Source organism: Scylla paramamosain, chromosome 17 (genome assembly GCF_035594125.1).
Source record: "Scylla paramamosain isolate STU-SP2022 chromosome 17, ASM3559412v1, whole genome shotgun sequence".
Classification (NCBI taxonomy): domain Eukaryota; kingdom Metazoa; phylum Arthropoda; class Malacostraca; order Decapoda; family Portunidae; genus Scylla; species Scylla paramamosain.
In genome coordinates, this window is record NC_087167.1 from 12,087,199 (window position 1) to 12,159,287 (window position 72,089).

Genomic DNA, 72,089 nt, shown 5'->3' on the forward strand with positions numbered 1-72,089 from the left:
GACATTCTAGTACCCATACACCCGTCAATAATACTGTAAGTTTTTCTCACGCTTGCTTGGAGAATTGTATACTCTCTCTCTCTCTCTCTCTCTCTCTCTCTCTCTCTCTCTCTCTCTCTCTCTCTCTCTCTCTCTCTCTCTCTCTCTCTCTCTCAAGTGCATCCGCTCTTATCTCCTTCGCAGCTGTGAGTTACGCACATATATTTCCATGTGCAAATTTTCTCTGATGCCTAAGACATCCATAAGTGAAGCCAATATAGTGAGAGTGATTGAGTGCTACAAATTAAGGCCCAGTACTAAGGAAATATATTAGCAGACTGGCATAACTTATGTTACTATACCCAGCCTGGTTTCCAAGGGCAAGGTTTTGGGAGAGCGTGAAATACTCCATCACATTGGCATCCTGAAGAACTACGGGGCTCTGTTCCTTTAGCTGTATTGCTGTAATGGTGGGATTTTCCTCCAGTTAGCGCCTTATGTAAGCAAAAAAAGTTCCGACCACTTAGGACGTCACCCCTACCAGGTTTGTGGCGGGGCATCTCACGCTCTCCCGGAGACCAGGTGGCGTATTGTAACAGGATTTACGCCAGTTTCCTAACATATTTCCTTAGTACTGGGTTTTAATTTGTAGCACACAGTCACTCTCACTAAGTTACCCTCACATGCATGTCTTAGACATCAGGGGAAATCTGTAGATAGAAATATGTGTGCGTAACCCAGCTACGGAAGGGGTGAGGGCGGAGGCACTTGAATAGAAAGTACACGTTTCTCCAAGCAAGCGTAATAAACTTGACCGTTGTTGTCAATCAAATTATCGGGCGAGAACTCTAGTGTTGTCTACAATAGTGATTTTTCTCGCGGTTCTTCCGTATTGGATACAGTGGCAAAATAATAAGTATGTACGTATGTTAGCGACACACAACTCACCGCGATCAGGTTAAGTGGCGCCGACTATGTTACTGCACTTGTTGAGTGTTTCTTGCTCACGACCACACGTTACCGATGCAGAGCAAGGAGTACGTATCAGTTCAGACAGTATTTTCTGAGCAAGCCTTGTTGTGCGAGGTACTTTCGACAAAAAAGTATCTCAAGGTGATCAAGATGATTGTTTGGTGATATACCTAGTCATTGATAATTCTCAGTAAATATGTTGTCCCATGAGTTCATGTACTTCAAGAAAAGATAATTGCGGTTCCCTAAAAAAAAAAAAAAAAATCACAGTAGACATCTGCCGAAACGATAATTACTCCCAGTAAGGTCTAAAGCACTGTTCAGGGGGTGCTGTGAACTTATCATTAAACCCAGCTGTGACCTCAATGAACGTTTCCCTTTGTGTCTCACAACACAAGGGGGCAGTCACAGCCTGCCCTCTAAAGACAACTCTCTTCCTCCACACAAAACTACAAGCACCTAATAACACACACACACACACACACGCGCGCGCGGACACCGTCATGACCCCAGGACCTCAGAGGTCAACTGATGGAGTTATGTCAACTTTCCCTTCACATTAGCGCTATAGATAACGGTGCCAGCCTCTCTAAACAACGAGGAAAACAACGCCGCTAGCTAGCTCACTCACACAATATACTCATACGTATTCACATGTGTATTTATATAAAGCTACTACATACACACAACATGTTCATGTGCTCACCTATATGGCTGCTACATATCCGCGCTCGTAATAGAATTTACATGAAGGAAATTACACGTACAAAACTTTTAAGAACTATAGTGTTGCTATACAGACGATTTTGCGTGTTGTCCTTGCACAAGGATCATGCTAATCTCTTTATCGTTGAAATTTTAGTATACGTGTTTCGCCAAATCAAATACATTTAAAAGCTATAAAAATAAAACCTATCCACTGGTTCACTATGCTTATCTTTTCATTCTTTGCCTTCACACAGCCATTTGGACTCATCCACATTTCGAGATACTTGTATTCATCTGTCTGTTGCAACTCATTTCCTCCCAGTCTCCACACTGAATTTCTCTCATCCTCTGCCCTAGTTACAATCATCTAGCTTTTCTCGCTGCCAAATCTCACACCAAAGTCCCTTCCATACCCATCTACAACATCAAACAAACTTTGAAGCTCATCTGCCGATTCACTCATAACCATTACATCATCTGCATAAAAAAAAAGCACACATATCTTATCATTCCCCACACTCACTTATGAGTGATCTTGATCTTGATCTTGATGGTACAGGTGGCACAGGATCGCTCCTGAGCCAGGCCTTTGGATCGGCAACTCCTGTAGAAAGGGGAAAAAAAAAAGAGAAACGAACAGCATCCTCTATCCTAATTGTTCATACACCTGGCACGCCACATTCTCTCCAGAAACTCTTTCACCGCCTCAATCATCCTTTCATTCGCCTCTCTACACAGTCCCAGCAACAACACCATCCATTCCTTTCCTGTCTTCTCCACTCTTTCATTCCTATCATGCCCTAACTCAGTCAGTATCACTTGCATCATCTCATTCCTGTCTCTGGCATACTGCACACACTCCAGCACCACATGTTCCACCGTCTCATCCTCTCCCATGTCACACATCTGGCACACTTTGCTGCGGGACCACCTGTAACTCCTTGCATTCACATCCATACACTGTGCCCTCGCTCGGAAGAGAAGATCACCGCCCAGGCTTCCATCATACCACCTTTCATACCTCGGGGCCTCTTTCTCCTTGTACCATTCCAGGGTCTTCTTTCTTTCCATCTCATTCTTCCATTCATTCAGTCCCACACATTTCACTTCTTTGTCTATCTCATTCTTCCATTTTCTCACATCCCATTCGGCTCCCACTCTTCCTTCTCTTGTTACCACCCATTCACGCTCATTTTGATTCCTACCAGCCATTCTTATCGCCCACACAACTTGCAATCCATTCCTGTCTGTCATTCTCATGCATCTCTTCCTCCATTTGCTTCCACTTTCATTCCACAGGTACACCTTCCTTGCTATTCTTGCATCATCCATTCTCTCAAGCCTAATCTTGTACCTAAGTGTGGCTTTTGTCAGTCTTTCTCTGAAGGTGCTCCATCCCATGTCACCTCTCAAGGCTTCAACTGCTGTGCACCTCGGTGCACTCAGTGCCATCCTTGCTACTTTGTTCTGGCCCACTTCTAACTTATCAATTTCACTTTCATTCCATGCAATCACATCCATACCATACATTATACATGGCACAGCCACACTCTTCCACACTTCTCTCAACACATCATACTTACTTGCTCTCATCCTTGCCGCGCTTCCCAATCGACCTACCCACTGGTTTAGCATACTTATCTTTTCATTCTTTGCCTTTGCACACCCACTAGGACTCATCCACATCCCTAAGTACTTGTATTCTTGCACCTGTCTCAACTCATTCTCTCCAAGTCTCCATACCACATTACTTTCATCCTCTGATCTATTCACAATCATTACTTTGCTTTTCTCACTGCTAAACCTTACTCCAAAGTCTTTACCATAGCCATCCACTACATCCAACAAACTTTGAAGCTCATCTGCCGATTCACTCATAACAACTACATCATCTGCATAAAGGAGCACACATACTTTATCATTCCCCACACTTACCCCTACATTCATTCTTCTCATCCTGGCTGCTAGCTTCTCTGTATACAGGCTAAAAAGGGTTGGTGACAATATACAGCCCTGCCTAACTCCTCTCTCACTCTTCACCCAGTCTGTTTCTATGTCTCCTAGCCTGTATCTAGCTCTTGTGTCCACATACATACTTTGCACTACGTTAACTATCTTTGCACTCAATCCAATCTTTTCTAAGACTCTACCTAACATTTCTCTGTTCACTCTATCATAAGCTTTCTCTATATCCAAAAAACCTAGGTACAATTTACCCCCATCCTTCTTTTTCTTCTCAATCATTTCATTCACCACAAACATATTGTCCTCAGCTCTCCTGTGAATCCATAGGAATGATCCCGAACCACCTGTACCATCAAGATCAAGATCTTCGTAGCCCTAACAAGAGGTGAGAGACGGTGGGTTGCAGGAGCTTTATTGGTAATAACCACTGTGGAAGGAAAAAAAAAAAAAAAAAAAATAGAGGACGAAGGACGGAGTGCAAGACTCTGTATTCTTTGGAAACACGAGTGAAGATGGCAGACATGGGAGCTGAGAGGAAATGGAGGAGAGGCCGGCCATCCCCAACAAGAATTCTCTTTGTGAGGAGTGTCAGCCTCTTCACTTTTTCATTACTTATAGCGTCATTTTGCTTGGTCTTCACGTATCTTTAATTATTTTGGATAACAGAGAAATAACATAAACGTTTTCTATCAGAGGGGAGGGTAATTAGGTTAACTTTAGATTAAGTTAATTTCACTATTAATCCCTTCATTGTGTAGGTCGTGATTTAAAAAAAATGGTATTTCTTGATAAGAAGCCCTCCTCCTATTCCCCTATAATCCCTCAAACAAGCTTGGGGGCCTGTGGAGAATCGGGAGTTTTTAGGGAAGGGAGGAAAATACGTGATATATGGACGTTAAAAAATCTAAGGAAATTACCCTCAGGGATATGGATAACCTTAGCCTATTCTCCCGAGGTTGATACATATCAGATAGAATTAAGGTTGTAGAATATCATGCAATATATATATATATATATATATATATATATATATATATATATATATATATATATATATATATATATATATATATATATATATATATATATATATATATATATATATATATATATATATGCAGTATATAGGTATCATATGTTTAAGTCTGTAAAGACAAGCTAAAATGCACTGGAATTATATCAAACATGAAACACCTTCGCACTAGACATCCCACTGAATATGCGAGTTGATATAAACCAAAGCATGTTTATTATTGAACAAATCCTGTGCGAGATAAGAGTAAACATCAACTAAATGGTGGGATGGGTACATTCAGTATCCATCCCAGAGCCTTGGTCTCTTGGGACCTTGGGACCAGGAATCAGCACTCAGTAATCATCCCTGCCAGTATTCTAGATGGAACCAGTTCCGGAACCACTACACCGTGGTAACTGCCAAACAGCGCTGGTGGTTCCAAGACTTGGGTATATACCAGCTGCGCTCTGCCAATTCCCTGTGGAACCAGTTCCAACGTTTCTGCCTGCCCAAGGAACTGGTTCCGTGAATACTTGTGTTATCAATTCCTTCCCAACACTGCTGTTGGCCAGCTGCCACAGCTGTGTGGCAGGGTGGAGTAAGCTGTTATAGGAATCAGAATATTTAATTATTTGAAGTTCTTGCTAACCTAACTTAACATCAGTCTAACCTAACCCTTGCTTTTGTTTTACTTTTTTTTTTCATAATTAAGCAAGAACTTCAAATTACTAAATATTTTGATTCCTGTAATGGCTAATTCTGCCCTGCCCTGCACAGCTCTGGCAGCTGGCCAGGCAGCCAGCAGTGGCTTTCAAGCACTCACAAGGGGAGGCTGTAGCATGGGATGTGTCAATTCATTAACCAACCTTTTTACTTTTTTTTTTTTTTAACAAGTTTCTGGAAATTGGTATGTATTGCATGATATTCTACAACCTTAATTGTATCTGATATGTAAGTATTAACCTCAGGAGAAGAGGTTATTCGAGGAAACTCCTACACTAATTCTTCATGCAGGCAGCACTACTCTGCCCCCCCCAGGCCAGCCAATGTTGACAGCCTGTCCCTCTTGTCATCGTCTCCAGTGACAAGGAAGGACTGGATGACAAATAAGGTAGCGACTTTGTATGCATTTCTTGGCCTTGCCAGTTAAGTTGGGTTAGGTTACTTTGGTTGGGTTTGATTTAGTTAGGTTATGTTAGATTAATTTAGTTAGGTTAAATTAATTTAGGTTAAATTAGTTTGGTTAGGTGCTGCTCTTATTCTCATTGGATGGGCAAGTGGCGGCGAGTCCTCTTTGAAGGAACACTGAAACTTACAGTTGTGAGTCCTCTCTGGAGGAACATAGTGAGTGTTACTGCTGTGGTACTTATTTGTGAGGATGAAACTATTTTCTTCTGGTAGATTTTGGTTTGTTTTGTATTGATCTACTTTTTGTTTTTATTGCAAAACAGTACTTTCTGGAGGGGATGGGTATTGGGGGCTGGGGTTAAAAAATTAAAAAGTATTGATTTGCAGGGATAACAACATACAGATTAATTAAAAACAGACCAAAAACTACCAGAAAAATTGTTTCGTCTGGATTTGTGAGACTGATGCAAGTGTAAAAATTTACCAATTTGAAATATTAGGGGTTTCCTCTTCAGGAGCCTTGATGAATAAATACTGAGCCAGGTATTGGTAAAGAAAGCAGCTCTGTATACTTGGGCACTTTATCCACTTTTTTACGTTCCTCCAGAGACCTTCATTGTTTTGTGTGTGAACTTCATTGTCCACTGAGTCTACAAAGTTCTCAGAGTGATTAACTGTGTAAATTAGTATATGTGAGTTCTTCAAGTTTCTTATGTGCTTCCCACTGATCACTCACAATCACAGACCCATGGTAGATATTTCCTTTCAATGAGTGGGAAAAGTGTGTCTTTATCTCACCTCCCAGTCTCATCCACTGGGCCCACCAGCGGCACAACGAACTTCTTGGTGAGGCGCTCTATCCCCCCAAACAGCCAAATCTGGGACAGTGCATGTCCTTTCCCCTACTTTCGTCACATGATGAGTGTCTTGTCTTTCTACAAGCACACCAGGACTACTGATACTTTCTGGATTTGTGAACCAGAAGTCCATGATCTTGCTGCAGAATGAGTGCCAGTCAACAGATATCCACGATGAAATGTTCAAACACTTTATCAATGTGTTGTGGTCCCAGTGGTGACTCAAGCAATGGTTAACAAAAAGAACCACTTTTCATGCCGACATGCATACTTTCTGAAGGAATGGTCCCTTACTGTCACTCGTGCTAAAATCACAATACTGGTGCTTTTTTTTCCTTCGGAATTTTACAACTTCCCGTGCATCTCCAGATTTTCTGCCTGTCTTCCCGGTATTTACACTGTTTGTGACACTTAGGTCACTCTGCAACACTAGAAAGAAGACCATGTCCAAGAAGGAACTCTACACATTTGTCAGAATCTTCATAAAACCTAGCAATATACTGAAAGTAATCTAGGCGACAACCACCGTAGAGTGACATCTTTCTCAAATTAATTCAAATATTTAAAATTGAGCTGCTTTTCTCTCCTGAGGATGAAATAAAATTAGCTAAATTAATTCTGCATTTTTTAATTAGCCAGTGGCAGTATCCTCAAACAAAAGAACCAATCACCGTGACTAATTTCGTGCTTGTGCAACTGATGTGACATACACGCACAGACAAAGACACACCTCATTGCCCGCCTGTCCATCACATGCATGGGTGTGTCACTTCTCAGCACTATCACAGTGGCGAGTTATCCTGCTTCTGTAAAAACAGACAAATCTTTAAAAATTGCTGTTAGCATTATAATTTGCAGTGATATGGTTCAAATTACTCAGAATGAGAAGCTCTATCTGATGAGAAGAGTTGAGACTGGTGCAAGTGTAAAAGAATTCCTTCAAATTTCCTTACCTTACCTAGCCAGGGGGGCTGCGCCCTGCCTGGACCTCCTCACCGTTAGGGTGCTGACCTAATCTAGCATAACCTAACCTAACAAGGGACCTCAAATATGGTGTTATGCCTTACCAGTGTGAGCTACTGATGTGAGTTACTGTTGTGGTGTGGAGATTCTCAGGGTGATGGAGGTAGATAGAGTTTGGTGGCTTCCTTAATAAATATATGGAATCTTCTTTATGTCTATATTGCATCATAAACATTGCTGATGCTAAATATCCCACATAGTGATTTTTTTTCCTGCTGAATACTGGCACTTTTCACCACCTCCCTCCACTGGGTAGCCATATTAACAAATGACAGTGAGCCTCTATCAGAACGCCCGATGTGTCTTTAAAATAAATGAAAAGTATAACTGAACCTACCGTGGAAAATCTTAATTGGTAGCCTCATGAATGGTAGCTTGTGATTGGAGGGATCATCTCTGTAGATACTATGAAATCTAAATATGCCACTACCCACAAATCCCAGTTCTAAACAGCAGAAAATAATTTCAGTGTTTACTCATGACAGGTGCAGAGCTCACTGGAATTAGAAAATGGCAAATTTTGCCATACTGCCTACTCGTACCCCCAAATTTTTTTGTTTACAGCGAGGTCACTGAGCTATCAACATGACATTAGTTTTGTGCTTGTATGTTACACAGACTTAATTTCCAGATTAACTAGAAATAAGAAAAAAAAAGTCAGTCTCAAAATTTGTAGGCTAGGGTTATTTTCATAAAACCCAAGGTATTTCTCTCCCTCCACTTAAATTGTGATCTAAACAAAAAGGAACAGCACTGACATTATGAAATTGAAGTAATCAAAACCTAACCAAGCCCTTGGATGAAAACAGTAATATTATTTCAGTATTATATTCTATAATGTAAGCTTTCAAAGATTATGGAATTAACCTTGGCCTTAGACAGTCATTGTATGTCTCAGGACAGAAATATGATGCTATTTTTTTCAAATCATGATCTACACCATGAAGAGATCAGCAATGAAATTGATACGCAGAATTAATCTAAACCAACACTAACTTAACATTAACACATGTCTGAAAATGTCAAAGTTAACTCAATATCCTCATGCAGTGTGTGGGAATATAGAATGAGGTGGATGAAGAGGGTGAAGTTTTGCTGAGAGTGTACAGTACCATCTAGATAGGGTAGGATGTGGAGAGAGTAGGTAACTAAGTAACTAATTTGTAAATGAAACAAAGAGGTTCAGAAGGAAATTGAGATAAATAGAAGTTTCAGAGGGGGGAAAAAAAGTATGGTAATTAAGAAACATGAACGAGATCAAGAGGGGAATGAAATAAAATCTAAGATGTAATATGAGGTTTATGAAGATCTGGCAGCTACAAAAGGAAATAAAAAAGGGAGCACAAGAGACCTTCAAGGACAAAAAGGAGAGGAAAGGAGTTGTAGATATAGGTAATGAAGATACACGTAGAAGGATCAGAGAAGAAAATGGACTAGATCAACAAGCTGTGAAAGAGAATGAAGAACAACTTAAAGGAAAACATGAAAAGTTAATACAATAGAGGAAAGTAGAGGAAAATTAGTATGTACTATAAGATTATAAAGTTCAGGAAAAAGAAATAGGAATAATTCAGGTAGAGGACAAACAAACAAGAGGGAAAAAAAGTGAATAATTTAGTGATTTGCAAATTAAGAGCTGGGTGGAAGAGATTTATAAGAGCAAAAACAAGACCAGGCAGTGTGCATGTATATATTTTGTACAAGTTGACTACTGATAGATAAGCACAAATGATGGAAAACAATAATACTGAGAGGAAAAGAAGAGAGAGGATAAGAAGTAAGAAAACCGAGGGTGCTACCGGGTAAGTTACAGGACATGCAACAGAATGAGAAATAGTGAAAAGAATAAAGTACAAACAAGGAAGAGGAGTACAAAAGAGAATATGTGTCTCCAGACCTAACACTAGAGAAAAAAATAAAGGCTAAGGAACTTGAGAACACAGCGCAAGGAATGAAAGGACAGGGAAGAAAAGGTTGAATATTTTAAAAAGGACAACTCATGAGGGGAAAATTTCAATAAAAACTACAGAAAGAGCAGAGTAAAAAATACCATGAAGGTAAAGAATGAAACACAGATTATATAATGGTAAATTGCATAACATCTGAGACATGACATGTAAAAATAAGGCTGAAATAAGACTGAAAAACTAGGTAATGGGAAATTTTGTAATGTGTAATCTACTGTAATATCAAAAAGATGAAACTGTCAGAGGAATTAAATGACTGTACAAGTGTGAAAGAAGTAAGTGATAAGAAAAAATGGAAAGGAATTGGAAATAGAATAAAGAAACAAACAAGCAAAAACATCATTTGTGTGAAGTGTGAAGGAGAAAACATTTCTAATTGGTAATGGTCATTGTACCATGTGGTGTGCAAGAAGATAGGAAGATGAGAAGGAAATAAGAAAGGATTATTGAAGGAAGACAAGACCATCCATTGGTTATTATAGGAGACTAACTAGACATGTGGGATTCCAAGATAAGGGAAAAAATAGATGGATGAAGCCTTTTACTGTTTTATTGAATAATAGTAAGAAGCACATGGGAAGTTAGACATAGTAAGTGTTGTAGATTATACAATTTTACGGATATACATATATGTATGTATTTATAGATAAAGCAAAGTACTTAATTTAACAGACTAATCTTATACAAAGCTGACTATAGGCAAAGATAAAGAAATGGAAGATTACAAGAAGGATGAGGCCTCACTATAGTTACATTGTACATGAGGTAGAGGAGGAATGCAACAAAGAAAAAGAATTTTCAAGAAATTAGGTGACAATGAAGAAAATAATAAAAATAGAATATGTATAAGGAATATAATACAAAATGTGACATTGAGTCCACTTGACTAATGGAGGGCTTAAAGGAGGATGTAGCCAAAAAAGAAAATGAATGGGAAATGTAGGAAAGCAATAGGAGACCAAGAAAAAAGGAAGGACTATCATTAACCAGAAAGAATTATTCAGGATATGATTGAGAAAGAAATTTACTTGCATGAAGAAAAGATAACTGAACATAACCTTCCAGTTAACAATCTCTTCTTCTTCAGTGACACTCAGCTATTCTATTCTACACTGAACATCTTTGGTCTGCCCTTTACCAATGATATAAACTTTTTGCTAAGACAGTGTAAAGTTAGGCATTCTGAGTCAGTTTTCTCACCAAGGAGTATGCTTCACATATTCGTGCTAATCCTTTGAAGAGGGTTTAATCAAAAGAACTTCATCTTATCATCTCTTTCCTCTGATTGTCTTCAGCCTCTGTCTTTGCTGCATGGATGCATCATTTACTATCTTCTATCACTACTTTCACACTAACTATTGATTTTGCTAGCTACATGCCTCTCCTGGGGTTATGCTGCACAAGGCATTCTACTGTCTCTCAACCCTATTCTGACCATCTTTCTAATGCAAGAGTTAACCAATATTTTCAATCTTTATCCCATTTAATGATTAGCTCTAAATCTCTTTGTCAGTTTCTATATTTCTTTCTATCTGTGACTTGAGCTCTTTCACAAAGGAGGCTTCAAGACTTCTCTTAATTTTGGATAGCCTTTTTGACTTCTCTTTGAAGTGGCACCTTCACTGGGCCTTTTTTCCAGCCATTCTTATTGCCACTGGCCAAGTTCCCTCTTTCATAAATAAATTTCAGGCACCATTACTTTCAAATCACATGCAAATCAGCTGCTGCTGGTAGTTTACTGTTTAGTGTTGGGGAAAAAACAAAAAAAAACTGACCTTTCAGAATATGAAATGATGAAGTACAATATACTGCTGCTGTTGCTGCTTCCTTTAAATGTTTTCAGCTTTTGATGATCAGGAAAATATTAATTGAATTTTTCACACTGTGGCAATCACACACACAGTATGGTGTGTTAACAGCTTAATGAGCGAGGTGTATGGACTTGGACCGCAGCACAAGCTGTATTGAACTCTGCACAATGTGGTTAATGGATGTTGAGTGCTGACTCAGGTGGGATTAACTGTTAATGAGTGAGTGGCACACCTGATGGCTGATAAATAGTGAAATTTAGACATCATTCTAGAGCAGTGGTTCCCAACCTTTTTGTTCCTCTGTACCCCTTGGACATTTTTATAGGTTCCCGTGTACCTATAAATTAATCAATAATAAAAAAGATGGAACTGTAATATTTTGATATTATTTTATTATGAAATTTGTACCTATGGGTAAACTGAATAGGAACCTTAAAGGTGACAACATTAGTAAACTAAACTTAAGTAATTTGCAAAGTATCTTGATCCATCACATAAATATCTTTTTAATAATTATCCATAATGATCATTACATCCTGTACCTGATCCTTTCAGGCCCAGTACAGATTGTGGCCATGGTTAGTCCCATAATAGTGAAAGCCAAATGGCATTCACCCTACTCTTGATATAATTTAGATGAAAGTTTTGCTTACTAAAATGAAGAAATTGGAAAAAAAAACATGACATTGTGCAATCTGACTGCAGATTACACCACCATGTGTTGCACAGCAGTAGTTATCCTCTTAGACCCAATGTACCCCCTGAAAAGTGCAAATGTACCACTGGGGGTACATGTAACCCCAGGTTGGGAACTCCCTGTGCTAGAGTATATGCATTTGCTTACCTGTACAGTAAGTTGGCTTTCTTTGTTTCCTCAGCAGATATGTCTGTATTCCGGCCTGGATTATTTAAGGGAAAGGTGGCCCTAGTGACTGGGGGTGCCACAGGCATTGGCAGAGCGATCACTGAAGAACTCCTGTCCTTGGGTAAGTATCTGATAATATAATTATTTTTCCTTGATATAATACCAGTGTAAAAGAGCTTATTTGGGGTGGATGGGGTGGAATGGACCACAATGCCCTGTAATGCAGTAAGTACTGGTACATCTTGACTGTTTATTGGTCATAATGTCAGCTTTGTATATAGTTGGTATTGCTTGATGCTTATCATTGGGTCTTGATCTATGTTCAATCCACTCATTTTCAGGGTTGAAAGGGGATGGATCTTTGAGGTACGTACCTAAAATTGTAAGGAATTTTTTTTCAGTTTCTATGTTTTTATCATGATTTGGTGCTCCAGTTTATTGAAATATTCATCTATTCATCTTTATCTATGTATGTACCTCTCAGTGCCTTATGTTGGTTTGTGAATTATGCTTTGTTTCATTGCTACAGGTCTGCAGCATCATTTTGGGGGTCTTTACTGAATCCCAAGTTTGTTCTCTGTTGTTAGCTTGAGTTTGAAATCCTTTGTGACATTGCCAGTGACTAAAGTGAGCACATAATTATGGTCAGAAAAAAGAGTGCATTGCAAGTCCTGATGATCACAGTGTGCACCACTAGTATGTTGACTCAAGAAAATATTGGTTGTTGATGCTGAACATGTACAGCCTGACCCTTTTCCTTCTTCTTTATTTATTTGTTTTTTCATATGTAATAGGTCCACTGGCTAAGGGTAATAAAAAAAAAAAAAAAGGCCCTCTTGAATGCCAGTGACCAAAGTGAGATCAAATGGGATAATCAAATAATGGAGGATAAGTGGCTTGAAATCTCCCTCTTGAAATACTTCAAGTCACAGAAAGGTGGAAATACAGAAGCAGGCTGGGAGTTCCAGACTGTACTGGAAAAAGGGATGGATGATTGAGAATACTGGTTAACTCTTGCATTAAAGAGGAGGACAGAATAGGGGTGAGAGAAAGAAGAAAGTCTTGTGCAGTGAGGCTGCAGGAGGAAGGGAGACATGCAGTTAGAAAGATCAGAAGAGCAATTAGTGGGAAAATAGCAGTAGAAGATGGCAAGAGATGCAACATTGTGGTAATGAGAGAGAGGCTGAAGACAGTCAGAGGAGAGGAGTTGATAAGATGAAGTAGTCATAGTGCTTCTGATCATATATTTTAGCTGTATCATCATTGTTCAGGTATTTTTTTTTTTTTTACTTTGTCACTGAATGCCAAGATCATACAGTCCTACTACCTTTGTGTAATTTCTGCCATATAAGGGAGTGTTGGTTTAACAAAGATGATTTGGAAGTGCCTTACCTACATCAGGACTTATTTATTATTTCCGTTTTGCAGGCTGCAGAGTTATAATAGCTTCCAGAAAGGAGGAAAGACTGAAGAATGCAGTGCAGGAAATGCGTCCAAACAGTAATAAATTAAAAGCCAAGGTGTGCAATATTAGGAGTGAAACCCAAGTAAAGTAAGTTATTTTATTTTTTTTCTCATATAATTGTAAGTGGTGTTTACAGTGGAGTTCTGTTTCAGTCTATTCAGATAAAATGGAGGACTGTAATTGTTGAGGTAAAAAGGATATGATGATTCAACAATCACACTATCTTAGAGAGGTTTGAGTGTGCTGTGATAAGGAAAGCTCAAAAATCCAACCATTTGAAATTATTTGCTTGAGAAATGTGTATTAAAAATAACAGAAGTGTAATAGATTTGTTATGGATTTGTCAAAGGAATGAAAATGGAGTGACTGAGGGGACAAAGTAGCACACCCTAAGATAATTTGGTATCATGGAAATAATGGGATGAAGTATCAATGTTTATCTGTTTCTGTGGAGGAAGGACTTCCTTGTTTATGGACAATTTACTGCTCCAGAATCTTCCTTGTATAGATTCAGAGGTGATTTCAGTACCCACTGATTTTATATATTTTTACTAAGAGTTTCACCAGTGGTGTTGACTTTTTTTATATTTTTTATGATGTGTGGACCTTAAAAAAAATGTCAGTTTTTGGCAAAAAAAGATGCAGTCACCTAAGAAAAGAAAAAAAGTAAGTAGATATCCTCAAACAACATGGGCATCACTTTTAAAAATAACTGGAATTTAAGCAACCAGTTAACTGCCTGAAACATTCCTCATATAATATCAGGAAATTTTTGTGCCAATGGAGTGGATGTGTATTCTCATCCTTTTTCTAAGGATCACACCAGTAATGTGTAATTTTTTTTTTCTTGCAATTTTTTCTTAAGAAAAAAAAGTTATACTATTGTACCACCTTCAAAGGTCTGTGGCAAATATTTGTGAACACAAAAACAATAAATAATTGAATTAGCCAACAAAATATGCAACACCAAAAAATATGTAACAGGATACTACCAAAACATACTTACTTGCCCCTTCTCAGTCTGAAAAAATCTGCCAGGAGAAAATAACTACATGGCAACTTAGGTTAGTTCCTCATGTTTTTGAAAACAGAGTAACATATTCAGTGTTTGATATATTGATACAAAGGAAAGCTATCTTTTGTGACCACTGTTTGCTTTGGCTAACAAAATGGCTGTGCTTGTTTTAAGCAAAGTGTTCTGCTGAGGTGATGTGTGATGCCTAGATACAGGTCACAGTTACATAGTATGAGTGTTAAAGTTCCACTAGAATGGTGAAAGAAATTGAAAAATTTGCTGCACAACTATTGGCAATGAAAAAATTGTGAGTGCGTTGGTGAAGAAATGGACTGCTCATGTCTGTGGGAGTTTTAATTGGTGATTGTAAGGTTTGTCATCAACATGACCAGTGCCTTGTCCTCATCTGTCTGATGTGCCACAGCTATTCACTGCCCCACTTTCTCCGTTATCACCCACTGTGCCCTGCAGGGGGTTGGTGACACACCAGGAGGCTTCCATGTGGTGTTAAGACAGGGAATAGCAGTGCAGTCTTTGACTACAAGAAGCACAAGGAGAGTGTAGATCAGTGGGAAGCCACAGTGTCACATCCCTTTCTCTTCTTCTTGTGGTCAATATCACGTGGCACCATTTTGATTGACTGTCTTTCCCTTCAGGGGTTTCTTTTATTGTTTGTTTGTCTCCCCTTCTCCTTTTTAACTATTCTACTTATCATAAACTCTCCTTGGCCTGTTTTTATTGACATATCACAGTCCATTTGTGGATTAACTCTTGAGCACAGACTCTCGCTAGCCAGGTTAAGGCACTTGCAATTTAAATAGGAGGGTGGAAGGGAAGTGGGATGATTTTGGGGATAATTGGTGAAAAACGTGTTTCAAAACAAAACTGTGTATCTATATATCTATATACCAGGCTGGCAGTCACACACAAGATGGTCCAGGCAAAGCACCACACAGTTACACACACATCATTCACACTTATAGCCATGTCAGCCATGTGTAAAAAATTTGGTTCTGAAAAACTGCTGCAGTATTGAAGTCAGCTCTTATGCACAAAAATGGTATATTATTTCCATGCCTAAAAAGTTCTTCCGTATTTTCCAGTCCATTAAATGTTGTACATTACATGTTGCAATTATGTCTCTCCACTTTCCCTTATGTTAATGTTTCCATTTTATTTAGTCTTGCATATTATTGCAATAAATACAGTTTCATATAATATATATATATATATATATATATATATATATATATATATATATATATATATATATATATATATATATATATATATATATATATATATATATATATATATATATATATATATATACACACACACAGATTTGTATTTGTGATTTTCACAAGTAGTGGCCAACTTTGCCTGTCTGGGTTTCCTTAATGATTTGCTTATTTTTGTCATTTTCACTCTTTTCATTGTATATGTATATGCATTAAGTTTAACACTGATTTGTAGAGACATTGTTTTATTATATTAATTTATTGTCTCAATTTCAGAGACCTGATTTCCTTCACTCTAAATGAGATGGGCAAACTGGATTTCCTGGTGAACAATGGTGGTGGTCAGTTCCCATCTGGAGTTAGTGACATGACCTTGAAAGGATGGAATGCTGTGATTGATACAAACCTTAATGGTACTTTTCTCATGTGTCAGGAAGGTGCGTCCAATGTTGCAGTTCCTTTTTTTTTTTAAAATAGCTGCCCTGTGTTATTTGGGAGAAAAGGTAGCATTCAGAAGTTGTGCTTGCTCTCTCTCTCTCTCTCTCTCTCTCTCTCTCTCTCTCTCTCTCTCTCTCTCTCTCTCTCTCTCCAAGAACACTGTGTATGACCTTGTCCCCTTACTTTTGTGGCCAGCCAATGATAGCTCCATTGTCAGCATTTATTCTAATCAACCTTTTCATTTATTTATTATTATTTTTTTTACATAGCCAAATGCATTATCCAACTAGCCAAAAACTCCTTCATTAATAGAGTGTGTCAAAATGCTTCAAGATCTAACTCCCCTTGTGACTTCTGGCATCTAGCCCAAAACATCTCCAATAACTTTGCTTCTTCTTTCTCTCCTTTATTTCAACAAGATGGCACCACTGCTATAACATCTATTTCTAAAGCTGAACTCTTCGCTCAAACCTTTGCTGAAAACTCTACCTTGGATGATTCAGGGCTTGTTCCTCCCTCTCCTCCACCCTCTGACCACTTCATGATTTCTATTAAAATTTTTCGCAATGATGTTTTCCATGCCCTCGCTGGCCTAAACCCTCAGAAGGTTTATGGACCTGATGGGGTCCCTCCTATTCTACAAAACTGCACCTAGTCAAACTCTTTCAACTCTTTCTGTTAACATCTACCTTTCCTTCTTGCTGGAAGTTTGCCTATATTCAGCCTGTTCCTAAAAAGGGTGACCATTCTAATCCCTCAAACTACTGTCTTGTTGCTTTAATTTCCTAGTTATCTAAAGTTTTTAAATCTATCCTCAACAGGAAGATTTTTAAACATCTATCACTTCACAACCTTCTATCCGATCGCCAGTGTGGGTTCCGTCAATGCCGCTCTACTGATGATCTGGCTTTCCTTACTGAGTCTTGGTCATCCTCTTTTACGGATTTTGGTGAAACTTTTGCTGTTGCCTTGGATATATCAAAAGCTTTTGATAGTCTTGCAGAAAGCCTTGATTTCCAAACTACCCTGCTATGGCTTCTATCCTTCTTTCTGTAACTTCATCTCAAGATTCCTTTCTGACCATTCTATTGCTGCTATGGTAGATGGTCACTGTTCTAATCCTAAATCTGTTAACAGTGGTGTTCCTCAGGGTTCTGTTCTGTTACCCACTCTCTTCTTATTATTCATCAATGATCATCTAAACCAAACTTCTTGTCCTATCCACTCCTACGCTGATGATTCCACCCTGCACTTTTCCATGTCTTTTCATAGACGTCCAACCCTTCAGAGAGTAAACTGTTCATGCAGGGAAGCCACAGAAAGCCTGACTTCTGTTCTCTCTAAAATTTCTGATTTGGGCAGAGCAAACTTGGTACTGTTCAATGCATCAAAAACTGAATTCCTCCATCTACCAACTCAACACAACCTTTCAGACAACTATCCCTTCTTTTTCAGAGACATCCAACTGTCTCCCTCTTCTACACTGAACATCCTTGGTCTATCCTTTATTTATAATCTAAACTGGAAAACAGCTTCTATGAAGTTAAGTGTTCTGAGGCATCCCTGCCAGTTTTTCTCACCTCCTCATCTGCTAACTCTGTAGAAGGGCCTTATCCATCTATTTATTGAGTATGTTTCACATGCCTGTGGGGTTCCACTCATACCACTCTTTTAGTCGGTGGAATGAATGTCTTCAGCCTCCTTCTCATTGCTGCAGTGTTGCATCTCTAGCTATCTTCTACCTCTGTTTTCATGCTACTGTTAGTAGATTTAGGAGAACAGTGGCCATCTACCACAGCAGCAATAAAATGGTCAGAAAGGAAACTTGAGATGAAGTTACAGAGAGTAGGATAGAAGCTGTAGGAGGGTAGTATGGAATTCAAAGCTTTGTGGATGAGTTGATCCATGTGGTTATCCTACACTTGACAAGTCTTCACCTCAGCTATTCAGTCTCATGGTAGCTGCCTTCCTTTCATCTACTAGCTACTCCTGTTCACTATTGAAGCTTGGCAAGTTTGTTGATCACAAGCTTGTACAGATACATGATCTATTATCCAGAACTATTGGGTCCTTACACATTCCAAATTCCAGAATTTTTTAAAATTTAGAATATATCTTCCTCCACACAGTGTTTACAGCTGCCTTAAACTTATTTTCCCCTTAGTAATTTGTTTAAGTATACATGGTATACTTAAACATCATAATTAGCTCACTGTATTGTCATTTAGAAGTTATCAAAAATCTCATGTGTAATTTGATCTTTACGAACATAGTCCTGAACATGAAAACGTGTGTTGTCATTCTCTAATGAACATTGGGAGGTATAACCTTATCAACAGCACCTATACCACCACTTATTCATATATACAAAAAGTAAAGGAATATTAAACAACAGAATATGACAACATAACACATATTTACTAAATACAGTAAATAAGAACTGTTAGTGGATAGTCATGATACATGTAGACATCAGCCAATCACTGCCCTTCACACCTACACACATTCAGCTCAGTGTGTGTGGTAATCCTTCTTGAGTATCATCATGAACAGGTGCTAATATATCAAGCATTTTAAAAAATTTGAAGCTAATCACCCCAGTATGCTGCAACTTTGTATGCAAAAACAGCCCAAAACCGCCAACCCATGACTATTGTTTTTCTCTGCTAACTCTCACCAGAAAAATTAATTTGGGTTGGTCAGCTGCAGACTTGGCAACTCTGGCAAAAATGGTTGCAGTGTGGTGCTAGGCAGCAGTGTGGGTAGCACAGTGCCACACAAAATGGCAAGTGAATGTGTGAATTAAAGAATAGGTAGCAGTGAGCATTGCAAGTGTTCAAAAACATAGGAAAATATACAGACCCATAAAATCAATGGTATAAAAACACATTTCAGTTACCATGACTGACTTCCTGATTTTTTAATTCTGGATAAAAGATAATGTACCTGTATTACCTTGCAAGTCTTTATCCTGTAATCCACTAGATTACTGGTGACAGTAGTTACCATGTTGCATATTGTATTTTAATTATTAAGGTTAGAGGGAATTATAGCTTAGATGTTAATAATAAATTCTAATGTTGGACAGTTTTCTCCTATAGTTCATCGGCAGTGGATGGCACAGCATGGTGGTGTGATTATCAATATTATTGCTGACATGTTTCGAGGTTTTCCTCTCATGGCCCATACTGGAGCTGCCCGTGCAGCAGTGGAGAATCTCACGAAGGTATAATAATTAAGAATGCAATATGAGGAAGAAAGTTCAGAACACAAGAAAATAAGGAAAGCTGTAAGGAGGCATTAGGCCTGTAGGCCAGTAGGCCAGTAGGCATACATATAACAATCCCCATATGAAACCTACCTACCCATATCAATCTATCCTCTCTCAGTAAATACAACAAATCTTTTAAAGCTCCCTATTGATTTGGTGCTAATAAGCTGATAAAGTTTATTCTAGTCACGTAGCACTGTTTTTAGAACCAGTGTCATGTATTCTTTTTTTTTATTCTAATTTTATTGAACTTGAACCTGTTACTTCTAGTTCTATCTTGATTACTAACCCTAAGCATTTGATTTTATATCACCCTTGTTTTACCTCCTATATCACTTAAATACTTACATCAGATCCACTTAATCTGAACCTCCTTAACAAATGTGAATTTAAAATCTTTCATCTCCCTTGTATTTTTAGTCATTCTCTTCAGCAGTGATTCTTGCATATACTGCATATTCATTATGTAATATGGTGACCAGAACTGCACAGCTTAGTCCAAATGAGATCTGGTCAGTGCCAAAAATAACTTTTTGGAATGTCTGTTTCTAATGCTGCTAAAGATTTATCATAATACAGTAGAACCTTGGTTTACAAACTTAATCCATTCGAGGCCTTGGTTTTACAAACCAAATTGTTTGTGAACCAAAAAATTTTTCCATTGAAATTAAATGTAATTACAATTAATCCATTTCAGCCTCAGAAATATAGTATTTTTTTAATCTGTTTCAGCCTCAGAAATATAGTATTTTTTTATATTTTTTGTGATGAATATAGAATGAAATTAAAATATGTATCCTTAAATAGACAGATAACATTAAATTAAATTAAATAGTACTGTAATTTACCTTTGTTGTTTATAGTTGCTGGCACAGATGGATGTGAGGGAGGAGAGAGGGGAAGATATAGTGAATTTTCATCTTTAGCAACTCACCCTCCCCCCACGTGTGTTCGTTACTGGTAATATCCTATAATTTATGATGATTAAAAGAATAATCCATGCTCTTTGGGCCAAAAGACTGAGGCGGTAGTGACATCTAACACTTTTCTCCTTAAGTGGCATAATGAGGGTTAAAATAATACGAAAAAGGGAAAAAATGAAGAAATTTACGTTTTTGAACGCAGCACTCATAAACAGCATTTACACCTAGCATGCCAATGCACAACTGAGGACAAGTTTCCATGGATTGTGAGTAATGTGTGTTTGTACCCCAAAGCATCTTTGGTGAACCAAGCCAATATATATTTGTTTGCAAAAACTAGTTCGTGAACCAATTTGTTTGTGACGTTGGGTGTCCATAAACCAAGGTTCTACTGTATATGATTAGCTTTATTTCTGACCTCTGTGCATTAGTTTCTCTGATGTAGATCTAGACTAACTAACTCATAAATTTTTTTTGTTTCTAATCATATCTTAGAGCCTTCATTTTTATTGCGTACCAATTATGTTGATTTATTTTACCAATACTACGTACTTTGCATTTGCTGAATGAATTGCACTTCTCATACATCTGTCTATTTCTATTTGTTCATCTTATCCCCATTATGTGCTGCCTCAGAGACTTCATTATTAAAACTCAAGAAGTTCTTAAGGCATGACTTGCCTATCATGAAGCCATGTTGTGGATCTTTTATCAACCAGTGCTTATGCAACTTATGTATGTTACTGCTATAGACTCAAGAAATTTAGTTACAGTTGAAGGTATGCTGACTAGACAGTGATTTGACATCAATATTTTTTAGTTTTGAAAATGGGAAACTGTAATAATTTGTCTCCATGTTAATGGCATCTCTCTTTTATCTCATGATTTCCTAAAGATATAAACCAATGTTTCATTGATATGTCTTTGCATTCTTTTAATACTCTGGAATATAATTCATCTGGCCATGATAACTGAAACTTTCCAGTCTATTTCTTGTTTCACCATCCCTTAATTATGGGAATATCTATCAACTCATCATTATTCTCTCCCCTGAAAATCTACTCATTTTCTGGTATTTCATCCTTGTTTTCATGAGTGAAAACCAGTCATTTAGAACTTGATTCGTCAGGTGCCTCTGAATGAGATTTGATATATTTTCACAAACTTTTACATAAAATTTTTACAGTGCAATACTGTTACACTTCATTGTAACAACACAGTGTTATGTCATAAACACTGATTATAATGGACCATGATAGTACACTGCAAAGATGTCTAGATAACTTATAAATGTAGAGTTGAATCTGAGATTTCAGAGTGTTTTGTGTGATAGAAGAGCAATTGCAAATGAAAAGTTTGGTAGGAAACTAACAAATTTACTAGCTGAATGATGAAAAATTTTTGAAGGACTTGAAGGGATAAAAAGGAAAGAGAGCATGAAAGCATAGCATTTTGTGGTATTGTTGAATTTAAAAGAGGACTTGGAGCCTGAGACTTTTGCAGTAAGAATGGAATAAGAAATTAATGTTGAATCAAAACAGGTCATTGATCACAGAAGAGGAAGTGTAACATAATCATTGTTTGTACTATAAATAAATGTTGTTATCTTGTGCTTCCAGTCCCTGTCGGTTGAATGGGCTGAAGATGGAGTTCGAATTAATGCAGTTGCTCCTGGCAGCAATATTTATTCTCCAACAGCTGCCAGCAACTATGGAAACTTGAAAATCTTTGATCACGTGCGTGAAGGTATTCCTATGAAACGCCTTGGTACACCGCAGGAGGTGGGTGTTGCAGTTGCATTTCTTTTCATTGTAATGTTTTATCCCTTGATCTGTTTGTGTTATGTCATAAGCCTATCTGGAAGTGAATAAGTTCGTAAGGGGCTGCTGATGTTTACTGAGGTACACACACACAAATAAGTATGGTTACATTGGGGTCTCACGAATTTCACACAGAACCACCTGGTTGTCTCAGCAGCATTGGTAAGCATGTCTGTGTGTTGTGTACCAAAACATGGGTAGCCTCTTATCAGTGGATCTGTCTTTGGTGTCAAGTTGTATTGTGCTGAATGTGTAATGATACTGTTTTTTGAGTGTGTATACACCCCACAAATTTAATGTATTTTTACTTACAGCATTATAATAATCCCATGATAAAAAGTAGCATAAAGCAAAAAGTAGTATAAACGTTCTTAACTCTCCATGATTTCAACTCCCATTGTGTATCTTAATTATTCTTTAGTTGTTTTTACAACAAACTTTGATGTTCATAATATATAATATACATCATTCTTCTATCCAATGATCAAGAAACTCTTCTGTATTGTACAAATAAAGACAGAGAGGAAAAGTAAAGCCTAAAGAGTAGGAAACAGGCTTATTGAGCCATGGAGCAATCAGTGATAAGAAATTATTGAAGTAGCCTATGATTCACTTGTGAGCTAGGAATAAATTGAATATAGTCTCTCTCAATCTGACCCTCTAGGCACCTTTACAATGTACAGAAAATACAGTGCTATTATTCTTCTAACCTGGCCATATAGTTGTCCCAATCTGTCTAAACACCCTACTGAAAAAAAAATCCTGTTCCTGACATTAAAAGTAGAAATAAGTTATATAGACACATTCATCATATACTGATTATGAATGCAAAACTTCACCTTCAAACTTCATTATAACTGGACAAGTGAGATTGAATGCACAATGAATATATAAAAAAAAAAAAAAAAAAATGAATAAATAAAAATAGATAAATAAATGAAAAAATAAAATAAATAAATACTCAAATTTGATGTACATACTGTACAAGGTTACTGGATTTGTGGCCACAACTGTAACTATTAAGCCCATCATGTTGGCATTCTGTCATTAACTGGGTAAATTGTACCCTAAACACCTTTGGATGTAAGACCATGAGAAAGTTGAGTCTGGATGTTATAAACTTTGTAAAGGTAATTTTTGCCCTTAGCAAGCATTTTAGACTCATACAAATAGGAATTACTTAGGTTTCTTCTTTCCCACAGGTGGCAAGCACAGTATGCTTTCTCCTCAGCCCAGGAGCTGCCTTCATCACTGGAGCAACCTTCAGGGTGGATGGTGGTGCCAGCCTCTATTCATATCTCAACTGGAGGATTGATGGCAAGTCACACTTTATTACATTACTCTGAAAAAAAAAAATGCAACAATAATAATTTACAGCCAGTCACCAAAATTCTTTTGATTTGTTTTTAAATAACTTTTTAATAATATCTAATTGATAAAGGAAGCTGGAAAAAAAAAAAAAAACTAATTCTAAAAGGAATTTATTGCATTAGCAATATGCATTAACTGACTAGTAATCTTTAAAGGCAATAACATCCTTAATATTTGCATGGAAAAGAAAAAACAAAAGTGGGCTGTTAAAAGTTCTTGGCAAAGCAAATGCACAGCTGAAGCAGTTTGCATTGACACACAGGAATGCTATTCAGTGGTTATCATGGCATCTCTCCATAATTCCCATATGAGAGTGCAACATTTGGTTAAACTCTACAACAGGACCATAAAAAACTTGTATAGTTTTTAACTGAAATACCCTTGGATTTAATATCCTTATATTCTCTAAAACATCATATTAACCCACCTTTAGTATATAAAGTTCTTTCCTATATAATGCCATTCAAATGTTCTGTTTGTAATTATACAGTGTCAGCCTCCTTGAAGTCTGAATCAACTTCCTTTCCTCACACATATCTTCTCTACTGTAGTAAAAATACGAGTATATACAACACTGTTTGGGGACTGACATATATAGCATGGGCAAAAGGATGCTGTTATACATTTATTGGGCTAGGCAGAGATGGCTTGGGTTCCTTTCATGCTGTAGAACCTCTGTTAGGATGTCCTAAGCTAGCATGATGTCTGGCTCAACTTTCCCTGGCCTTTAGGGAAACCTTTTTGTCCTGCAAAGGAATAATGTGATATTGAACACCCTACAGTATAAGTAAAGATTGATATTTTATTTATTTATGATTATTTATTTATCTATTTTTTATGTAGGAGGGACACTGACCAAGGGCAACAAAAATCCAGTTAAAAAAAAAGGCCCACTGAGATGCTGATCCACGAATAGGGTCCAAAGCGGTAGTCATAAATTAAAGGATAAGTGTTGTGAAACCTCCCTCTTGAAGGAACACAAGTCATAGGAAGGTGGAAATACAGAAGCAGGCAGGGAATTCCAGAGTTTACCAGAGAAAGGGATGAATGATTGAAAATACTGGTTAACTCTTGCATTAGAGAGGTGGACAGAATAGGGGTGATGAGAATACTGGTTAACTCTTGCTTTAGAGGCGTAAACAGAATAAGGGTGAGAGAAAGAAGAAAAAGTCTTATGCAGCGAGGCTGCAGGAGGAGGGGAGGCATGCAGTTAGCAAGACTAGAGGAGTAGTTAGCATGAAAACAGCAGTAGAAGATAGCAAGAGATCCAACATTGCAACAATGAGAAAGAGGCTGAAGACAGTCAGTTAGAGGAGAGGAGTTGATGAGACGAAAAGGTTTCGATTTCACCCTGTCTAGAAGAGTGGTACGAGTGGAACCCCCCAGACATGTGAAACATACTCCATACATGGTCAGATAAGGCCTTTGTATAGAGTTAGCAGCTGAAGGGTGAGAAAAACTGGCAGAAACGTCTCAGGACGCCTAACTTCACAGAAGCTGTTTTAGCTAGAGATGAGATGTGGTTTCCACTTTAGATTATAAGTAAAGGACACACCGAGGATGCCCAGTGTAGAAGAGGGGGACAGTTGAGTGTCTTTGAAGAAGAGGGAATATTTGTCTGGAAGGATGTGTCAAGTTGGTAGTTGGAGGAATTGAGTTTTTGAGGCATTGAACAATACTAAGTTTGGTCTGTCCCAATCAAATTTTAGAGAGATCAGAAGTCAGGTATTCTGTAGCTTCCCTATGTGAACTGTTTACTTCCTAAAGGGTTGGACATCTATGAAAAGATGTGGAAAAGTATCATCAGCGTAGGAGTGGATAGGACAAGAAGTTTGGATTAGATGATCATTGATGAATAATATGAAGAAAGTGGGTGACAGGACAGAACTCTAAGGAACACCACTGTTAATAGATTTAGGAGAACAGTGACCATGCAGCACAGCAGCAATAGAACTGTCAGAAAGGAAACTTGAGATGAAGTTACAGAGAAAAGGATAGAAGCTGTTGTTTGGAAATTAAAGCTTTGTGCCAGACTCTATCAAAAGCTTTTGATAGGTCTAAGGCAACAGCAAAAGATTCAGCAAAATCTCTAAAAGAGGATGACCAAGACTCAGTAAGGAAAGCCAAATACTCGTACATAAAATTGAAGGAAATATTTATAAACAGCAACCTTTCCTTTGTCTTTATTTCAAATTTGTTTTAGAACTGAATTTACGGAATGGCAACCGAAGCAATTGTGTTCGAAATTTTGTTCGAAAAGGGAGGTGTTTGGCAACTGAGGTTCCACTATATTTCATTAACTTGAATGTACTGGTAATTTTCATTTATTTTCTCCTCAGAACACAAGAAACTCCCAGCCTACTCCTGGAATTACACACCACCGGAGCAAGAAGACCATGAGGAAACAGAAGGAAAAGATGCAGATTTGCCCAAAGCAAAATTATAGTAGAACACACCTGGTGAATAGCAAGTCTCTTCACCTACATACTGGATGAATGATGACAAAATGGAGATAAATGTATATACAGTTTATAACATGGTTTCTGTGTGTGGGAGTTTGTATATATGTGTGCATAAGTATGGGCCTTGTCTACTGGGCTTTTTTAGGAATGTTGATGTAGAATCTGGTCTGGTATGGATAAAGTACCACCAATAAAAGAAATACTGTCACTAGCAGTGTGAGGAAATATAAGACATGGTCTACGATTTACGGGAAATGACACATATGTTGGTATTACTGGTGTGAGAGGTGCCAAGTAAGAACATATACCCTCTACTTTGTAACATACATGGTAACTCTACCAGTTGTGACCCAAACAGGCTTGCCAACACTACCAACTGACCAATAGATGAAGGATTTTTTTTTATGTCATCCAACCCCAGGATGCTGTTGCTTTTTTTTTTTTTATTGGTGGTACATAGATGACTATTATATGGTGTATATAGGAGATGTATTTTATATGGGTAGGGTAACTTTGAAGCTCAATGTAATTGTACAATAGTCCATAAACTTTTGTTAGGTTTAGGCAACATCCATTATTGGCAAATATTTGTAAATTCTCTGCCTTGGCTATCTGCTTTATACTACAAAAATTCACAAAACCTTTCTTTTTATTACTAAATAAAAATTACAAAGCCTACTAGCTGCTAACCTACTGGCAAATAAACATACTCCTTGTTACCTGCAACATTGTTTTGTATGGCCTGCAGTTATGTTTGGGCTAAGTTATCTCCAGATAATTTTTTGTTGCTTGCATTGTAGTCCCAGTCTCTTGACCTTGTGCCTATAGGTTTTATATCATAACTTAAACTTAATCCAGCCATTGTGGAATTTAGTAGTCAGAGCATATTACTTGGTAGTCAATTAAATATTAGGAGCACAAACAAGCAATAAGACTAAGTAACATGCACAAAGTTGTCACTAAAACCTGCAGGATGAACTTTCTATTACCAGAAAACATTGTCTTCAGCTGTCCATGGCAATGTTATTTGAATTTTCATCCCTTGAGATTTTGATGTAGATAGTGAGTACTTACTGAAGTCCAATGGGTGTAAGATAATCATCTACCATTTATGTGGATTTTGTCTTAACGGAGCACATTATTATAAGATGTCATTACATGAACATGTTGATGGGATGCTAGCCACAACTTGGGAGTAGATTCATATTACTCACTTTATACATACAAGGAAAGCAGCAGTGTTACTAGTAGTGTTGTGTGCTGGTTAAAAAAGATGATAATCTACTTTCTCATTTGATAAGACCTGATACCTCCAAAAATGTAGTTCACCACAAGATTGTGTCAAAATAATAGTTTTACTGATAGTTTATAACTACAGAGGCAAAATGAGTAGGTGGAATATTATGCATTTTTCAACCAATACCCAACCCTACCTTGCATCACTATTGTCTCCCTTACAATTAATTTTGTGCTATCTTCATATGAGGAGTAGCTAGGGGTGATGTGCTCACCTGCAAGTTGTAGCCTGTGTTCTATCTACATAATGAAAAATAGGCGCGTTCCAAAGAGGTTTACATAAGCTTATGTAAGCTAACGGAGCAAGTTATTTGGGGGTGGTGATGTCACTGATGGTTAACAGAACCTCATAGTCCCAAGAGGTACAGTAGTATTCTTCCCTGCATTGGAGGGATGGGAGGGAGGGTTGCTGATAAACAAACAATCTCTGACTCTCACAGGACTCTACAGCCTCTCTTCTCTCTCCCCCTCTTGCTGCCTCCTTAAAACTTAATTTCTTCTATGAATAATGTTCACAATGTCTAGTACAGGGTTATCAATGTGCTCTTCTGCTAAGAAGAGCACTGTTGGTGGCCACTTTTGACCGCCAACAGAGAGAGGGGTTCAGGAAACACTGTACAGTAATAAAGATGTATGTACACAGGAAATAAACAGTTCACATAGGGAAGTCACAGAATACCTGACTTCTGATCTCTAAAAATTTCTGATTGGGGGAGAGCAAATTTTGTATTGTTCAGTGCTTAAAAAAATTCAATTCCTTCATCTCTCAACAGACAACTATCCCCTCTTTTTCAATGACACTCAACTGTCCCTCTCCTCTACAATAAACACCCTCAGTCTGTCCTTTATTTATAATCTAAACTGGAAACTTCACTTCTCATCTCTGGCTAAAACAGCTTCTATGAAGTTAGGCATATCGAGACATCTTTGCCAGTTTTCTCACCCTTCCAGCTGTTAACTCTGTACAGGTGCCTTATCCATCCATGTATGGAGTATGCTTCACATGTCAGGAGGGATTCCTCTCATACTGCTCTTATAGACAGGGTGGAATCAAAAGTTTTTCATCTCATCAACTCTTCTCTAACAAACTGTCTTCAGCTTCTTTCTCATCATTACAATGTTACATCTCTTGCTATCTTCTACCACTATTTTCATACTAACTACTCTTCTGATCTTGCCAACTGCATGCCTCCTCTCCTCCCACAGTGTCACTACACAAGACTTTCTTCTTTCACTCCTATTCTGTTCACCTGTCTAATGCAAGAGTTAAACAGTATTCTCAATCATTCTCTGGTAAACTCTGGAGCTCCCTACCTGCTTCTGTATTTCCACTTCCTATGACTTGTATTCCTTCAAGAGAGAGGTTTCAGGACACTTATCCTTTAATTTATGACTACCGCTTTGAACCCTATTCGTGGATCGGCATCTCAGTGGGCCTTTTTTTTTTTTTTATTGATTTTTGTTGCCCTTGGCCGGTGTCCCTCCTACATAAAAAAAAAAAAAAATGACTAACTTGAAATGTAAACAGTTGAAATCAATGGTTTTCATGTGTAATGTTCATGTAATAAGAACAAAAATTACTTAAAAAATGTCATCATCCTAAGTATATTTTAATTAAGAGAATAGAAAAGAAAAAAAGTTTTGTTGTGGCACTTTTCTCTCGATCACAGAATAAGTAACGGTGGTGTTGTGGACACACTCTTAAGCACAATCATCATCGTCATCATTCTGGGTGCTGCAAGAATAATCTAAGTATAACTAACTTGTGTCTCGCACTTCTCTGCGAGAAGTCCGCGTCCACTTCACTCTCCGCGTCCACTTCACTCGCAATTAGGTAACTGCTCTCGCAATTAGCGTTGAAATATTTAAGTTAAAACTACAGAGAATTCAATCAACATTTAAGTCATCCATCTAGGTAGGTTAAGAGGGTCTGATGGTGGCTGGCGATGTTCATTAGACGTCTTTAGAAACCCCGCTTCTTTGCATCTCCCATCCTCCACTTCTTCAACACGATGCAAGCCGATTCCATTTTCTCCCTCTTGCATACTATATCAGCTCCTCACCTAGGTTTTTAAGTAAATACATGCACATTTTCCAAGGATACACAAACGTTTTTACCTTGAGCATATTTACATAGTGATATAATAGAGGTCCGCCTGAGGGGCCGTAAAGGGAGGGAAGTAGAGGCAGCCAGGGGTGGTGTGAGTGGCTGGTGGAGGCTGAGTGGTCGCTGTGTAAGAGCCCGTATATCAAACAAACACTTGCGTCTTACTCCATTTCTAATACACTCTGGTTTAAATTACTGTAGTTATCAAGATTTCATAATTCTAATAATAGTTTAACGAAAATTCTGCAACATCAATGGGACAAAAACACCCAAGAGAACATGATTAATAATTTGTGGCCTATAAAACTTGTCTTTACGAAATCGAGGCATTTCAAAATGCGGACAAAGATGTGTACACCATGTACTGTGTTTTGGAAGTGCATCTAATGTGGAACACAAAATTATGCCTTCACAGACTTGTCTTAAGAGACAATGAAACACTACACAAGATCTGATGTGAGGATTTATGCGTGGTGCAGTGATGGTCAATAATCAACACTTTTCTACTGTGTATTGCGTGTTTTTCCTCAACCTGGAGTCCTCGAATCTTCTGGTAGTAGACTTACAAAACATAAAGGATTCTTAGCACATCAGAAGACCTGAAAAAGCGCTAAATAATGGAAGTACGTGCAACAGATAACTCAGCTTCCGGTCATGACTGTACGTGGCAGGATTTGGAACAATCTCCACCTTGTCGCGGTAAAGACTTGCGCATTCCCGTGACGAGGAGCTGAATTGGACAGGTGCAGCCATCATACTCAGGTAGGTTGAGCTCCAGTGAGAATAAGACGAAATGTGTTCCTCCGCCGGGACACCCTGTAAGGAAGAGTGGTGTGTTATCTTAGGAACTTAAAAGACTGCACAAGGCTAGATGACTTACACAGCAGCTTCACCATCCCTCCCTCCTCCCAGGCACTAAAACGAGGCATTTTTCCTGTGTGATAAGGAGGAAGAAGAGGAGCAGCTCGAACGACGTAGTCCAGTGGAAGTTTGAGGAGAAGAAAAGACGACTTCGAAATGTTTCTGGTTAACTAAAATTGTATTGATTTTGGAGAGAGAGAGAGAGAGAGAGAGAGAGAGAGAGAGAGAGAGAGAGAGAGAGAGAGAGAGAGAGAGAGAGAGAGAGAGAGAGAGAGAGAGAGAGAGAGAATCTGTCATAACCATCAGGCTTAAATGAACGAGTATCGCGGAACATCATGAGGCGTGTATGTTGAACTTTCATCCGAGTTGACCCAGTTTGCCAGGACTACAGTTACTAGTGCGCAGGTCACGACACGGCTGCTTCTGTTTGCTTATCCTGTCGTAATCCTTATTAAATCCCTAAACAAGAGGTACACCGCCTCCATTCGATCACAGCAAGAGCTACAACAAATGCAGCTTCTATCACCACCACAACAACTATCACCACAACCATCATCACTAACTTCACCACAACAATTCTGTTATTGCTACTCAACATAAACTACAGTACAGAAATAATGCGTTTAAATGCCGGACACACTCCACCTCAGCACCACCACCACCAATACTTAGGTCAGCCACAAAAATTGGTCTTCATTTCAAAATCAATAAACTGCAGTACAGAAATAATGCGTTTAAGTGCCGGACACACTCCACCTCAGCGCCACCACCACCAATACTTAGGTCAGCCACAAAAATTGGTCTTCATTTCAAAATCAATTATATTCATTACTCGGCCAGAAGCTCAATAAGCTGTCCACGGCAAGACGGTACACCAGGAGAGGCTACGAGAAGTGCACCGTAAAATAACACTGAGATACCAGTGTTTTTCCACCAACACGAGAGGAGGAGAAAAGAGAAAGAGAAAGAGAAAGAGAATGTGAATAAAATAAGGAAATCACAGCATAAAGGTAGTTACATTCGCTTCTTTTGGTTTTCTGGGGCTCCTACAATCAGAATGTGAAAATAAGGTAATAGGAGTTGCGGTAACATATGGGGCAGTAAAGTGCGGCAGGGCGAGCTAGATTACACAAGGCAGGGTCATCGCGAGGCGGGGTGAGAGGGGCGAGGGTGGATGGCGTAAGGGCGAGGGTGAAGGGGCGTGAGGACGAGGGTGGAGGGGCGTGAGGGTGGGGGTGGAGGGGCGTGAGGGCGAGGGTGGAGGGGCATGAGGGCGAGGGTGGAAGGACGCGGGGGCGAGGGTGGAGGGGCGTGAGGGCGAAGGTGGAAGAGCGCGAGGTTGGAGGGGCTTGAGAGCCAGGTTGGAGAAAAGCGAAGCAGTGGGGGAAAATGCGGCAGCAGCAAGAATGTAACCCTGAAACATTTCTTCACCAGAATTAAAATACTGAATTATTTATAATGGTCTTGTGAAATTTGGTGTGCGGTGTGTGCGCCGAGAGTTGCCCTAACAAGGTGGCGGCTGGAGTGGCCTCTTAGCCCTGCTCTCCAGGGGCTTGTAGTTATAAGATCTGCCAAAGTAAATAGTAGTGGAGGAGGGAAAGTAGGTAAAAAGACCGAGCGCAAAGGAAGGAGAGAAAACAACGGGGCTCACCACCACTATCACTGCTGTTGTGCTGGGAGGGTGGCAGTGTCAGTACTTGTACGAAAATTTGCTTTCAAATAAACTGTAGGAAAGTTTAAATAATGTTATGGATAATTATTTATGGAAGAAGTAAGGTCATAACGAAACTGCTCCACACTGGTTTACTAGCAAGGAAAGGGTTGAGAGAATGAAGACTGATGATCTCGTGTTATGATCACAGCCTAGTTATATTAATTTGGTTTATTTATTATGTCAGTGCACCTAACAACATATTCATGGATAGCTATCAATAATCTGTGAAGGCACGCGCTCACACGCTCACACTTATAGGGCAGATCATTCGACTTCCGCCCTTACTATTGTCGGTAAATAGGGATTGACCATGAAAGCTGATCAACTCGTGTCCCCACCTGTCCGAGGATAAGAACTTAAGAAATAAGGGAAGCTGCAAGAAGCGACCAGACTTGCACGTGGCAGTTCCTGTATGAAATATACCTACCTATTTCCACCTATATCATCCCCATCGATAAACCCGTCTAATCTTCTCTTAAAGCTCCCTAATGTCTTAGCACTAACAACATGATTACTGAGTCCGTTCCACTCATCTACCACTCTATTTGAGAACCAGTTTCTTCCTATCTCTTTCTTAAACCTAAATTTTTCAAGCTTGAACCCATTATTTCTTGTTCTATCCTGGTTGCTGATTTTAAGAATTTTGCTTACATCCCCCTTGTTATAACCCTTATACCGCTTAAAGACTTCTATCAGGTCCCCTCTTAACCTACGTCTCTCTAAATCAGTGATTCCCAAACTTTTTCTGGTCGTTACCCACTTTTCATACAAGATCCTTGTCCATGGCCCCCCCCGACACAACCATAACCCGTGACTACCGTGACTGTCTACAGTCCTACACTCATTAGGTCCATATAAAAACCACTCTAGCAAATCCTGTAATTTTATTGATTCCATTTGTTATTTTTTCTTTTGTTAATTATTAATAAAGGAATTTGTATTTTGCCTTAACTGAATCTCATATAATTATTGAAATGGTACTAAAGAAGTAATATAATGCACATTAAAAAATTCATACGTAGAGTAATTAAAAATTGCATTATTGTGAAAAGCTGTTTCAGCAATAAGCTAAACTCCTTTGGTTTTATTTATGCATAGCCTCAGATTATGGCCCCCTACATTCTGCTATATGGCCCCCCAGGGGGCCATGGCCCCCAGTTTGGGAACCACTGCTCTAAATTATGTAAATTTAACAGCTTCAGTCTCGCCTCGTAAGGAATACTCCTCATCCCCTGTATCCTTTTAGTCATTTTCCTCTGTACTGATTCTAATCTTTCCTGTAATGTGGGGACCAGAACTTGAATCTGTTCTCTGAATCATGCGATCAGTATCAACAAGTCACGTAACAAAAACCATGAAATGTAATAAGTGAAGGAAACTAAAAGTAAACGTGGACGTATGAAATGTGTAATATGTAACCTGGCTCATCGTGAACAAGTACCCGAGAACACAATGTGAAAAGCTGGAATTGTGTATAGTCGAGTAACATTGACACTCCTTACTATGTTCAGCGACTTCCCTCAATCTTGTGTCTTCTGATCGGCTTAGAATCCTGGTTGCCTGGTCTTATGAGGAGAATATCAGTAGATTCGAGGCATAAGATAGAAGGAAAACGTAAAACACACGAGGAGAGGACATGGTAATTTATACGATTTCTGACTTTGACTACGCCGTCGTGATTGTAATGGTTGCTGATTGGGAAGATCTACACGAGGCAATTCATACACCACAGTTCAACATGGCATTGCCTCAAGAGAACACCAACAGGATGAGTGGATATCCCTCAACAATAAAGTGTGATGGTTTAATGAGACGAATTGGAATGTCGCAATTAGACAAATGGAACTTATGGGGGTCTCTTGCATAAGTGTGGTAAAGCACGCAAGTCTTGCATTTTCACAGCAATATTATTACTTACGAAAAAAAGTTTCACATTGAAAAAATCAGGATTCACGGCTTAATAGAAAAAAAAAAAACATTTTAGGTTACCAGGGTAGACGTGTGTGTGTGTGTGTGTGTGTGTGTGTGTGTGTGTGTGTGTGCGTGTGTGTGTGTGTGTGTGGTGAGCCACAGGTCCTAACGTTTGATTGACTGACTTATTGATAGATTGACTGAATGGCGAATATCGCGAACACGGGCATGGAACCATCAAAGGTCACGCGGCGCGGGCCAGGCGTCAAAGGGAAGGAAGTAAAATAAACACCAGGTGGCAGAGTGACGGACGCAACAGGCAGATAGGCGAGGAGGGATGCAAAGTGACCAGTAAGTGAAGTCCCAGAAAAAAAAAAAAAATAGTGAGAAGCGGGCACATGCAAGGAAAATAGATAAATAAATTAGAATATTTATATATATATATATATATATATATATATATATATATATATATATATATATATATATATATATATATATATATATATATATATATATATATATATATATATATATATATATATATATATATATATATATATATATATATATATATATATATGAAACAAAACACTGTCTGTGTGGGTGTGTGTCCGCTTTTCACGGAAAAACCATGGAACTGATTGTAGAGGAGGGTCTCCCTTGATCCAGGGAGTGACATAGGTTATGTCTTAATTACTTCCAACCCAAAACTGCTAGATTATTCAGCCAAATCTGTCACCGTAACCCAATTCTTGATGGTGGCACCAGGTTAATGGCTACCGACAGAGAACATGCATAACAGTAGCCGGACGTATATTTTAGGTTCATTATAAAGTAAACTGTTTGGTTTATAGTTCTGGCGAACAAACGACTGCCTTAGGGTGATAAACCGTGCTTTGGAGAACCCGGGCAACGCCAGGTAATTCTGCTATTATATAAGTACTTGTGGTATTATTTTAGATTTACACCATCATACTTAACAAAATTGGGAATGTGATTTGCATACCTTACTAGATTCCGAGAAACTTTGTCCCCGAGTTTTCGTGGGAAATCAACAGTTTTCGAAACAGACGCGGGTACTTTCTCAAAAATCTCCCTAGACCCGATCCTGTAAGGTTAGGTTAGGTTAGGTTAGTATTTCTGAGGGCGGTCCAGGGGTTAGGTTAGGTTTGATTAATATCCCTGGGGCTGGGGGACCAGGGGGTGCAACCCCCCCCTAACTAGGTTAGGGGGGATTATAGTGGTGTAAATCTTAAAAATTACAGTTCTTGGCCTCCTGACTACTTCAGTACATTCACAGCCATCACCGTATCCATACATACATACATACATACAGTGTCCATGAGATAATAATGGGCGAGAGGTAAAAGAAAGAGTTCCCAACATGACTTACAGGCGTGGAGAGGCGGAAGTGTGTGAAGTGTGGTGCGGTATTTATGGAAGGGATGAAGGTGGCTGTGAAAGAAGTGAAGGAAGGTCAACATTGTTCAAGTCCATCGGAAGCGACTAAATACATTTCGGAAGCAAAATAATTGAATGTGGTGAATGTGAGTTGTGCGGAGGGATAGGGAAATCAGTCACACTCTGATCCATGAGAAAAAAAAAAAAAAAATCGAGCTACAGCAGACGTGTCGGCACCATCACATCCTGCAGCTACTGACCTGGTTTCGTTCTGTCAAACCCTCTCCACCCACACGCGTTCATATTGAAAAATCAAACAAAACATTAATCTGAGTCAATATGAGCCGTGTTTAAATACTTTTCAAGCTTTTTATTCGAAACATTTTCCTACATCATGATCCAACGGAATTTTACTTTATTTTTTAAATTTTATTTCTTTATTTTTATTTATTTTTTTTCAGACGATATTGACACATTCCTAAAAATTAACTTCGGCACTGGGACTTTAACATACTTTCTGATGCACGATAACAGCACTGTTCCGTCATCCGTTTCAATTTCAATGAGAGGATCGAGTCAGTGACCGACTGTGAAGGTCACCTGAACAAGGCTTGTTATCCTCCACTGTTTGTCTCTTTGTTATAGGTAACTGTTCACCAAGCCGTTTTAGACTAAACTACATATGGCACTACAAAATAGTTCAGATTAACAGCAAGCCGTTCTTTAAACGTGATTCAGTATGACTGGAAACGATTGACTAAGATCCTTCATAACTCCACACACACACACACACACACACTGGCAAACTGATCAGAACTACATTTTGTGATGAGAATGATAGTCCAGTAGCAAATCGAAAATGCCTCATTCAGCCCTTATCCCACCACCATCTCATCTAAGTTAGAGGGCCTGGTTGATCAAAGGGGACGGAAGCTATGACAGATTATAGCGTTTAGTTGGATTTGATTTAAAAAAAGCTCTCATCTTACGTGGCTACAACTGAAACGTGGCAGTTGCTTCAAATTGCACGGTAGTTAGCAACTTTGGGAGCTAGAAAAAGGAGAGTGGACGGGGTATCGAGGGAAGAAAAACGAGGGATTTCCAATGGTTTTTCATATGACCATCATTCTTAACTATTCAGTATATTTGGGAGAAGTGTACTTTTGACTAAGGACTGCATTACTACTCGAAGAATCAAAATATTGTTGTAACTGGCAGGAATCACCACTAATTTCACACATAAATAGAAACATTAAAATTCAACACGATCCACTCACCAAAAGATGCAATATTACTCAACCCATACTTAAAGGACGACATGTAGAAGAAATATAATGAAGTGAGCAGACCAGAAGGGGGCACAGTCACTCACCACGTCCACCTTCACCGGCTGCTGGGTGAATAGTGGAACACCTTGCGGAACAGGACCGGAGCCTCACAAATGGCAGCGCCACTGTCACCTCCCGCGCCACATTTAAAAGGCACACACAACATTATTAATCAAGTGTGGAGTTTTGGTAAAGGTGGAAGTTTGATAACTATTTCATGGTGGATGAAGGTGTGATGCAGTGTGCACCGATGACCAGTGCTTGCAGTAAACGCATTCATGGGCATCATTATCATACTATCTGATTAACACTCGTTCGTACCAGTAATTGGATGGTTACGTACTAATCACTGCTTAATACTTGTTCATTATTTGGAGGATGATTAAGCTGTTTAATCTACAGGCTACAAAATGAAAGAAAAAATAAAAAGAAAAGAAAAAGGAGTATTTAAATAGATAAACACTAATAGATAGATGAAGGAAAAAACTCAATAAAAAGACGAATAAAATAATGAATGAAAGAAGCCACTGCTGATCCTCAACAATCTATTCAACTTTCATCCTACACTGCGAAGCAATGGTTACTAGCTAACATTCGTAACCTCATCGAAACAATTAAATTACATCGGACTTTTTCCATGGTTATTCCAATCATTCCGTTTTCATCCACCAGCATCACCCAGCCACTCATGTCATCATAGCATGCAACACTCACTATCACTTCACTTTTAAAGATCACAAATACAAACAGTATGAAGCACCACTGCTAATGATATTACCACCACCACAGACACAATACCTGAGTCACGCACCTGGAATTAACGCAACATCCCATTCTCTTACACGACTTTTACTACCAACACCACGAGAACACCATACGCGGCTCTGTTGTTATTGTTGCTGTTGTTATTGTTGCTGTTGTTGTTGCTGCTGCTATTTAAGATTGCCCTCGTAGTACCATGGGCCTTTTGTCTAGTGACGGCCCATTGCGAGTACAGTGAAGACTTGGCATACAAAGACGACTTTCACGCATAAGTCTTACGGTGGTCGCTCCAGCTGTCGAAGTGAAGTACAATGAATTTCCTATCATCATTAAAGCCTGCATCTCCTTGCCGTATGATTGAATGCAGCTATCGATTATTACCAAGTCAAATGGGCCTCAATCTCACCTCACTTCTCCAGGACGTAGTGGCCTTTGTAAACAACTGTTCATTGTGAAAGTTCGGCGATTTCGTGCTAACAAAGTGCTGTCTCGCAACTCTCGCGCTTCACGACCCGCGACTCGCAACTCCCACAGACTTCACTTGCTTCAATGCGCTTCACGTGAACTTTTGCAACTCACACATTCCTCCGCCCTAGAAGATTTTGCTCTCAATTTCTTTCCAAGATACATGCATTGATTGTTACTTAAAACAAAATTATAAAACGCCATCGTATCATCTAAGTCTTCCTATAACCACGGAATGAACGTCGGGGTTTGATAGGTGTCTCAGAACTATTGTTAGCGTCAGGAATGCTGTTGTGAACTCGTTTCCTTGACGCAGAGTTAATAATATTTTGTTAGGACTTCCACTGTTCTCTTTGAGTGAGGCAGGTCGGTGGATCACTGCACGTCACTCTTGCATTGGATGGACAAGTAGATTTTAATAATGGGTTCGGAGCTGGCGTAATGAATTTGAGCAGCTATTGCCAAAGATCAGCCTGTGGACTGGGCAGTCCAACGTTTTGAGAAGTCTCGAGTCTCGGTGACTGACTCAGCTGAGATACTAAAACACGCTTAAAAAAAAAAAAAAGTAACTCTCCACTGGAAGAAGAAGAAGAAGAAGAAGAAGAAGACTATTATGGGCTGTGAAACTTTTGTTATTCTGCCAACTTTACCTCCCAGCTTCTATTTCTGCATTTTTTCCTGCCATGCGTTTACACTACAGTTTTCTGTGTTGAAAGCTGTGAAAGTGCCTTCCTATGAATTTCGTTCAATTATAATCAAATGCACCTGTACTGACTGCACCTCCTCTGCCGCTCGATTAAACACAATTCCTGCCATCACTCAGTCCTGATACAATGATTAAGACAAGAATGGTGGCACCGTCATTTTGTGGGTGTCTGTGAGAAGAAGTGCATCTCATTCACTTGGGATGTTTCAAGGTGTGGTCGATGGTGTGGTCTGATGGTGTGGTGGTGGTGGTGGTGGTGGTGATGCTGCTGCTGCTGCTGCTGCTGCTGCTGCTATTGCTGCTGCTGCTGCTGATGATGATGATGATGATGATGATGTGGAGGAGGAGGAGGAGGAACTATGATTTACCTGCGTATAAATGTATTAATTACTGTATTTCTTAATGTCTGAGTGTGTACTGTATATATGAAAGCGTAAAATGACTAAGATATGCAAGCATAGATATGTATGCCACTGGTCACTGGTTCGTAATGACTAATTTTTGTAACAATGAATGAAGCGTGAATGGTGTGAGAAGCAGAAAGATAATACTTCCACACCTTACATACTTTTAATTCTGTGTCTCCAAAGATCCTCCTCTTCTCCCTTGCAAATCTTTCTCTCCCAAATGTGCGCATTTCTCCCTCCAGATTCTGTGTTAATTGTGTAGGATCGAACTAATACATTGAAATTCACTTACCTCTTCCATTATTTGTCCATTCAGTTTGGTTCCGCACTGCTTCTCGCGTTCTGTCACCACTATATGGACATTCAAATTCAATTATAGCATGATTCCTCCTCTCGGAAAACCAGCGGTGGTGGGAGGAGCGTGACTAGTGAAATATATCCCTGAGGCTCATCGATGGGACAATGCCTGCCGTGAATGTGGTGATGGACGAAGGAACATCACGTAGTCAATCCAATCTTATGATGTTAGGTTTTGGTTCTGTATATACTGAAATTTGATGCGTTACAGATAGGTGCTGAGTTGAAACCTGGGCACGTTAATGATAAGACTTACCTCGATAACAGTGGAGTTTATGCGTATTTGGTGATGACGAAGGAGGAATCAAAGCTAGCAGCATCTTTCACTTTGGCTGTTCAAACGTGTTAAAAAATCTTACTATATTTTCTGCAGCAGAGCAAAAATACAATGTAGTGAGACAGGAAGAGCTCGTGTTACGTATATGGAATGAGGTGCTGCCCGCTTACTTGAATAAATGTGTTGAAGGTTTTATGCATATATACACGGGAGTATCAGTGATAAGGGTTGTTTTACCTAACATCCAAAACAATTTAGCAGAAGAATTTATAACCTCTCGTATAAATTGTTTTGGATGTTAGGTAAAGCAACCCTTATCACTGATACTCCCGTGTATATATGCATAAAACCTTGCATATTTTTCCGACAAAGTGTTTGTCGGATAATAATAATAATAATAATAATAATAATAAATAATAATAATAATTATTATTATTATTATCATCATCATCATCATCATCATTATCATCATATTATTTATTATTATTATTATTATTATTATTATTATTATTATTCGACACTAACACCCTTATTACTATTCATCTACTCAGGGACAATAGAGTAACACGCCTTTTCTGTCTATCATCACCCTGCGCTCTCCCTCTCCACCTCAAACACCACGAACATGAAAGGCAACACTTCCCAGTCCATTCAGTAGATTAGATTAAACTGGATTAGATTAGATTAGATTATTGACCACAGCTGCAGTTAATGTAATACAAAAAAGTAAGTTAAAATGATCCAGTAAAATAAAAAAAAAAACGTAATAATTACTCGTACATGTAAGCATAAAAATTACATATAAGCATAAAACCTTTTCGTAAAAAAATTCACGAGAAGCATATTTCTACCGGCATAGGCCGCCCGTAGTGATAAGTAAAAGACGTGTAGGACTAGTAACAACCACGAAAATTCAAACTAAATATGACTGAGCTAAAAACGAGCTATAAGAATCGTGAACTACAAATAAAATTTGTATACACGGACACTTGGCGAACTGTAAGTCGAAACAAACTACCTTTAAGATATTTTCCTTTTATAACTCTTAAGAAAACGAAACCACAACAATCTTACATTGCCATTAGAAAATTATTAGTGAAAACGCGTTGCAGTAACGGGTAAACTTGAAAAAAAAAAACTTACAAATTTAGAGAAAGGTAAACCGTAGAAACAGCAGTTACATTAAGAATAAAACTAAAAAAGAAAGCTGTAGAAGAAAATATTTTTCCTCGCTGCAGATTTCACGCAAATTCAATAAAAAGAAAGAAAAAGGCAAATAAATAAAAAAAATACTGATATTCCTAATAAAAAAAAAAAAAAAGATAATATTAAATAAATAAATAATACTAAATAAATGCAAAGTTTTTAAGGACTTGTCGTGTATCTGTTGTAGAATCCAAACATTCAGTAAAACACGTTATAAAGAGTAACTACATTATTCAACATACAACGTCCGGACGTGTCAGTGATAACATGGTGAGTTGTAAGATAAACATAATTTTCATTTCGATGGTTGCTTTATTTAATACACGACCCGTTGGTCGAGAAGAGCGAAAATCCAGGAAAGCCGTAGACAACAGGGCATCCAGCACGCACACAATTTAGCACTAAAATTCGCAACCTCTCGTACAGTCACGATCAAAGTGTATTAACATGCTACATTCTTTTCCACTGTCTTTGGCGTTTTCCCTCAAATTAAAATTCCTGTGTTCTGTTGACAGTCTCCTTACAAAACAAGACAACTGATTGATTCTGAGTAGGTCAGGGGGCTTCAGACTGAAGGAAAACGATAAGGACAGGTGTGGCATGTTAACAGACTTTGAGTAAATAAGTACCGGTAAGTAAGCAAGTAAGTTCATTGCCTTTATATTGATATCTAATAAACAATAAATGAATAGTATTTACAATCAGCCCGGCCTGTTGAACCAAGTCTCTTTAACAGCCTGAGGTAATCAAAGACATATTTTATATATATACGCAATTCCAATACATTATAAATATACAATTGCAATTTCTAAAAACATTCACCTGTTCATTTATTAATACATTCTCCATCATGAAGATCTTTTTTTTTTATGTGAGGGCCACTGGCCAAGGGCAAAAAATTGAGAGAGAGAGAGAGAGAGAAAAAAAAAGGGCGACTTTGCTAGTTCCCATAAGATGTCAGGCAGAATAGAGAGAGAGAGAAAAAAAAAGAGGATAAGTGTTTTGCTGAAACACCTGAAATCTGAAAATTGCTGAAAATCCTGAAATGTGAAAAATTATTGTTCATTTTTTTTTTTTTTTTTTTTTTTTCAAGGATAAATATATTCATATTCCATTTGATATTTTTGACGTGTGACCGTGGCTGTATGCAGAACTCTAAACACGCATCAGCAGATAGAGAACAAAATGGGTTTCGTGAGTTTAATTCTCCGAATCAGATATGCTTTTTATATTCTTATTTGGGATAAGATTATGTGATGTGATGTAATTTTATGTCTGCTTTCTTTAAATCGGTGAGTTACGAAATATCTGGTAAAATCCTGTATCTGAAATGGTCTATTATCATGCAGTTCTAAGCTACAATAAACTAATCTGGTAACTTCCAAGATGCCAGCAAGAATCTGAGCTTTAATAGCTAAGGGCACCACAACTACAGTATCTTGATGCCGCGGTTTACAGCACCGCAGTTGAAGGGAAGAGTTAGCAGAGAACATCTGATGAAGTGAATAACTGTACAGGAATTTTGTCATATGAAACTAACGTAGAAATTCTTATAAGTTCCGGGTTATACGTCAACGAGGTATCAAAACTATATAGTATAGGTGTAGGATAACTGGTCTCTCTCTCTCTCTCTCTCTCTCTCTCTCTCTCTCTCTCTCTCTCTCTCTCTCTCTCTCTCTCTCTCTCTCTCTCATCAAATAGTTTAAGTTCGCAAGGCAAACGGCTCCAGTTTCTGTTAAGTATCGAAACAGTCACTGAATGTTCTCTTCAAGGAGGCGTGACTCAGCTACCGAGAGTCACTCCAGTGTGTGTGTGTGTGTGTGTGTGTGTGTGTGTGTGTGTGTGTGTGTGTGTGTGTGTGTGTGTGTGTGTGTGTGTGTGACAGCATGTCAGTTCACTCTTGGATTTTACGTAATCCAGTCTTTTATGGAGCTTGCGCATCCCTGGTAGTCATCAGTCACTTCGTATACACATACCTTACGATTTGTGTTGGTGTCTGGGAACTTTACCATTACTTGACCCATGTAACAAAGCCATTACCAAAAATTTAATGATGTCAGCCACGCTACTGGTAAAATGAATAATTAAAACGGGTACAAGAAACAAAAGTAACCGAAATGTCATGAATTTTGGTTAGTAAATGTTTCATGATACCCACCACAGTACTGAAAGGGAAAAATCACCTGAAAAAAAAAAAAAAGGTACAGGAAAAGTCATTGAAATATAATATGAATTTTAGTTAAGAAATTTCAAGGGTTTTAATAAATTTTCATATTGTACCATATATTGTTATCCTAAAGATGGCTGTGCCATTTTCCTTGTTTCAGGCTGTGCCATTTTCCTTGTGTCACTTTTCCTGTATGTTTTTTATGGATTAATTTTTCCTATGTCCTTTTTTTTTTCTGCCTTCCGCCTGTTTTTTCTTTCCCGTTTTTTCCAAGTACTCTTTCCAGTCTCTCTTCTCTCTTTCCCGTGCCTTTTTTCTCTGTCATTTTAGAACCCACTTTTTTCGCATGTCATTTCTTTCTGTTACATTTTTCTGCTCAGTATTTTTTTAACCTCTTTTCTGCGTGTCAGTTTTCTCCTAAGCCATTTTTTCCTGATCCTATTCCCCCCTACATACATTCACGTATCCCATCACCATCCAACCAGTCACGACGACCCTGCAGCCTCCAATAATACCCCATCCATACCACCATCACACGACCATGAACAAAGGTGTACCCTCATCAACTTACCTCCGCAGCCACCAGCACTACCACTACCACCACCATCACTGCCGCCGCCACAACCATTAAGCCGTCCCCATAAACACCACCACTGACCCCACTCCCGCTCCGTTAACAGAAAGGTCATTGTGGCGATGAGAGCAGGAGGTTGACAAAAGCTGAGGGAGGGAGTGCAAGGTAGCGGTGAATCAGCTGGTCCAACGTGCCCGCAGTCCCTTTATAACTTGTTAAAAGCATCGCATTCTTAAACGTTCCAGCGTCTTATTCATCATAACATGTTATAATGGAATCAACCCTCAGGCGCAGTCTCTCTGTATCTTATGACAAAGGACAGTGTTCAAAAGTGTGTTCTTCAATGTTTCGGCGTGTGCATGATCTCGATTTGTCATAACATGCTGGTGGTGGAAGTTGCCGGGTTTCCAAGAGTGTTTTAATGAACCTAGGGAAAGTTTAGTAAGGTTTCTGTATCATTACCAAAAAATGTGCCTTTGAGAAGCCGAAAAATCATCTTAAACCTTTGAAGACAGTACTGATGAGAATACAAAGTGTTTCAGAATATAGGTCAAGGACAGTGGCTGTCTGAATTACAGTGAAACACAGAGTGGTGGTCGAATATGAGTGAGGTAACTCTCTCAATGTGTCAACAAGTCCTTTATCATCAGGTAGGAATGTCACAGTTCACGTGTAATGTTCTGTGCACTGAATTTACAAGGAGAAGCAGGTATAGAAATGAAACGCAAGGTCACTAATAGAACATACCCTCACTCACTAAACGTGTCAATAAATCTTTTACTATCACGTAGAACTGTTGTGATTAATGTGACATGTTTCATGCACTGAATATACAAATGCAGCAAGTGTTTTAGAAATGAACATGAAGTGAAAATGTTCCTTTCACTCACATTATATTATTTTCTTTTTATAAATTAATTAGATCAGCCAAGACAATAAATAAAGAAAAAAGAGAGAAAGTCCGCTTATGAAACAGTTACTAAAAAAAAATAAATAAATAAAAAAAAAGATCCGAGAGAAACGCGGATTTAGTTTCTAAAGTGTCTGAGTTTTTTTTTTTTTTTAACCAACATCGAATATTCAAATTGTAAGTCTAATCTTGATAATGTTGAAAATACTTAATACTGATTTTCTTTTTGAGAACTGGCATGTCGACTCTTATTTATTTATTTATTTAATTTTTTTTCACAGAAAAACTGTTAAATAAGAAATACTGATATGAACAAGAATATGATAAATTTATTTTCACAAACTAGATAAGCTTGAAAAATTGCATCCCTAAATTTAAACAAATTCTTCTTTCATTTCACTGCTCTGTCATGCACTCCCACATTTATGCTATGATGAAGTATTAAATTCGCGGAAACGTCCAACTGCTGCATCTGATCGCCTGAGAGACGCAAGCTGGGAACGAGACAGACAGGGAGAAATAAATTTACCGAGGTCATCTGTTTCCTTTCCTTTACTTGATGCGACACACACACACACACACACACACACACACACACACACACCAAGACGCCTGTCGAAACAATAATTACTCCCAGGAAGGCCTCAAGCGGTGGATCAGGGGGTGCTGCAAACTTATCCATGATCCAGCTGTGACCTTTCTGAACGTTTCCCTTTGTATCTCACAAAGCACAGCCCGCCCTTTAAAGATAAGTCTTCTCCTTCACACAACTCTACATACGCTTAATGCACGCACACCTCTATTCTACATTTAAAATTCAGAATTTTTAATATGGCGACTACTACATCAGCCTCGAAATTCCCGTCTAAAGAGGGACCATAAGGATCCCCAGCTTGGACTGCTCTTCTGGTATCGACCCTAAGTGTCTTAACACACCCTCAACATTTCCTTCGTTAACTTCTCCAACATTCGCCTTAGATCTAATTTTCAATCTGTAGAACACCACCTTTCCTCTCCTAAACCTCAGTTTTTTCTTATCGAAACCCAGGTGTCTGAGGGAACTGACTATCTCCTTCTCTGTTCCCTCCTTTTTCTCTGTCTTCATTTTAAATTCGAAAATGGATGTTGCGTCTATGTACGCGACGACCTAACTTACTCTCATGCCCACGCTCTTGAATCTTCCGAATTTCCTACCATTTCGCAGAGTCACTCTCAAACTACATTTATCTGTGTTGTATACTCCTCACCTAACTCCTCTAACTATAAAATTTCTTTGACTATTTAAGTTCCAAATTGGAGCACATACTGACTCTTCCTTTTCGCTGAGATCTCTATTCTCGGAGACTTTAAAGTTCACCACCACCTTTGGGTTTCCTTTCTCATTACTGACAAACCTGGTGAACTAAGCTTTAACTTTACTATCCTCCACGACCCAAAGCAATTAGTGCAACACTAAACTCGTATTCCTGACCGTCTTGGAGACACGTCCGACATTCTAGATCTTTTCCTAACTACTAATCTCTGTCTTCTCCGTTAGGCTCCTCCAATCACAATCTTATATCTGTATTTTTTCCTGTCGCCTCAATCCCTCCTTAGGATATCCTAAAGTGGAGGTGCCTCTGGCGTTTTGGCTCTGTTAACTGGGGGAGCCCAAGAAACTATTATTCTGATTTCTTATGGAATGACTACTACTTCCTTGTCAGAGACCGTCTCTGTGTGCTGAGCTCATAATAAAGGTGTCTGGCATAGAGGCGTACATTCCTCATTCTTTCTGTCACCCTAAACATTCCAAACCTTGGTTTAACTCAGCCTGTTCTCGTATTGTACATGATAGAAATGCAGCCTTCAATCACACAAATCTCATGCGTTTTATATTTTTGCCCGAAATTATGTCAAGACTTCTGTAACTAGCCCAAAACTTTTCATTAATAAAAATGTAAAAATCTTGATCGATTAAACTCCCGTCTTGACTTCTGGCACCTCACCAAAAATATGTCCAACAACTTTTCTTCTTCATCTTTCCTCTTCTGTTTCAATCCGATGGCATCACTGCCATCTCATCTATCTCTAAAGGTGAACTCTTCGCTCAAACCTTTTCTAAAATTCTACCTTGGATGATTCAGGGGTTGTTCCTCCCTCTCCTCCACCCTCCGAGTATTTCATGCATCCCTTTAAGATCCTTCACAATGATGTTTTCCACGCCCTCTGTGGCCTTAACCCACGGAAGGCATATAAACCTGATGGGATCCCTCTTTATTGTTTTCCGAAACTATATCTCCGTGCTTGCATTTTACCTAGTCAAACTATACCAATTCTGTCTGTCAACATTTACCTTTTCTTCTAGCTACTTGGGAATTTGTCTATATTCAATCTGTTCCTAAGAAAGGTCACTTTTTCAATCTTTCAAACTACCGCCCTATTGCTTTACATTCCTGCCTCTCTATAGTTTTTGAATCTATCCTCAACAGGAAGATTCTAAAACATGTCAGTTCACAATCTCATATCTGATTGTCAGTATGGGTTCCGTGGTGGCCTCTCTACTGGTGATATTCTGGCCTTCCTCACTGCCCTTTTGCATAAAAGAGAGAGAGAGAGAGAAAAAAAAAAAAAGAATCAGCCCTGATCACGAATTTTGGTGAGGCATGAATGAAGGGACTTTGTTCACTAATGTATTGTCAGGAAGTTGTTGTTGGTTAATGCAATACTGCTAATGATGTGTGGCGAGGCGGTGGAACAATTTATTGAATCCACTAGAGTGCTAAAATTAATTCTTTTTGCCGATGACACCGCCATCTTCCATTCAGTGAACAACGTTATCTCGCCAAGAACTAAAATTTATATTGACTTGGCTAACAATTAACAAGTTATCTATGAATATTCAAAAGACGTATTATATTTTTTTTTTCTGGGAGCAAACAGTACAGTGGCAAATTCATTGTAGACATTTGTAATAATTCCATTAAAAATCTCAAATTGTTGAATATATAGGAATACAAATATATCACAAAATAACGTGAAAAATCACACTGACCACATAGACAGAAAAATTCATTAGGAATAATATACAAGGTAAGACATCTATTGACTGAAAACACTTATAACATTATATTATACGTTAATTCATCCGTATCTTCAGTACTATAATACTGTTTGAAGGATGGCAAATAAAACCACACTCAGCCCATTATTTATCCTGCAAAAGAGGGTTATACGTATACCTGACATCTATGTGATTGGATGCTTAAAATTCATATAAGATCATCAACAGAGCTCTATTTTATCTTTGTCGTTCGCTTCGAAAATACGCTGTAGCGAGACGGGAAATCGGCACCTGCTAAGACCTCCATTTCCAAAACTTGAGGTACAGAGAAATTTTGTCATGTACTTAGGATGCCAGCAATGGATTATAATTCCAGATTACCTTAAGAACGCTACTAATTCAATTACCTTCAAGATAAACATTAAAAATACCTCGTTAATGGCTACTTAATGTTTTCTTGTATTGCGCTGTTTTGAGACCGAGACTGACGACTCCACAAAGGATATGGAGGAAGAGAAAAACCCGCAGCAGTCGCCGCAGACGAGTGCATTGGTGTTCGGTGTCCGTTACGTGCGGCTGTGAGCCGAGGTGCTCGGGGAGCGTGCACACCAACAAAGTGAGAAAGAGCAGGAGAAAGGCGAACACACACAACGTTCGGCACAAATCATACCAACGGGAATCACCGAACAGTATGAGCGGCTGTGGACTCAAGTTTTCGGGAAGAGTTTAGAATGTGGTCGGCAGATCAGCCCAGCGGAAGATGGCACACGTCATGTGCTGACTGACGAGTTCAGCGAGAGTCCAGACTGCCAGCAGCAGGAGGAAGGGGAAGGTTCACACAGCAGTGCAGAGGAAGGCGCCACGCGTTATATGCGGCTATGGAGCCAAGTGTTCGGGAATAAGAGAGACGCAAAGGATGTCGACACTAACAACGTCGAGGAGGATATCGGTTGTAACTGGGCCAAAGAGGGCACCGAGGTTAGCATCGCCGTGGAGGACAGCGAGAGAAACAGCGCAGTGGAGGATAGCGAGAATGAAATGACAGGATGGCAGACAGTACGCCAGGCTTTTAACCTATAATTTCACATTTCCCGCAGCAGTCCTTCAACTGTCTTGCTTTGTTCCCTTCATACTGTTCCATGATGGAAGAACGGAAGAGCCTAAAGGCCTCTAGATCGTCAGGCAGAGTCCACAATAGGAACAGCAAGAACAAGAAGGCGAAGGAGCAAACCAGTCACCGCAAATTAGCACATCGGAAGTCAGCACTCGTTACGTGCGGCTGTGGACTGATGTCCACAATGAGGCGGGACCGGACTCCAGACAGTCAATGACACATTCTGAAAAGTACACAACTTTTCATCCCTTTAAAGTACTTCTTCAAGATCATATAGGTATGCATTAAGTAATTATGAAAAATTGTCCTATGAGTTGTTCTTTGGACCATACAATAAAGGAACCACGAGAAACACTAAGTATTTCGTATCCTTTGCACGGGGCGCCTCTCTCCACAAAACCTGCAACACTATCGCAAGCAGCTCAGGAAATGCTTACGGAGTTGATACTTTACTTATTTATTTATTCATTATTTGTTTATTTATTAGTTATTTTTACACAGAATTTGAGGAAAAGATGTGGCGTTCTTTTGTGCTTTCGAGAAACGTGATCGTAGAAATTTCATGTGATTATCAATGTATGCTACTTTCTCTCAGCCCTATTCTGTTCACTTCTCTAATCAGTACATTATTTTCAATCATTTATTTATTTTTTTTGGTATATTTTTGGAGCTCCCTGCCCGCTTCATTATTTCCTCCTATTATTAGTATCATTATTATTACACACACACACACACACACACACACACACACACACACACACACACACACACACACACACACACACACACACACACACACACACACACACACACACACACACACACACACACACCATATATATAAAAAACGAAATAAGAGGTCTACACTACAATATTGAGGAGAGACTGTTTGGAATAACTAAAGATGTGTGCATTGTGAGTGAGGAGGGAAAACTAAGGTTATGTCACGTTGGTCGAAGAAATAAAGGGAATGGAACAAGAGGAGAGAAAAGATCGTCTGGTGAGGGAGGAGTGATGGAAGGGAAGAGAAACAAGAATAAAAGATAGGAGAGAAGAGATGTGTAAAAGACTTGTTGCTGAATTTAGCTTTCCTTATAGTTCTGTTCACATGTTAAATAATATAGGGGCCTGGGTGGTAGAATGAAGTAACATTCATCATTTTGTATAATAAAAATATGAATGAACAGACATGGATATAGCCAAACCCAAAGTGAGTTCTTGGGCATAGCAGTTAGACAAGTTTATAAAATTCCTAAAAATAAATAAATAAAAAAAAAAAAAAATATACATACATGTAGAGAGAGAGAGAGAGAGAGAGAGAGAGAGAGAGAGAGAGAGAGAGAGAGAGAGAGAGAGAGAGAGAGAGAGAGAGAGAGAGAGAGAGAGAGAGAGAGAGAGAGAGAATGAATGTAATGAAAAATAATAAAATGTATAAGTAGTAGTAGTAGTAGCAGCAGTAATAGTAATAGTAGTAGTAGTAGTAGTAGTAGTAGTAGTAGTAGTAGTAGTAGTAGTAGTAGTAGTAGTAGTAGCAGCAGCAGCTGTAGTATGTAATAGTAGTAGTATGTAGCAGAAATAGTAACAGCAGCAGCAGCAACATCAGTAAAGCAAAGGTGGAAAAAACTACAAAAAACAGGAATGAAGAATGAACCGCCTGAATGAATGAAGGGAGGGAGGCGCGAGGGGACGCTTACTGTTTATTCACCAATGCTAAATAAACAAGGGTGTGGAGGAAAAATATTAACTCGACTTAACTCATCACGTTTACCTCTCCCTCTCTCTCTCTCTCTCTCTCTCTCTCTCTCTGACAGTTCCCCTCGCTAACCTTCCACCTGCTGACTACCAAGTATAAACCTCAACCTGCTAAATGCCTCCACCTGCTGCCTGCCTGCCAGCTACTTAAATAACCTTACCTGCCTGCCTTGCTGTGCCACCTGTCTCCACCTGCTGCTTCCACCTGCTACCTGCCTCCACCTCCTGCTGGCTGCCTCGACGTGCTCCCTATTGATCCCGCCTCGCCTCGCCGATGGGACGAGTTGCAACACCCGAGACTGTAATCCTTTGTACCCTTAAAGGCATGATTGTACAGTGTTGTGTGTATGCATGTGTCTGTCTGTCTGTGTGTGTGTGTGTGTGTGTGTGTGTGTGTGTGTGTGTGTGTGTGTGTGTGTGTGTGTGTGTTGTAGAAGGGCCAGTATTCGTGTGGTAACAAATGTGCCTCAGTACTCTCGCCACATCTCCCTCTATTGCAATGGTTTATGTCAGCAGTTTGTCATCCCGGGTCGCACAGGCAGACAGACAGACAGGCAGGCAGGCAGGCAGGCAGGGAGACAGGAAGGCAGGAAGGCAGGCAGGAAGGCAGGAAGGCAGGCAGTAAAGCAGGCCCCCTTCCTCCTTTCTCCCTTTACCCATCTTTCTGTCTGCCCTTTGCCTTGCTCCCTCTCTACCTTCCTCCCTACCTACATACCTACCTACCTGCCTGTCTGCCTGTTTATAACTTACCACTTTCTCATTTGCTAACCTTTAGTTCTAAGATGCATCAGTCATCTGGCCTGTTTACCACTTGCGTTCCTTCCTCTCTGCCTCCAAGCCTGCCTGCCTGTCTGCCTGTCTATGCCAAGATGTATTTCATAAGTTATTTGTCCTGCTTGTCCCTTGCCTTACTTCCTACCTACCTACCTGCCTGTCTGCCTCTATGTCTATCTGTCTATTTCCCAGTCCTTCAATTCTAAGATATATTTTTCAGTTCTCTTGTTTGTCCCTTACCTTCCTCCCTACCTCCCTATCTGCCTATCTGTCTGCCTAGCCAACACTTTTTCATTACGCAAACCTTTAATTCTTAGACGCGGTTAACCATTTCATTTGTATGGGCTTCATGAACCCCCAAAATACTGTAAAGATTGTTTTGCATGGAGACAGAGGAGACAAGAGAGAGAGACAGAGAGAATAGGAGGGTACTATCATTTTCTCTTTATTTCAGATTACAAAAATACTTAGAAAAGTTTAGTACACACAGATAAGGGCCCAAAAAAGCTGTTGGTGACTGAAAGAAAAATTGTGTTGCAGTAAATGTTTGTTTTCTTTTTTTTCAGTGTTCGATATTTTCCTATAATCGAATGCAGCTTTTTAAACAGTTGTATTTGCATTACAGCTACTTGAATAGTTTCGTAGCTTACGAAAGTCACGATCAATCTCGTATTCTCTCTCTTATATCTCAGTGTGTACATGTAAACAAATCCTTACACTGCTCTGAATGTTAACAAAGGATGACTACGACAGCAAAAGTGTTAAGTGTTCACGTGTGGCATCAGTGTGAAGTGTTTAGTCTCCGGTCTGGCGCGAGTGTGATATCCATAGGCGGTGGTATCACTTTTAGCGGGGAAACCTGATCATTATATAGTAAAATCATGGAAATTAGAGGCATTAATGTATTATGAATATGATGCCCAATAATGACAAGATAATTTGTTAGATGACTGTTTAATCACAGAATTAAGTATCATTATCCTCATTGTTTCGGTTCTTCATCCTTCAGTTCCTCATATCTGTGTTCTAATGGTAGTTTCACCTGGATATGTATGCGTGAACACTTTTATCAGCATGTTGTGTTGGGGATCCACTGGTTTGTAGATAAAACGTCTTGGAATTATCGTTGTCTCAGGGGATGATAGGCAGCATTAGAAACTCCACGGCAATCAACCTTAATTAGGAGTTTACTGAGAGCTGACGATGTGTAAGTCTTGTTTGGGGCTTTCGAATATGTTCACCTCATTTAGTTTCCAGTCTTAGCATAAATTTAATCGCATGGGACATCAGAGATGGAGATACTGATATCCTGCTTCGGAATAAAGAAATAATGGCTGCTGTGATACTCAGTTAAATAAATTAGATATTCGTAATATTGTATTTCGAGTGTAAATTGACCGTCATTTAGTAATGATATAACATAGGCAAGAGCTATTATTACCGGGACTCGCCCATCTTGATAATGAGCATATCCTGCTGCGCCTCAACGGGCGGGTGAACAGTGGCTGCCATGCGGACCCCGTCACTACCTACTTCGCCTAACGGGTAACACGATCCGTGATGGAAATGATGGGGATGCTGATCCTCCTCTCGTAGCTTGTTAGGGATAAGGGGAAGAGGAGCGGATAAGGGATGGAAAGGACGGAGGGCCGGCACCAGAGCTCTCGTATTCCTTGACGCCAAACACCTTACTCTCGCCACCTGATACCCCTACCAGCCAGCAGGCGTGGGCGGGGCGCCTAGGTAGAGTGGCGGTGCTGAAAGGCATATTCCTGCATCCCTCCATCCTCCAGGCAGCTGAGAACCGACTTAAAACCGCTTTTGCATGCGAAAACCCGGTCTAAACAAGTGTAGCATGAAGACTAACACGCGAGGTACGTCTCTCCCTCTTCAGGTTTACACATGAAACCCAGCATCGTGTACTCCCCGCCAGCCGGTGCACACAGGGAGGTGTACGCACACACTCACACACCTCACCGCCATCATCTACACACGCAGCCCCGCCCGACACCCTCGCCGCATAAACCTCAGCTAAACACTAAACTTAGCAAGAGAGTTTAGGAAGTATTTTCATTTTGGCGACGTTAAGTGGCTGGAAACTTTTACAAACTTCTGCTTAATGCTTAATTGCAGCGTCGCAGCCAAGGAGGGATAGCAACGTATATTTTGATCTCTCTCTCTCTCTCTCTCTCTCTCTCTCTCTCTCTCTCTCTCTCTCTCTCTCTCTCTCTCTCTCTCTCTCTCTCTCTCTCCTCTCTCTCTCTCTCTCTCTCTCTCTCTCCTCTTTCTCTCTCTCTCTCACTTTCATATATACTTACTTCATTACCACCTCGAGTCAGCACAGCCCTTCAGTCAGTCCTCAAAGTCCTCGCGCCACCTCACTCCCACATTCCCACACTACGGCACGTCGAGTGAGGACTTATGGGCTGGCGGGCTGCGGGGGTAACCACTCTACACCGTGTCTCGGTCAGCTGTTTCACCGACATCAAACAGCTGCGTAGATAAAATGAAACCTAGAATAGCAGGACAGTATGGGCGGTGCAGGGGGAGAGCGAGGCTGGCGGCAGGATCGGGGACGCCGCCGCTGCGTGAGGCCATCAGGGCGCCGCGCCCCCCTGCCCTGAGTGATGGTCCATCATCAAACAAATACGCGGCGGGGGTGTTTCAGCGGCACCGATTGCAGCGGCACACTCAGAATGGCGGACAATCACTATCACGAGCGCCAATCACGACTGCAAATTACTTCAATTAAAATTCTACATCCAAAAAAATTAAGTTTACCTCTTGATATGACGGCAGGAAGCACCACCTCCATGGCGATGATGATGATGGCGCGGCGGCGGTGGTGGTGGTGCTGGGAGGGGGGTGGTGTTGGTGAGGGTGGTGGTGGGGATGACAATGACGGTGACGGTAAGGTTTATGATAGTGATGATCTGACTATTAGTGAAATAGTGATTATGGAAATGGGTATTTTTTTTGCCGTCAATTATAGTGAAAAATAAAATAAAATAAAATAATAATAATAATAATAATAATAATAATAATAATAATAATAATAATAATAATAATAATAGTAATAATAATAACAATAATAAAAATAAAAATAATAATAGTAATAACGATAACAGTAACATTTTCATTATATTTTTTTCCATCAATAATCCTTTTATCATTACCATCGTTGTTAACAGGCCACTATCATCGTGACTACCATCATCAGCACGATCACACACTGGCTACACTGTTAAACACTACTAGTCCCTGTGCCTCTGAGAACTTATCACCAACCATTCTGCGCGAGGATCAACTGCGCGGCCCGCTCGCGTCTCTCCACATCAAGGCTCCACCGCAACACTGGTTTAGCCATGCAGCGTCTTGATATACCAATCCCCTTTATATACACCCCCTTTTCAGCAACTGATCGACTAAACGGACTACTGTAGATGTGGGTGTGTCTCTCGTAAAGGTCCTTGAGTTCCGTTACCTATGTGTTACTATTTAAACATTCACAACTGCTCTCCTTTCTTACCGCCACGTGCAACAACACTTCCATGCTCGACGGATGTCACTCAAGCATTCTAGAGCTCTGTACGCATTGCCCTTTCCTGGTCTCCCTGGTTTTCCTCTTAGCCTCATATATCTCTTATTCTTTTTAGTTGTTTTCGTCAATTGTAAAAATATTTGGGCGATGGAGAGATGTCACTAAATCGTAAAAACATAAGCGAGGGATGAGAAGATGAGGCCAAAGAGCATGTGCCTGATGAGAGAGAGAGAGAGAGAGAGAGAGAGAGAGAGAGAGAGAGAGAGAGAGAGAGAGAGAGAGAGAGAGAGAGAGAGAGAGAGAGAGAACGATGACTGGCTGTACACCGAGAAACAGACCTCGCATTAATTAAGGGCAGAACTGAAATACATATAAAGTTTTGACACAAAGCCAAAATCTAAAAAAAAAAAACTTCCCTAGATCTTGCACAAAGCTTGGTAGTGAATTGCAAAGAAAAAAAGTGAATAAATTAACAGAAAATAAAAATAAGAAAACAAAACAAAAACACGAGCAATAGTGGAGGAAAAATGTTGTCTCTACCTAACATTGAAATAGAAACGGCTGATGGTAATTGTGAATAAAACCATATAACATCATAATGACCGTGTCCTTGTGGCTACGCGAGGCCGCCACGTGCACATCAGCAGCCGCGTGTATAATGGCGCGGAGGGTTGTGCTGTCTGTTGCCTGTGCATCGCTCCCCTCGCCATGCTGTGCTACCGGCGACATGGGTTTGCTCACCAATTATTCTGAGGATTCTGAGGAAGGTAAAGGCTTTCTGTCTTCTGATTAGGCTGGGCTCAGACTGCCGGGCTACCTTCCGCATGTTATCACGCACACGTAAAGTCTTCTTTCCCTGCTTCCAACCGCCCGTTTCCCCTTAGAATTCCCCTCCTAGTTTTACTTTTCTATATAGCGATTACTGTAAAGTTAATGTAAATGGTAATTAGGAAGAAAATTGATGAATGATACTAAATTTTCTTCTTCCTTCTCCTCCCTCCTCCTACTTGTGGTTTTTCTTTTCTATATAACGATTACTGAAAAGTTAATGATGCGATTGGTAATACATCAAGGGAGCAACTGACCAATGAAAACAAATTCTCCCGTTTTCTCTTCTCTTCGTCTTTTTATTTAATTTTCTTTTCTATATAATGATTGAGATAGCATTAAACACTATATCAAAAAGACTGCCAACATCTCCTCGTCCTCGTCTTCCTCTCTTTTATTTAATTTTCTTCTTATTATTTTATTCTTTTATTATTACCTTCATTATACATCCTTATCTAGGAACTCCCTCAGTAACCCTGCTTAAGCTTCCGCAATCCTCCTTCCTAAATGGTTCCTCGCAGCCAGCCAGCCAGCGTCTCTCTCTCTCTCTCTCTCTCTCTCTCTCTCTCTCTCTCTCTCTCTCTCTCTCTCTCTCCTCTGGCGTTGGTGGTAGTGGTGGTGGTTGTGTGTTGCTAATGTTGATTATGAGTGTGAGGATAGGGGGTGGTGGTGGTGGTGGTGGTGGTGGTAATTGTTGGGTAAGCTGTGATGGTGATAGTGATGGCATCATGGCAATGGTAATAATAATGATGATGATGATGATGATAAGGGTGATAGTGATGATGATGGCGTAACTTGTAAATTGTAATGATGAACAATGATGATGATGATAATGATAATAATAACGATGAAAACAATGTTGCTTTAACGTTCTAATGATGAAGAAACAACAATAACATGATTCACCTTGGTGGGACGAACAACAAAGCAAGAAAAAAACAACAACAACAACAACTTCTCTATATTCCCAAATCAAACTTTCTCGTCTTCCTCATCGTCGCATTTGTCATCGTCAATTTCATCTCTCTCCTCGTCCATCTCATCTTCCACCTTCCTCTTTCCCCTTGATATTTCCTCACGTTCGGGCAATCAAAGTCAGACAGTGTGGAGGCGGAAGAAATTAAGCAGCTCCACCCTTTTAATCTCATCTTTTTCCCTCCTTCTCCTCCACGTGGGAAAGGATTCGCTCCACACGTAAACAAGTCCACAAACATCTCAACTTTAAGTCAAATCAAATCAATCAAAGTGAGGCAGCGAAATGAACAGAGTATTTCTTTTATTTATTTATTTTATTTTTTTTCGTACGTCACTGTCAATTGTTGTTTATCTTGTTCGCGTGTTTGTCTGTGTTTTTATCGGTTTACTGGTCTGTTGATTTACGTGTGCCTGCTTTAACTCTCTCTCTCTCTCTCTCTCTCTCTCTCTCTCTCTCTCTCTCTCTCTCTCTCTCTCTCTCTCTCTCTAAAACACACACACACACACACACACACACACACACACACGTAGATTTAACTCGGCGTATCATGTGTCTGAGAGAATTGGGAAGCAGGTTATATGTGTGTGTGTGTGTGTGTGTGTGTGTGTGTGTGTGTGTGTGTGTGTGTGTGTGTGTGTGTGTGTGGTATTCATGGGGCCTGCTGTCGGCGCAGTACGGCTGTGATGACATTTGCCTTCTTGTTAGACTCAGACATTTATTTTTACTCCTAAGGCGATAACAGTTGCGCTTCTCGTCGTTCTTTAAACCCAACCCACCCGCAGGCAATCACACACACACATAGGGGGTAGACAGGGCGGCCGTGTGGTGTAGCGTGGTATAGTGTGGTAATGTGATATTGTGCGGTGTGGCGCGGTATTGTGTGTGTGGTGTGCAGCGCGCGAGTAAGTCAGACTGAACGGCGGAGTCCCCATGACTCTGATAGGCGAGTCAGTGGTTAAAGATGCAGATTATCTTTATTTCTGGCGGTGGGGAGGGGAAGGATGATGGATGTGATAAGGGAGGGAGGGAGGGAGGGAGGAAGGCAAGGGAGGGGTGGGTTAGACGGAAGGGAGGGAAAGAAAAGGAACCCCCTGACATCTTTAAGTCCACCATCAGGCAGGGTGAGGAGGTGTGCTGCTTCTGCTGCTGCTGCTGTTTGTGTGTCTTGTGTGTACCTAATGTTCTCCTCTTCCTTTCTGCTCTACATGTCTTCTATATTCTGGTAGGTGTGTGTAATAGTAGTGGTGGTGGTGATAGTAGTAGTAGTAGTAGTAGTAGTAGTAGTAGAAGTAGCAGCAATAGTAGTAATAATGCATTTCTATGGTAAACATGAGCCTCTATTTTAATGTAGGGAAGTGTGTGTGTGTGTGTGTGTGTGTGTGTGTGTGTGTGTGTGTGTGTGTGTGTGTGTGTGTGTGTGTGTGTGTGTGTGTGTGTGTGTGTGTGTGTGTGTGGTGGTGTGATCCTCGCTTACGTACATCGCACCTGATCTCTAATTAATTAAAAAGGTTCAGCAAGAAGAGAAACACTGACTTGATTTCCTCCTCCTCTTTACCTTTCCGTTACCGCGTCCCTCTGCTCTCTCTCTCTCTCTCTCTCTCTCTCTCTCTCTCTCTCTCTCTCTCTCTCTCTCTCTCTCTCTCTCTCTCTCTCTGCCGCCACTTCCTCCTTTCCTCTCCTCAGCTCCCTGCCCGCACACCACTTACTTTCCTCATTCTTAGATCCCTGCTCCTCCTCCTCCTCCTCTTCTTCCTCCTCTTCCTCCTCCTCCTCCTCCTCCTATTCTTCCTCCTCCTCGATCTCCTCCGTTACCTTCTATTCACTCCTTCCCACCATCACCTCCACTTTTTTTCCCCACCACTTCCCTTTAGTCTTCATCCACTTCTCTCCTCCCCCTTCATCCATTTCCTAAGTCGCCGTCCCTTCAGCCACCTCTCTTCTCACCTCCCCTCCACTTCCCGTCTTCCAGCCTCCGCATTTCACCACACCTTTAAAGAACCGTGGCAAGGAAAAAAAGAACAAAAATTCTCTCAGCACTCGCTCTAACACGCTCATAACTATAAAATTACCTTCCATAACTAGGCTAATGGTCAGGTTAATGATATTTAATGCGACATGAAATGCTTTCAGCCAGGCCGGAGTGGACTTGCCCGACGCGTGTTACAACCCGGAGCCAGGGAGACCAGGCGGGCGGGGGCTGGGGGTCGGCTGCCTTAAGGAAGAGAATGAGGCAGTGGGAAGCTTCGTCGTGTCACAAGGCGAAGAAGGGAGTGAAACCAGTAAGGTTTACGAAAATGTAAACCGTGAGTCTTCATTTATATTTCCTAAGCATATACCTAATTAAAAAAAAAAATGGTGATTATCAATTTTTACTGAATTTAAATTTTCAGTATTTTTGCAACATCGTCACAAGAGCGTGCTGAACAAAGCATTTGGAGATGTGTATGCTGGTCACAGTGGAACATGTAAACTTACTCAGTCCGATAGTTTCTGCCTTAATCAAGAGCATATTCAGTGTTGGAAGCAGTGAGTGCTGGATGGCAAAGTTTGTGAGTAGGTCACGGATGGACGGAAGACTAAACTGATGAGACTGAGAGGACCCGGAGAGTCTACCTTCTAAATACTGAGGTTTTTACTCTACCTCTTTCTCACCGGCTAGGATATTTTAATTATTCAGTAGTAGCGTGAGGTAACAGCTGCATCAGACCATTTCATTCGCTATTTATGTTAGACCTCCCTGAAGATGAAGGGACAAGACAAAGGAGGACGCGACAGTCTACGGTCAGCCTGCGTACACTTTTGCTTGTGTTCAGTGCTGGCCAACTGCTATCACTTTCCATCAGCGTCGATGAAAGCACGCGTGTCTTTTCGATTCTCTTCCTGTACATCGTGAATATCTCACTATAGAAGGAGTAAATTATTCTCCCGTGACGTGCTGGGATGACTGATAATTACTCGTTCTATACCAAGTTAAAATCGACCTGGAATTCCTTTGGTCCATGAACATTTTTTTTTCATCAGTTGAAGTGAGTGCAAATCATCGAGGACCTATTACCTGGAGAGGTGGAGCGAGGGGCACTTCCCGTCCTGGAAGACCGACTGCTGCGGATAATGCACGAATCTTCCAAATTATCTGAAATTGGACGAATGTTCACAACACACCTTAGATGCCACCATCGGGAAGCTTAGTGGCTCCACACGCATCTCTCCAGCATCCTTCTGAGAAAGAGAGAAAACAAAAAATAAAAAAATATCGGCCGCATTTGTAGTTGCTCACGGGTCTGATCAAGCAGCTGTACAAAGTGGGACAGCAGGAGGGATTTCACGCCTGGGTGTCGCACGGGAACAATATCTAAACCAGACATCAAGCGGAGGCTAAAATTTGACGCCATTGAAGGCTGAGCACAGAAGGTGGCAGGGAAGTGCGGTGCCGGTGCGCGCTGGCTTTCATCTTGACACTACAGGCTCGCTCGCTCTCCTCTCTGCTTTGACGCGGGTGTGCATGCAAGATGGGAGGCGGGGCGGAGGAGGAGGAGGAGGAGGAGGAGGAGGAGGAGGAGGAGGAGGAGGAGGAGGAGGAGGAGGAGGAGGAGGAGGAGGAGGAGGAGGGACAGGAGATTGTATGAAGGAAAGGAGAGAGGCGCGCAAGAGAAGTGATGACACATATGAATAGGCATCTGCCCCAAGTGCACCATTTCCCTACAGAGTGTAATCTTAAATCCCATATACAGATAAATATTTGTCCCGCCCTTTTATTTCAGCGTTGCCTGGTCCCGTATTTGCCCACCAATACCTGTCGCAGCTTACCAGTCCGCGCGCCAGTCACTCTTCATAACTATCACCTAAAGCAAAGTTATGAGAGAACACTGAACCTGAACCTGGCTGGATCCCGGAAACGGTGGGGGGATTTATATGAATGTGTACAATTTTCTTTATTCCACCTACCTTCAAATCAATCTTCTTTAAGCGCGGGCTCTCTTTGAAACGGAATTCCTCTGGTGTTGGTAGTGCAGTCTCTCTTGCTCTTGATGACACGCTCACAGCGAGAAAACAGAGCACCCTCATTTTTCCCCGCCACCCCGAGACCCTTCCGACAATGGCGAAGGTCGGGGCGAGAGGAGAGAAGGATAGAAAAAGATGAAGAAAAAGAAGAAGTAAGACGAGAAGAACGAGAAGGAGGACGAGGAGGAAGACGTGATGGAGGAAGAAGAAGAAGAAGAAGAAGAAGAAGAAGAAGAAGAAGAAGAAGAAGAAGAAGAAGAAGAAGAAAAGAAAAGAAGAAGAAGAAGAAGAAGAAGAAGAAGAAGAAGAAGAAGAAGAAGAAGAAAGCAGAAAAGAAGAAGTAGAAGAAAGGAGAAAAGAAGATAGCAGAAAAGAAGAAGAAAGCAGAAAAGAAGAAGAAGAAAGCAGAAAAGAAGAAGAAGAAGAAGAAGAAGAAGAAGAAGAAGAAGAAGAAGAAGAAGAAGAAGAAGAAGAAAAAGAAAAAAGAAGAAAAAGAAGAAAAAGAAGAAAAAATAAAAAATAAAAGAAGAAGTAAAGATCTTTTTGATGGCAAGAAAGAAAAATAAAAAAAAGGAAATGAAGTAAAATAAGAAACACACACACACACACACACACACAGAGAGAGAGAGAGAGAGAGAGAGAGAGAGAGAGAGAGAGAGAGAGAGAGAGAGAGAGAGAGAGAGAGAGAGAGAGAGAGAGTGTTGGTATCCGGAAAACGCAAGAAACTCACGAAAAAGACGAAGAACACAGAGACGAACGCACAAAAACAGATTCCCGAAAGAGAGAGAGAGAGAGAGAGAGAGAGAGAGAGAGAGAGAGAGAGAGAGAGAGAGAGAGAGAGAGAGAGAGAGACGAGCAGGTTTGTGCTTTCTTTTAAATGTAAATAATCACTTCTGTACGTTACGAAGAGAGAGAGAGAGAGAGAGAGAGAGAGAGAGAGAGAGAGAGAGAGAGAGAGAGAGAGAGAGAGAGAGAGAGAGAGAGAGAGAGAGAGAGAAAAGAAAAACCCTCTAAGCTGCTCCAGAATACACCTCGCCCGCGGCCCGCCAGTGTTGCCAATTTAGAGGGGGAACTAAAATGGATAGAATAGAGAAGGCGGATGGCGTGTTCACTGCCTCTTGGTAATCAACATTAACCGGGAACAGCCGCGCTAAATGAGGCAAAGGTGGGGGGAAGAGGAGGGGGGTGTTAAGGGAGGAAGGGGACAGGGGTAGGAAAGATGGAAAGGTGGGAGGGAAAGGTGTGTATGTGTGTGTGTGTGTGTGTGTGTGTGTGTGTTATATGGGAGAGGAAGAGAAGGAGGAATAGGAGGAGAAGAAGGAGAACTAGGAAGAAGACTGAGGAGGAGGAGGAGGAGGAGGATCTGGGAGTTGTATTACCCTTGCTGGCTGGTATACCTGGCGTGTGTGCAGGTGTGTGTATGTGTGTATGTATGTAAATATCGGAATGACGTATGGTGGCCTTGTCTGGAGATGCAGAACCACAGACCACAGACCACAGACCACAAACACTCCTGCTGCAACAAACACAGGTCAAGAAGGAAACTGTTTACCACATTACAACTTAAGCAAGATGCATAGGTCAGTTATAAGCTCACTATTTCAATATAAAAAAGTACATAACATGAGGGAAGGATGGAATACATGAATGGAGCGTCCTTTTCTCCCGCCGTGTATTGTGCGAGCGGATGTATTCTATACTTGGAAGGTTTTGCCATCGGGTGAGGACGAAGTTGGGTCTGGGAAGAAAGCGAGGTCTGGGTTGCCTGGGACGCTCACACCTTCGCGCCCGGCACACGGCTTTAGTCCGCGCCGCCTGGTGGTATTGGAGCGCACTGCATGCCTCCGCACGGCTTCCCTAACAGCACAACAATCTCCACGTCTTGGTACAACACGGGCAAAGTTTGGCAGTTTAATCATATGATGAGTGACTGAAGTGTGGCTGCCTCAGACTATTGAATTTTGTAATGCGCTGCTAGGGCCGCTCGCTACTTATTCTGATGCGTCGCCGCTGAACTTATAACACGTGTGGGTACGCGTCTGTGATCGCAGAATTCGCTCACCTACTGCATATTAATGAAGTTCAATAATTATGGAATATAACATTATCATATATGAATATTTTCATGTAATTTCCCGCCACCGGAAAAAAAAAAAAAATTGTGCAGTGCAGAATTTCAAAATTTTTATACTGCAAAGGTAGTTCACCTGACGCGGCGCCAAGCAAAAAAGGATTGCAAGCACTTACTCCACCTCCTCCACCCTTTTCCTAGCCCGATAGTGGACTCATTACCCACTCCTCTCATCCTCACTCCACAGGTGCGTCCCGAAAACTCCCGCGTCGGGCACTCACTGGCTCCGTCTCTTTTTTTTTTTTCCGCCGCCAAGGCCGCTCCACTCCCTCAGTGGAGGGCCGAGCATTAGGACGCTCCCCTCTCGCCCTGATGGCGTCTTGATGGGGCATGGCGCTCGCCTGGCAATTGTTCATGCACGTCACTGCCAAGAGTTATACATTTTTTGGTCTGATATTATTCAGCGAGATTATAATATGAGCTTTGATATTCTTATTTCATTTTTATAATCTATTTATTCACGTGCGCGACTTTCCTTGTAAAGGCAGACACCGCTGGCCGGCTGTGAATGGTTCCACTTTTCATTCTGTTCAGACCCTGTTCTTTATATCAAATGAAAACACAATCGTAATTTGCTCACACACACACACACACACACACACACACACACACACACACACACACACACACACACACACACACACACACACGCACACAGATACGCACACTGCCACATTCAGAGTATTGACTGGCTACCGCTGTGTGGAGGCTCTTGAGGGGTAAAACTTTGTCTGAGGCACCGCGCTCAGAGAAAAGTTTTCCTTACTTGTCGGAGATGTGGAAAAGCGAGAGGCTGCATGGAGGAAGCGCAGAGTAGAAGGTGAATATGCAGCTTCTGATGCTGACACACGGGCAGGCAAAAGAAGTGCGTGGAATCAATCCGGAGATAATCTGGAAGTTAGTATTCTTTTCTTTTTATATATATATATATATATATATATATATATATATATATATATATATATATATATATATATATATATATATATATATATATATATATATATATATATATATATATATACAGTTGGTGAATATTTACCTCGCCTTGACGCTTCTAGAGAGGACGAGTGGAGAGGACGACAGGGGAGGTGAGAAAAGAAGGGGAAAGGGAGCATATGAAAGAAGTGTGTAAGAGGAAAATGAGAGGAAAAGCAGAATGAGGGATGGTTTTGTATCTCTGGTGGTGCAGTGCGGAAGACGCTAACCATTCCCACCTTACACTGGCACACTGGCATCTGCACACTAACAAGTATGGGCGCAGTTAAATTAAACGAACCAAACATAAGCCGCTAAGTTACTCAAATGGATTCACGGCTCTCCCCACAACCTTCTATCACAGAAATATTGCCTGCCTGTCTGCTTGCCTGTCTGCCTGCCTGCCTGCCTGCCTCGTACCAACCTGCCCACCCTTCCACCTGCTTGCTTCCCTTCTTGCCTACCTCGTGCCTACCTGCCCACTAATTTGTCTGCATGACTGACTGCTTGTACGTCTTTCTGCCTGTTTGCCTGCCTGATTGACAATGTGGATCAAAATGGTAATTGAAATGTAAGCTGTTGTCAATAAACATCTATCTATCTATTTATTCATCTGTCTATATGCCTGTCTCCTCTCTCTCTCTCTCTCTCTCTCTCTCTCTCTCTCTCTCTCTCTCTCTCTCTCTCTGTGCCTGCTTGTTTGTTTCTCTGCATGCCTGCCTGGTTGTCCCTCTGTCAGCGTGTCTAAATGCTTGCTATTCTGCTTGCCATCAATCTGTTGCCACTTGAGTGTTTTATGTGTCCCGTCGTCTTCTCTATGAGTGTCTCCTGAATACTGTCACTCCAGCAGCAGATAAACATAAATCAAAACTACATAAATGTCTGGAGCGCAATAGTAGCACACTCCAGATTATGATAAATGGCTTGGCTTTCCAATTTACGGCTATTATTCCTTGTCAGGCATCAAAGTACTAATGACTTCCACCGTCATGCCACGCGAGGCTACATAAATCACGTATATTTTAAAGACAAAGCTGAAGGCATCTCGTGGCAGCTACTTCAGGTGCTACTAAACATATAAATATTCATAGCGCGTCGGAGCTGCGTATATTGAAATAATTTTGTTGTATTATAATGTTTTTCTTTCATTTTTGTCTTGGTTTAACAGAAAGGCAATCATTGCAAAATACAGTCACTGGAGGGAGTTTGATTGCTGCAATCAGAACAAAAAGTGTCAGTTAAATTACGCTCATAAATACATACACAAAAAAATTAAATTTCATCGCTGCAACATATATATATATATATATATATATATATATATATATATATATATATATATATATATATATATATATATATATATATATATATATATATATATATATATATATATATATATATATATATATATATATATATATATATATATATATATATATATATATATATATATATATATATCTAAGCGTCAGTGTTCATGTGCCAAAACTGTATTAGGAAGAGCATACGAGGCGGCAATCTTATCCCGTTTGACAGATTAATATTGCATGAACATTTTAACTTAAAAAAAGAAAAAAAAAAAAAAAAATCGGTAAAATTTTTTTTTGGCTTCAGGACGTAACTGTTTTGAAGGTATGTTAGTTAATGCATGTCTAAATAATACGAACATTTATGCCTGCTCCCTTTCAAACAATTATTGCCTCAAATCTAACCTAACAGAATTGAATCTTACGTATTGCACACTTACATATTTTCTAATAAAAACAAAGGAATGCATGTCAATATACAGCAGCTCGTTTCTTTACACACCATATGAGAATAAGAGGTGTGCAAGACATCTAATGACACGCTACCTCCTAAGAATCACTTAACTGATAATTGAAATTTGGTAATGATTATAAAGAACATAAGGACATAAGAAAGTGAAGAAGCTGCGGAAAGCCAGTTGACCTGCACAAAGCAACTCTTGAAAAAAAAAAAAAAAAAAAAGAAAAAGGAAAAAGGAAGGTAAGAAAGAAAAGAAGTAAGACAAAAGTAAAATTGCACACACACACACACACACACACACACACACACACACACACACACACACACACACACACACAGTTCCCTTCTCGCTCTTCATCTACAATACGCGTACCATATTCTTCGAAGAGGAGAGGAGTAGCCGAAGTGACTGGTTTAGACAGAATAGATAATAATTAAGATCCATTAACACTATTATCACGATGCTTGTTTGGGAAGCAAATCATACTATCTGAAGTTCAATTAGAGACAATCAACAAGTCATTTCTCGTGAACAGGAAGAAAAACTGGCTGACTGTCGTTCGTGGTGTGACAGTGCACCCTGCCTGCCGCGCGTCTGTCTCCTGATTTAGAGCTACCTTGCGTCATTACTTGTGTTTCGCGCCGCCACTCCCAGCGTTTTTGGTCAGTGACAGAATAACACAACATGCTTTGTGCTTCACTTTTAACTCATTTTTGGTCTCCACGCGACATTAGCCAGAAACGCTGAAACACTTTATTATATTTCTCGTTACAAAAGAAAAGTATTAAGTGTTCTCTCACCAAGACTAATCTTCAAATGCTACAGAACAATGGTTGTTTTTCCTCACTGACGGTGCAAAATAATGGTTACTATATCACTAGAATCTTGAAAACGCCCCTAGAGGCCTGGATGTCAGTCTGGAGCCTCTTGATGTAATTGAAAGTAAGCGAGGAATGATTTGAGAATACCGTGACATCAGCAGAATGCCGTGACATCAGCAGAATACCGTGACATCAGCAGAATAGGAGTTTCCACACATCGACGGGGAATGAATTGGACTTTAATTGCTTTATTGTTTTCCTATTCTGTTTTCGATCTAAATTTTGAGGCCTTCCTATTGCTATTTGTTTATTGTTTAGCCTCTTGTAAGGGGTAACAGATTATTCTTATAAGTATTTCGTCGTCTTATCTCTGAAGCGGCTGTAGTGAAAGTTATTTGGAGTTTTCGAGGGTGTTTTTCATAGTTCTAGTGGAAGTTTAATAAAGTTTCTGCATCATCAGTAGGATAAACACCCACAAAAACGTGACTTATCACCTCTGCAGGTTCTGAAAACAGCCCTGGTGAGAGAACGAAGCTCTTATGTATTAATTCATACGTAAGTTGGTAAGCATTATAATGTACAGGCCATAGATGGGTGTTGTCAAGCCTTGCTTTTCATATGAAAATCCAAACATGAGTTAGTGTGTGAGAAGAATATCTAATCATGTTTTACGCTCAGGTGAGGAAAATATACGCCCATCAACCCACCTACACACACACACACACACACACACACACACACACACGTATTCTATATTCTGTTGTCATACTATAAATTATTTATAACTATTAACTCTCTCTCTCTCTCTCTCTCTCTCTCTCTCTCTCTCTCTCTCTCTCTCTCTCTCTCTCTCATACATGAATATGGATAAAAGTAAACATCGAACATTTCGCGGTTAATGGTCTTTAGAAGCTATTAGTTGCATGCTTACCCCCACCTGCTGCGGCCACGCTGTACATAAGCATTCAGACCTTTTTCTTAAACACGAGGGCGTTTTATCTCGATTACTTTCAAGAGGCTTGGGTGGAAGTTATAGAAGTTTACTAGAGTATATATAATTCTAGTAATGATTTAATCAGGATTCTGCTTAATGAATTTGAAATACATCCATGAGAACCGATCTCTCTATCCTTTGAAAATAGTACAGATGAGAGAATAGTGTTTAAAATCCATGGCTTCATAGTCTCCTGCCCATTCTCTCCAATTCACCTGCTGCAAGAGTCAAGTGGTATCTTCACTCTCTCACCAATTTTTAAAGGTAAACTCTAGAACTCTACCTTATCACTTTCCACCCTCGTAAGATTAAACTTCCTGTAAGAAATACGGAGGATCAAGTCGCCTCCTTAACTCCTAGTAAACTCGGAATCCTTATACTGTTCCTCATTATATAAGCAGCAATTAAGTAGACCTTGGTATTCTGGGAGTAGGACACAACTAAAACTGCGGAATGATGGAAGATTTGGAGGCCAGGCAGGGAACGATTTACTTGTTATGAAGCAGGTGGGTAGTTATTTTCATTTACCTGTGAACTTTCTTTCCTCTTTGGATGTCATAATGCAGAGATGAGGAGCAAAAGAAGAAGAAGAAGAAGAAGAAGAAGAAGAAGAAGAAGAAGAAGAAGAAGAAGAAGAAGAAGAAGAAGAAGAAGAAGAAGAAGAAGAAGAAGAAGAAGAAGAAGAAGAAGAAGAAGAAGAAGAAGAAGAAGAAGAAGAAGAAGAAGAAGAAGAAGAAGAAGAAGAAGAAGAAGAAGAAGAAGAAGAAGAAGAAGAAGAAGAAGAAGAAGAAGAAGAAGAAGAAGAAGAAGAAGAAGAAGAAGAAGAAGAAGAAGAAGAAGAAGAAGAAGAAGAAGAAGAAGAAGAAGAAGAAGAAGAAGAAGAAGAAGAAGAAGAAGAAGAAGAAGAAGAAGAAGAAGAAGAAGAAGAAGAAGAAGAAGAAGAAGAAGAAGAAGAAGAAGAAGAAGAAGAAGAAGAAGAAGAAGAAGAAGAAGAAGAAGAAGAAGAAGAAGCTTCAACAACAACAACAGCAACAACAACAACAAGATGACTCTCTCTCTCTCTCTCTCTCTCTCTCTCTCTCTCTCTCTCTCGGCGTCAGATAACAGTCGTGCCGCTCGTCAACGCCAGCGTGTCTTCCTGAAGGTGGTGTTCTCTGTCACCCCAGAGGCAGCCGTCACTACTCATTTATAACTATGTATGATCTCTCTCTCTCTCTCTCTCTCTCTCTCTCTCTCTCTCTCTCTCTCTCTCTCTCTCTCTCTCTCTCTCCGGCTGCAATATACTGGAAGGCTCGAAACTTTTTAATGGAGATAGCAGCAATTAAACAGCTGGAGGAGTTGGTCTGTACGTGAAAACCTGGATGAATCTCACTGTGAAATCCCTCATGTGATGCTGCCGCTCGACATTCAAGGCCACTAATTGAACGCCGAGGAAGCCAAACGATATATTTCTTCCTTTCATTCAAAAGCACGGGCAAACGAAGGAAGGGACCACTTGTCCACGGAGTTTTGATCTTGCTCGTGTTCTGTGGCAGGAAAGGTGAGGTGTGTAGGCCCAACCGCTCATTACTGTAAAATCTTAGTCTTCTTTTTTTACGTTTGCAAGAAGTTTGGAAAAAAAAAGTCATGGATGAATGGATGAGATGATAAATAGATGGATGGTTAGATGAGTGGATAGATGGATGGATGGATGGTTAGATGAGTGGATAGATGAATGGATGGATGAATGGTTGATGAGTGGATAAATGGATGGATGGTTAGTGGATAAAAGACATTTTTTTTAACAGTTCTCCACCAGGCTCGGTCATGCACAGTTGTTTTCCTCTCAAGTTCACCCTTAGACAGTCTATTAACCTCCATTTTGGTCTTCCTCTTAGTCTCCCGTCTTGCAGCTTCCATCTCCATCACCCTTCCTCCGACATATGACTCTTCCCTTTACCTGAGAAAGGGATGAATGACTGAGATTACTGGTTAACTCTTGCATTAGAGAAGTAGACAGAATACGGGTAAGAGAAAGAAAAAAAGTCTTGTGCAGCGAGTCTGAGGGAGGAGGGGAGGCATGCAGTTAGCAAGATCAGAAGAGCAGTTAGCTTGAAAATAGCGGTGGAAGATAGCAAGAGATGTAACATTGCGGTGATGAGAGAGAGGCTGAAGACAGCCAGTTAGAGGAGAGGAATTGATTTAACGAAATGTTTTTAGTTCCATCCTGCGAACTTAATGATACCTCTGTTGACATTCGGAAAACAGTGAAACCGATGCCGTTTTAAGGCAACATTTATCTTCTGTAGTGAAAATAAATTCTCTTTATGTAATTCAGCGCCAGGGTATTGCGAAGATTAAGGAAACATCCCCTTCTATATCTTTTACACAGGAAGAGGAAACTGTTCCTGTATAGATCTTCCCACCAGCAGTGTGAGTCGCATCCACACCTTATATGAAGCAGCCAGATATTGCACCTTGTTCCCTGCGAGAGAGGTTCACATTTTGGCCGAGCCTGGCGGGACGCGCGACAAAAATGTTGGGTACGTCATGCATAAATGAAGAGCTCATCAAACCTTTACAGCACGCAGGTATCTGAGGTGGTGTTGTGTCGCCGAGACGGGGGAGGGGTGGAGAGGGAGGGGGCAGGATGTTCAAAAGGGAGGGGGGCAGGGTGGGCGGGAGGGAAGGGGGAACAAGGTAGGGAGGAGGGTGAAAGGGTGACATGGTGACAGAGGAGCCGCCTTCCCCGGGGTGGATGGAGTCCTTGTTGGGGAATGTATCAGACTTAAGTGTTTTCACCTCTATGCATACAAATTGAGGTATTTGCATATGACATAATTACATTTCAAGAGAGCTTACTGGCGACTGACTTATAAATACCCCTAGCACACACACACACACACACACACACACACACACACACACACACACACACACACACACACACACACACACACACACACACACACACGCGCATCTTTGTATTGCTTTGGGTCGTGTTGATATTCTCGGTGCAGAAAGTGTTATTCTGCTGATTCGTCTGCGCTGCGCTACTTGTCTAAGTTCACTCTCCAAGGTCACTGGTCGTTTTTTCCTTGTTATGTCCATGCTTTATTTCTGCTTTTATTATTTCTTACTGTCACTACTACTACTACTACTACTACTACTACTACTACTACTACTACTACTACCACTACAACTACTACTACTTGCCATAAGCAGTTGTTCAAGTAAATAAGTATATATTTTATGTAATGTTCAGTGCATTTATTAGTACAAAAAAAAAAAACTGATATTACTACTACTACTACTACTACTACTACTACTACTACTACTATTTCTACTTCGCCCAGTTTAATCCTAAGGAAGTTACTTAAGTAAATTCTGGAGAGTGGGTTTCCTGGATAAAATATTAATAAAAACAACAACAACAACAACAACAACAACAATTATAATAACAATAATAATAATAATAATAATAATAATAATAATAATAATAATAATAATAATAATGATAATAATGATAATAATAATAATTATAATAATAATAATAATAATGCCACTGTTTAAGCTTCTCTCTGCGGCAAAGGAAAATACCAGGTAGAACATCACATTATTATGATTTCTCCATTTTATATTTCCAAATCCCACTCTCGCCGACCGCTGGCTTAATCAACTTTTTGGCGCTTCACCTCCTAAACGCGACGGCACTTCCGATTTGAGGGTCAGTTCGTCTGTAGCAATGTGTGTGTGTGTGTGTGTGTGTGTGTGTGTGTGTGTGTGTGTGCTACTGGTGATGTTGCTGCAAGGAGTGTCTAGCAGGAATGGTTCACGGGAGCCCTCCGCCGCGGTACAACACGAGGGAACCGCTGCCGAACCGCCACGAACCGCCACGCATACCACGTTCCGAACTTTTAATGCACGTCGGCAGGTAGGAAGCGAGGGCAAGGTGTGCTAATTAGAAGCGCAGTTCAGTGGTTCTCATTAGCATAATTACGAGCACGACTCAGCAGTTTTACCTGAGTTCATTCAACGCCAGGCACGGTACACAATTACTATGCTTGTTTAGGGTATGAATGATGGTCCAAATCATTAGCATATTAGCACACATACATATAATGTTTATGTACGTTTCTCCGTTGCAAGCGAGAATCATTCCTGGCGTTTACTTTCTCGGGTAATGAGAAATATCGAGCGTCCAGCGCGTCGAATAGGGGTAGGGAGAATCAAAGTGTGTGTGTGTGTGTGTGTGTGTGTGTGTGTGTGTGTGTGTGTCTCTCTCTCTCTCTCTCTCTCTCTCTCTCTCTCTCTCTCTCTCTCTCTCTCTCTCTCTCTAAGTTTAGTTGCGTGTTGCCTGTTGATACATGTACAATGTGTTTAAAGTCCTTACAATATTATACATCTCTCCTTGTGTTCCTCAAATGGCCACTACACCATAACAGTTTCTTAATGAAATTACTTCTTAGAGTAAATACAAGTTTACATATCCTGCTAGTTACTGGAATATTTACAGAAATCGTGATATTGAAAAGTATGAAAAGCTTGGCAATGAAGCAGTGTCTGTGAAGGATTGAGGTGTTGAAGTGGTATAAGGGGTATGATAAGACTGAGCTAAATAATATCCTTGGGGGTAATAA

General features: G+C 40.1%; 1 protein-coding gene, 1 long non-coding RNA gene and 1 other non-coding gene across 15 annotated transcripts; 1 reads left to right on the forward strand and 2 right to left on the reverse strand.

Moving 5' to 3' along the window:
* Positions 1-1,733: 1,733 nt before the first annotated feature.
* On the reverse strand, positions 1,734-1,839 carry LOC135108902 (U6 spliceosomal RNA). The gene has a single exon (XR_010272488.1). It is a non-coding gene; the product is annotated as a U6 spliceosomal RNA (small nuclear RNA).
* Positions 1,840-3,967: 2,128 nt separating this feature from the next.
* On the forward strand, positions 3,968-27,022 carry LOC135108490 (peroxisomal trans-2-enoyl-CoA reductase-like). Of its 13 annotated transcripts, none has more exons than XM_064019574.1 (9): positions 4,019-4,041; positions 5,654-5,750; positions 12,304-12,411; positions 13,719-13,842; positions 16,288-16,448; positions 19,551-19,675; positions 22,263-22,424; positions 23,666-23,780; positions 26,174-27,022. In XM_064019574.1, exons 3-9 carry the CDS (start codon positions 12,309-12,311, stop codon positions 26,278-26,280), a joined length of 897 nt encoding a protein of 298 aa, XP_063875644.1. In that variant the 5' UTR covers positions 4,019-4,041; positions 5,654-5,750; positions 12,304-12,308; the 3' UTR covers positions 26,281-27,022. The 13 variants fall into 13 exon arrangements, with proteins under 13 accessions (XP_063875642.1, XP_063875646.1, XP_063875643.1 ...); XM_064019571.1 differs by lacking the exon at positions 5,654-5,750 and adding an exon at positions 11,518-11,624 and having other exon boundaries at positions 12,307-12,411; XM_064019567.1 differs by lacking the exon at positions 4,019-4,041 and adding an exon at positions 11,518-11,624 and having other exon boundaries at positions 5,575-5,750.
* On the reverse strand, positions 23,005-37,090 carry LOC135108491 (uncharacterized). The gene is made up of 3 exons (XR_010272301.1): positions 36,962-37,090; positions 30,390-30,515; positions 23,005-23,805 (listed from the first exon to the last, which is right to left on the reverse strand). It is a non-coding gene; the product is annotated as an uncharacterized LOC135108491 (long non-coding RNA).
* Positions 37,091-72,089: the final 34,999 nt, after the last annotated feature.

Coding starts and splice junctions, on each gene's coding strand:
- LOC135108490 (XM_064019565.1), top strand. CDS start 4,163: ATGGAGGAGAGGCCGGCCATCCCCAACAAGAATTCTCTTT. Junction 12,412..13,718: donor TGAAGAACTCCTGTCCTTGG/GTAAGTATCTGA, acceptor TCCGTTTTGCAG/GCTGCAGAGTTATAATAGCT. Junction 13,843..16,287: donor AGGAGTGAAACCCAAGTAAA/GTAAGTTATTTT, acceptor TCTCAATTTCAG/AGACCTGATTTCCTTCACTC.